This window comes from Papaver somniferum, unplaced genomic scaffold, assembly GCF_003573695.1.
Source record: "Papaver somniferum cultivar HN1 unplaced genomic scaffold, ASM357369v1 unplaced-scaffold_21, whole genome shotgun sequence".
NCBI classification, from domain to species: Eukaryota; Viridiplantae; Streptophyta; class Magnoliopsida; order Ranunculales; family Papaveraceae; genus Papaver; species Papaver somniferum.
The window spans coordinates 12,436,654-12,508,742 of record NW_020631041.1 but is presented as its reverse complement, the minus strand read 5'-3'; the positions used below and the strand labels follow the sequence as shown (position 1 = coordinate 12,508,742).

The 72,089-nt window shown below is 35.9% G+C and overlaps 5 protein-coding genes across 5 annotated transcripts in view; 1 reads left to right on the top strand and 4 right to left on the bottom strand.

Annotated features, from left to right (window-relative positions):
- The window catches only part of LOC113339724 (histone-lysine N-methyltransferase, H3 lysine-9 specific SUVH4-like), a 5,543-nt gene extending 485 nt beyond the window's left edge, over positions 1 to 5,058 (top strand). The window contains exons 1-16 of the mRNA XM_026584955.1: positions 1 to 175; positions 398 to 448; positions 545 to 595; positions 1,607 to 1,684; positions 1,816 to 1,870; positions 1,968 to 2,080; positions 2,187 to 2,366; positions 2,477 to 2,575; positions 2,918 to 3,016; positions 3,125 to 3,174; positions 3,259 to 3,347; positions 3,452 to 3,614; positions 3,725 to 3,830; positions 3,950 to 4,129; positions 4,241 to 4,462; positions 4,579 to 5,058. The exon at positions 1 to 175 is cut by the window's left edge and continues 485 nt beyond it. Coding sequence (XP_026440740.1) covers positions 1 to 175; positions 398 to 448; positions 545 to 595; positions 1,607 to 1,684; positions 1,816 to 1,870; positions 1,968 to 2,080; positions 2,187 to 2,366; positions 2,477 to 2,575; positions 2,918 to 3,016; positions 3,125 to 3,174; positions 3,259 to 3,347; positions 3,452 to 3,614; positions 3,725 to 3,830; positions 3,950 to 4,129; positions 4,241 to 4,462; positions 4,579 to 4,692 — 1,825 coding nt within the window. The 3' untranslated portion in view covers positions 4,693 to 5,058. The remainder of the gene's footprint in view (positions 176 to 397; positions 449 to 544; positions 596 to 1,606; positions 1,685 to 1,815; positions 1,871 to 1,967; positions 2,081 to 2,186; positions 2,367 to 2,476; positions 2,576 to 2,917; positions 3,017 to 3,124; positions 3,175 to 3,258; positions 3,348 to 3,451; positions 3,615 to 3,724; positions 3,831 to 3,949; positions 4,130 to 4,240; positions 4,463 to 4,578) is intronic.
- A 16,542-nt stretch (positions 5,059 to 21,600) lies between these two features.
- Positions 21,601 to 22,620, bottom strand: LOC113339727 (protein LURP-one-related 11-like). The gene is made up of 2 exons (XM_026584958.1): positions 22,125 to 22,620; positions 21,601 to 22,023 (listed from the first exon to the last, which is right to left on the bottom strand). The coding sequence occupies exons 1-2, from the start codon at positions 22,368 to 22,370 to the stop codon at positions 21,679 to 21,681; spliced, it is 591 nt and encodes a 196-aa protein (XP_026440743.1). The 5' UTR covers positions 22,371 to 22,620; the 3' UTR covers positions 21,601 to 21,678.
- A 5,897-nt stretch (positions 22,621 to 28,517) lies between these two features.
- Positions 28,518 to 29,039, bottom strand: LOC113339613 (proline-rich proteoglycan 2-like). The gene has a single exon (XM_026584854.1). It carries the CDS (start codon positions 29,037 to 29,039, stop codon positions 28,518 to 28,520), a length of 522 nt encoding a protein of 173 aa, XP_026440639.1.
- A 24,924-nt stretch (positions 29,040 to 53,963) lies between these two features.
- On the bottom strand, positions 53,964 to 54,911 carry LOC113339726 (protein LURP-one-related 11-like). Its single transcript, XM_026584957.1, has 2 exons — positions 54,627 to 54,911; positions 53,964 to 54,511 (listed from the first exon to the last, which is right to left on the bottom strand). Exons 1-2 carry the CDS (start codon positions 54,879 to 54,881, stop codon positions 54,146 to 54,148), a joined length of 621 nt encoding a protein of 206 aa, XP_026440742.1. The 5' UTR covers positions 54,882 to 54,911; the 3' UTR covers positions 53,964 to 54,145.
- A 5,242-nt stretch (positions 54,912 to 60,153) lies between these two features.
- On the bottom strand, positions 60,154 to 61,234 carry LOC113340380 (protein LURP-one-related 11-like). The gene is made up of 3 exons (XM_026585582.1): positions 60,931 to 61,234; positions 60,601 to 60,828; positions 60,154 to 60,473 (listed from the first exon to the last, which is right to left on the bottom strand). Exons 1-3 carry the CDS (start codon positions 61,165 to 61,167, stop codon positions 60,339 to 60,341), a joined length of 600 nt encoding a protein of 199 aa, XP_026441367.1. The 5' UTR covers positions 61,168 to 61,234; the 3' UTR covers positions 60,154 to 60,338.
- Between the last annotated feature and the right edge of the window lie 10,855 nt (positions 61,235 to 72,089).

The following is a 72,089-nucleotide window of genomic DNA, read 5'->3' as shown; positions in this document are numbered from 1 at the left end:
TGAAAAGGGTACAAAATCGGTTGGAAAGGGTACAAAATCGGCTAACAAGGGTATAAAATCGGTTGGAATGAGTACAGAATCTGCTGAAAAGGGTTCAGGGGAGGAGAAAAGTGATTATGCCAGAGTTAGAGCAACAATTAGGGCTTTCAACTCACACTATCTGCAATTTGTTCAGGTAAACATCTTATCTAATCCTTTTTTTTTTTAAAATTGTCTTTTTGATTTGTTATGTTTTGAGTATAGGAAATCAGTCTCAGAGGTTTAAGGGATTATTATTAGAGTTACTATTGATTAATTAGAATGATGATTTACTGATTATTAGTTTTGATTGTGAATTTGGATGTTTGATTCTTGGGATTATTGGAAACATTTTGCTGATTTTTATTTGTTGGTACAGGAAGAGGAGCTCAGAGTTAAAAACATTGAAGAAGTTTCGAAGAAAAAAAAGGTATGTTTCCTTAATAGAATTGGATGACTATGAATTTGGATGTCTGATTCTTGGGATTATTGGAAACATTTAGCTGATTTTTATTTGTTGGTACAGGAAGAGGAGCTCAGGGTCAAAAACATTGTAAAGGTTTCAAAGAAAAAAAGGGTATGTTACCTTAATTCAATTGGATGGATGCTTGAATCTAACATGAATTTTGACTATTAGTCTTACGTAATTTAATTTGCTTATCAATTTCTTTTTGGAACTTGTCCTATTATCTGCAATACATGGTATGTAAGTCGAATGCATATAAGAATGCCTTGTATCCTGATTGGGCCTCATGAGTGCACATTTTTATCTTACTTACCCTCCTAGATTGTAATTCATTTAGGCTTGTTTGGAGCAGGTTGGACAAGTTTGGATTGAAATTTTTCCACAAGTTTAAGGGAAATTGATGAAATTTTTATTTGATGTGATGCTATGACTATGCTTGAATCTAACATGAACTTGTCCTCTCACCTGCGATGTTGTACATATGTAAGTGAATGCTTAGAGCCTTAGAAGCATGCCACCAGTTTTCGGCATTTTCTTGAATTGGCATACAAATATGTCCTACCTGCGATGTTGAATGTATCTAAGCTGATTGTGTCTCATTAGTGTGCATTTTCATGAATTGTCATACAAACATGTCCTACCTGCGATGTTGCATGTATCTTAGCTGATTGTGTCTCATGAGTTAATGTCAGATGCTATTATGTCTAGATGATCCTGTAGCAACGAGGAATCAATATTGGTTAATTTCCTAGTGCTGCTGTAGTTGTACGGAATTAGGGAAACTGATGAAAATATGCTTGAATTCAACATGAATTGCTTATCAATTTGATTACAGGCCTTATTGTCATACAAACTTGTCCTACTGCCTGCGATGTTTTATCTTATCTAAGTTAATGCATAGAAGCATGGCTTGCACCTTGATTGCCTCTCATGAGTGTGCATTTTCATGTTACTTTTCATCTTATCACTGAATTGGATAAACTGGATTGTAATATATATATGGGAGGAACACCTCCGCACGATGTCTAGATGATCCTGTAGCAGTAAGGAATTAGTATTGGATGATCTACTAGTTGCTTTTATTTCTAGTATTAAACTACTTTACTGTAATGGCAAATGCAGGTGCAGAAAGGTGATGGGAAATGTGAAATAGTTGAGAAAAGACCTTCCAAACGCCCAGATTTAAAGGCAATAACTGAGGCAAGTGAATCTTTCATTTCTTAGAAATTTATATACGCAACTTGAGATATACACTTTGCTGGAAATCAGCGCTAGAAGAAGTTTAGTCATTTCAGATGTCTTCTAACTTCTTATTTTCTGCTCTTTGTCAGATGCTGGACAAAAATACTGTTCTAAACCGTCAGAAACAACCCGGTCACCTTGCAGGTTGGCTTCCACTCACACATGCACCACTCGTTCTCCTACTTTTTTTTGGTCAATGGAATTTGAATAGAATAGGATGATTTTACTTTTCATGTCGCAGGTATTGATGTGGGGCACCAGTTCTATTCAAGGGCTGAAATGGTTGTTGTAGGACTTCACAGCCATTGGTTGAATGGAATAGATTATATGGGTGTCGGAAAATTCAAAAAAATGGTAATGCAGTTTCAAATTTGGTTACTTCGCATATCTGTGGTTTAGTGACAATGACTTTGTTCAAGTTCTAGCAATTTATCATGTTTTGCTGTTTCAATTGCTACAGGCAGAATATAAGAACTGGACCTTCCCCATCGCAGTTTCAATTGTGCTGTCAGGACAGTATGAAGATGATCTAGATAATTCAGATGATGTTATTTACACTGGGCAAGGTGGAAATGATTTACTTGGCAACAAATCTCAAATAGCTGACCAAGTAATGAAACGTGGCAATTTGGCTCTCAAGGTTAGTCATATTCTTATTTTAACCAAATTTGAATTTTATCGTAGATATTCAACTATAATGGGAAGTAAACTTATTGCTGTTGTAATTCTCCTTGCTATTTTACCTTGCAGAACAATATAGACCATAAAGTTCCAGTCAGAGTTATTCGTGGACTGAAATGTCCTAGTAGTTACTGCGGAAAAGTCTACACATATGATGGTCTTTACAATGTGAGTAACTTCAGTCTTAACATTGAATCACTTATCTACTCATGAATGTGGTAAGTCAATCTTTATTTCTTATTTAGTGTTTGTTAAAAACTTAAGTTAAAATACTCCCATGATCATATATAAGGTTCTTTTCTTTAAACTGACATACTTTAACTGCTTTAGTTCTCAATTACGTTTTTATTTTTTCTTATCAGTAAAAATGTCTAAACTACAGTAAGTGGCAGGGCTTTCACATGGTGCATATTCAGTTGGCTGGGGTTATAAGTTATAATAACTGTTGCAAAGTTCATTGTGCAGCGGATAAATGTATGACTAATGATTTTAGTGGTCGTAATTTTGCAGGTTGTTGGGTATTGGGCTGAAAAAGGTGTTTCCGGGTACACAATCTTTAAGTACCGTCTCAAACGCCTTGAGGGGCAGCCGATACTGACTACCAACCAGGTAGCTTTCTCTTAACATATCAACATCCAAATTCACTTGTGTAATTTTTGTTTCTGGATACCTTGACTAGGAATTTACGTTCGTTTACTGATATTATTCTCTATATAGGTTATGTTTACTAGAGCACAAGCTCCTAAAAGCGCAGATGATATACGCGGGTATGTATTAATAAAAGTTAGACTTCAATTTACTCTACTTCTAATAGTCATAGCTTTGTAACATGAAGTTTGCTGTTTTTGTAGGTTGGTCGATAAAGATATTAGTGAGGGCAAAGAGAATATTCCTATCCCAGCAACCAATCTGGTCGATGATCCACCTGTTGCTCCTACAAGTAATATCAAATGCCTAACAACAACATAGTTAGATACCATCTTTCCGTTTCAGTTTCGTAATGGTTATTTGTGTATGATACTGAATTGATTGCTGATTATATAGGTGTGACGTATATCACCACTGCCCAAGTTTCTGCAAGTGTGAAATTTCCAGCCAATGCCCTGCTTGGTTGCAAGTGCAAAGGAGCTTGTATTGATCCAAGGGTATGTGCCTGTGCGAAGCTCAATGGTTCGGAATTTCCGTATGTGTCTAAAGATGGTGGCAGGTAAAATAATTTCACTTTTTTAAAGTAGCTCAGAATTTACATATGTGTGCCTTATACTGTTTTCTTATGTTTTGCACATTGTACTGATCAGTCTTACCTTTCATTTTCAGGTTAATCGAAGCCAAGGATATTGTATATGAATGTGGACCATCTTGTGGATGTGGACCTGGTTGTGTGAACAAAACGTCTCAGCGTGGACTGAAATACCGCCTTGAGGTTGATTCATAACTATGTTGTTTTGGATGCAATTTTCTTCGCAATTCTGAATTATCCTGTTTTTATGAAATTATACGGTTCCGCCTTACAATGGTTGCATATTTGGTGTTTTTCTGAAGGTCTATCGTACTCCCAAGAAAGGATGGGGAGTAAGGTCTTGGGACTTCATCCCATCTGGTGCTTTTGTGTGTGAATACATTGGAGTGATCAAAAGAACTGATGAGGTGCACGATCCGGAGAACTTTTATATTTTCGATATTGATTGCCTGCAGACAATGAAAGGGCTGGATGGAAGAAAGGTACTGTTTTACTTCGTCTAATTAAAGTGTTTATCATTTGTATTTTGTTATATGTAGTAGTAATTTGTATGGATGCTGTTATCGATTTAGTTTCTTTGGTGTGTCTTACAGAGAAGACAAGGAGATGTGTCAATTAGCCCAAGTGCTTTTATAGATAAAGCTGATGACGAAGTGTCTTATTGCATAGATGCTGGATCTATTGGAAATATAATGAGGTACATCAACCACAGTTGCGCACCCAATTTGTTTGTGCAATGCGTGTTAAGTGAGCACCATGATGTCAAGCTTGCCAGGATTGTACTATTTGCTGCTGATAACATACCCCCACTCCAGGTAATCAACTTTGTCTTAATTCAGAATTTTTACTAATGTTAAAGAGTTTTTTCTTACGTGTAATATGTTTATTGTTGTTATGTCATGTTACCGATTTCCATTTATGTTTCCTGTAGGAACTGTCATATGATTATGGGTACGCAAAGGATAGTGTTGTAGATAAAGATGGGAAGATTAAGCACATGGAGTGCTATTGTGGTGCACCAGACTGCAAGAAATTGATGTTCTAGGTAATTGGTTTGGATGTGAGCATTCTTTTTTGCAAGCATGGATGACAACTTCACATTTTTTGGCGATCCACAAAGGATATATATATACATGATATATTTGTAATTATTGATTCATAGCTTAATGTAGTTTGAACTAGCAAACTTGCAAACTGCAAACTGTTAAGTTCTCGTGCCTGGTGAATTGCAGACAGCAGAATGCTAGTTTCCTGTCAGCATGTGAATGTCGGTTCTATTTTATGATCTTAAAAGGGTTATTCAGTAGTGTTCTGAAGGGTTCTGGTTATGAGTTCAGGTCATTTTGTAAAAACTCGTATTGATTATTACAATTTCGAATTTTGCGCAAAAGTTTGCCATAAGTTGAGACCATATCTGCCATTGAGTTTCTGAATAGACTTTTGCCTGATTAATGTCAATTATATAAGGTTGAAATTGATTATTTGAAACTTTGAATGTAACTTCTCTGCACCTGAATATGTAGTTTATTTCTCCAAATGGATTTGTAGTTGTAAAACAGTCTTGTGCCATCTCCTCTCTACTACCCATGGCACTTTGATAGGTGCAAAAGCTTGAATACAAAAACCATGCTATACTTGGCCAATATTTCTGCCTAAGTAACCACCCCAGACTGAACAAAAAACATTTACAAACGACAGTTTTCCACGAAAAGAACTCGAACTAAAAACAGAAAACTAAAATTACACGAAACAAAAGTATAAAAACCATCAGGCCATTCTAAATCATGCAAGAAAGGAGGTCTAGTTCAGTACTCTTTACAGCGTCCTCAAGCTATCTGCTGAGAGTCCCGCAAAAACTATGAGTACACTTCAGCTGAGCTATTGTCCTTTGTATGACAGTCCATCTCGACTGAATACTCCATGGCAATTTACAGACCCAAAAACAGATATCACGGAACTCGAATCAGACTGAATCAAAAAGTTACATAAACCCCTCTGGCACACCCATTCCAAAGCGTAAATGATTGCAAGAATTTCTGCTATGTAATTGGTTGCACAACCATGATTCCTGACAATGAACCCAAATCCAGCAGGACCTGGATTCCCTTTGGCATCTTCTCAACTGCAGCTGCCACAGAGAAGTTACCTTGATGATAAAAAGTCCATTTTCTCCTATCTTCATCACCAGTAATGGCAGGAAGGTTATCACAAGGAATTAGAGTTCGCAAATCATGAATACACCAGTTTGGTCCTTAAAGACATTGCTCGCCCAGAAACTTAATTTAACACCAGCAAAATTTGAGAACAGTACAGTCTCCAAATCAGTTAAACATAACACTCCTTATTTTTAATCAAAAGCACAAAAGTATAAGCATTGTAAATGTGCTACAAAGAACAGAATGGAGTAACGAACAAATCAATGCAGCCCCAATAAAAAAGTTCAGCATTAGTAAATAAAGACGATGTAAATTCTAAGGTGCCCACTTCTTTAATACATACCGAATTTAAATAACAGACATTGTGTATGGAACACATCTATCGCACGAGGTATACAAATCAAACACAAACGAGCGTCTGAATGTATGGATGACCAACATATTTTTTCCTTAAATATTTTGCATAACCAACAAACTCTCGAGGACCTGGTGCAAGTTGTTGAATTTCCTTAAAGCTCATGTCTTGTAGATCGTAAGAAATAGCTTTATCCCGTATGCGTAATAGAAAGTTCGGTGACTCTCCTTCTGATTCCTTGACAAGTAACACATTATATTCAAACCCTGGATATGCTAATTCTTGGAGATTAACAAGATATCTTGTGTCCCACCCTGTGTAGTCAGTCTTCATTTCCAAGATTTCTAAACTGGTAGGTGAAGATTTAAAGCTAACTATAAGATACAGGTGACTGTTGTGATCCCAACACCTTCACACATATTTTCTTTTTAGGTTTTTCCTTATTTAGTTGGCTTCCTTAAGTAGTTATTGAGTGCAACTAGGATTTCTTGTTTACTAAGCAATGATAATATAAATACTTGAATCTTGTAACTCAAAGCATCAATAATACAATTATAATTATCTCGGAACTCTTTTCCTAGTCTCACAATTCTCTTTTCAACCTCATCTTCTCTTACAAAATTCTCTTTTCCTTGCTGGTGTGAGTTACTACTAATTGTTTAAGTCGCGTACCATAACATCTGTCATCAGAGCTGGTTAGGTCTTTATCTCAAAAACACCCATTTTTTTTTGCTCTCGCTCACGCTTCCGCATCATGACACTCACGGATGAAGTTAACCATCTTATATCTACCATACAAACCCTGGATACTTCCGTTCACGATTTTATGGAGACTGTTGTTGAGAGTTCTCAGAAGGTAGATCAATCTCGCCAATTTGTTATCGATGAACTTCTTCAGAAAACACAAACTTTGCATAATACCAGTTTGGAATCTATCTTAACCACACATCGACGGGAGATGAGTACCTCGCTGCAACAACACAAACAAGATACCACCAATCTTGCTGATGCTGTCACTCGTAAAATGGCATCAATCTTGCTTACACGTTTTCCTCTGAATACCCCTTCTCCTGGTCTGCATAGTGCTCATGGCAGCAGTGGTCCTTCTGGTAACACTCACGGTACCCCTGGTAGCAGTGGTATTCTTGGTTCTCCAATACCTAATAACTTGAAGTTTCCTATCTTTGATGGAACGGATCCTGCTGGATGGATCTTTCAGGCAGATCAGTACTTTCGGCTTCATCATACAATTGAGGTCGTAAAAATTGATATTGCTACTTCTTCGTTCAAAGGCGACGCTAATGCTTGGTATCGCTGGATTCAACCAAAGCTCACTAATCCTACATGGACACAATTTTGTTCACTGGTTCGTGAACGTTTTGCTGATAAGAAGTTTTCCAATCCACGTCTAGCATTGTCCACAATTTCTCAACAAGGTTCGGTGCGTGATCACATTCGAGAATTTGAACAACTTCTCAATTTCGTTACAGATTTACCAGATGATTATGTCATTGACCTCTTTGTTCGATCTCTCAAGAAAGAAATCCAATCTGTTGTGGAAATTTTTGAGCCACCCACATTGGCTATCGCTTTTCAAAAGGCTATTAAACAAGAAGATGTGTTACTGTTTAACCCATCTTTTTACAAATCTATTGCGAGACAAAATCCTTACAGGAAGGCGCCTTCTTCGACCCCTTCCTTTGATCCAGCTAATGCAACTTTTAAGAATCCTACCATTCCATCTGGCGTTAAACCTTTATCTTTCGAGGAACAACGGATACGACGAGAGCAAGGCCTATGTTTCAATTGTGACGAACAATATAAAGCTGGACATATATGTGCAAAGACATTGAACTCTAGATTATTGATTCTAGATATGACTCCAGAAGTCCATGTTGAAGATGATGAGTATCCACCTGCATCTTCTACAGACGAGATGCTTACTCCTGCGGCTGCAAATCAGATACATTCTGACCCCACCATTTCATTCCATGCTTTCACCGACACTTCTTTTCCAAACACTATGCGTGTTACTGGTAGGATTGCTGGTCACACAATCACTATTCTACTTGATTCATGATCAACCCATAATTTCCTACATCCTTCTGTTGCTAAGCGATGTGGTGTTTTCCAGAAGACAGTTGCTGATCATATGAATGTTTTGGTGGGTAATGGAGGAATTTTAAGAACGCAAGGACTTTGTTCTGCTGTTTCCTTAGAATTACAGTCTTACATGTGCACTACTGATTTTTTCTTACTGGAATTAAGTGGTAGTGAGGCAGTGCTTGGGGTAGACTGGCTGAGAACCTTAGGTAATATTTCTTGGGATTTTGATAAATTACACATGAAGTTTACTGCCAATAGTCGAGAACATATGTTAGTAGGCAGCAATTCTTCTTCCATTTTATTATTGGATGGCTCTTTCATGCACAAGGTCTTTCAAGATACTCAACATGGTTTTTTCCTGCAATTGATGACATCTCCGATTGCTCCAGAAATTCACTCTCAGGTAACCACTGCAGTTTCAGAATTGCTTTTACGATTTTCTGATTTGTTTGCTTCACCTACTGCTTTTCCACCTCCGAGAAAGTATGATCATTGTATTCCTTTACTACCTAATACAACACCAGTTAATGTTAGACCCTATAGATACCCCTATTTTCAGAAGGCAGAAATTGAGAAGATTGTTCAAGAACTCTTGGATACAGGTTTGATCGAACTAGTTCTAGTCCATTTTCTTCTCCAGTGCTCTTGGTTCGAAAAAAGGATGGCTCTTGGCGTATGTGTGTGGATTACAGAGCTCTTAATAAGGTTACTGTCAAGGATAGATTTCCCATCCCAATTGTGGATGAACTTCTGGATGAATTGTGTGGTGCAGTTATATTCTCCAAAATAGATATGCGATCTGGTTACCATCAAATTCGTGTACATCCTGATGATATACATAAGACAGCTTTTCGCACACATGACGGACATTATGAATTCTTAGTGATGCCGTTTGGATTTTCTATTGCTCCTGCGACTTTCCAGAGCTTGATGAATGAAATTCTCAGACCTTTTCTTCGCAAATTTGTGTTGGTATTTTTCGATGACATACTTATCTACAGCAAGTCTGAATCTGAACATATCCACCATATTACTTTGGTCTTTGAGGTTTTACGAGCACATCAAATCTTTCTCAAACAGCAAAAAGTGTGAATTTGCTCAACAGTCAATCAGTTATTTGGGTCATCGAGTTTCTTCAGATGGTGTTTCTGTAGACTCGGATAAGATATCCTGCATCACTAATTGGCCCATTCCTATTACTGTGAAATCTTTGAGAGGTTTTTTAGGATTAGCTGGTTACTACCGCAAGTTTGTCAGAAACTATGGCAAGATCAGTGCTCCACTTACACAACTTCTTAAGTTGGATGCCTTTGACTGGACTCCTGAGGCAACTACAACATTTATACATCCTAAGCAAGATTTAACTAGTACACCTGTTTTGGCATTACCAGATTTCACCAAAGTTTTCTGTTTGGAGTGTGATGCATCTGGAAATGGCTTGAGAGCGGTTTTACTTCAAGACAAGAGGCATGTTGCTTACTACAGTAAAGCTCTTTCAGGTAAAAATCTCAATCTCTCCGTTTATGATAAAGAGATGTTGGTCATTGTTAATGCAGTTAATAAATGGAGACCTTACTTACTTGGTCGACATTTTAAGATTTACACCGATCATAAGAGCCTCAAATTCTTCTTAGAACAATGTATTTCTTCCATCGAACAACAGAAATGGTTGTCCAAGTTGCTTGGTTATGATTATGAAATAATTTACAAGTCTGGAGCTTTAAATACGGCGGCTGATGCTTTATCTCGTATTAATGATTGTAAATTATTGGCAATTACTTCTCCAATTTTTTCGGCCATTGTTGACATTGTCCAGGACCAGGAATGTCATAACGACGCTGCATTAAGTCTGATAATTGGAAAATTGCGTGGGCAACCAGATTGTTTGCCACACTACTCTTATACTGAGGGAATTCTTCGTTACAAAAACCGAATCGTTGTTGTTTCTACTTACTTATGATGCTCTAAAATACTGAGTGAGTTTCATTCCACTCCAACTGGTGGACATGCAGGATATTTACGTACTTATAAGCGTCTTCAACAAAATTTTTATTGGTATGGCATGAAGAAGACAGTTAAAGACTATATTTCTTCTTGTGATGTTTGCCAACGCAATAAGGCAGAATCAATATCTCCTCCAGGCCTACTACATCCTTTATCCATTCCTACGGATATTTGGTTGGATATATCTATGGATTTCATTAATGGATTACCATCATCAAATAAAAGGACATCTATTTTAGTTGTGGTGGATCGTTTATCCAGATATGCACATTTTGTGCCACTCATACATCCTTATTCAGCTGACATTGTGGCTGAGGTTTTTGTGCGAGAAATAGTTCGTTTGCATGGAATTCCTAAGAGCATCACCAGTGACAGAGATTCACTTGTTATGAGTCAATTTTGGGAAGCTTTTTTTTCACTACAACACACTCAACTTTGTCAAAGTTCTGCCTATCATCCTCAATCTGATGGTTTAACAGAGGTTACAAATCGAACTTTGGAGTGCTATTTACGTTGTTTTACTAGTATTAGACCTAGTGAATGGCTCAAAAGGTTACCGTGGGCTGAATGGTGCTATAATACTAGCTTTCATACTTCCATGAACATGAGTCCTTATCAGGAAGTTTATAGCAGGCTTCCTCCTACGATTTCGACATATATCTCTAACTCTACCATTGTACATGCTGTTGATGTAGTATTGCAAGCTAGAGATCAAGTTTTGATGATTTTGAAGTCCAACTTACAAGATGCTCAATCCAGAATGAAAGTTTATGCTGAGGCTCATAGAACAAAACGAAGTTTTTCAGTTGGGGATTTGGTTTTTCTCAGACTGCAATCATATCGTCAGACAACTGCTGCGACTTCATCTTTTTCCAAGCTTTCACCTAAATTTTATGGACCATTTACGATTCTAGAGAAGATTGGCACCGTAGCCTATCGACTGGAATTACCTCCTACTAGTAGAATTCATCATGTGTTTCATGTTTCGCTTTTGAAACTCAAACTTGGAACATTTGACATTATCCAGATTGAGCTACCTATTACAGTGGATTATGAAAAATGGGAACCTGAATCAATTTTGGATCGTAGGATGTATAAGAAGGGTGCTGTTGCTGGCACCAAATGGCTCATTCAGTGGAAAGGTCGTGCTGTTACAGACGCCACATGGGAGGATGCTGATGAACTTTCTCTTCGTTTTCCCGAGTTTTCAGAGTTACAGACTTGAGGACAAGTCTTAATTCAAGCAGGGTGGGATGTTGTGATCCCAACACCTTCACACATATTTCCTTTTTAGGTTTTTCCTTATTTAGTTGGCTTCCTTAAGTAGTTATTGAGTGCAACTAGGATTTCTTGTTTACCAAGCAATGATAATATAAATACTTGAATCTTGTAACTCAAAGCATCAATAATACAATTATAATTATCTCAGAACTCTTTTCCTAGTCTCACAATTCTCTTTTCAACCTCATCTTCTCTTACAATATTCTCTTTTCCTTGCTGGTTTGAGTTACTACTAATTGTTTAAGTCGCGTACCATAACAGTGACCCTTACACTCCCCAAAGTAATCTGTCTTCTTTCCAAGCCCTTTGTCATAGAATTGCGTTTCCGTTTCCATTTCCATTTCTAATTCGCTGTCAACATTGAAATAAAAAACAAGGCTTAATTGGGGGCCCTGGAAAATAATTGGGGGCCTCACCAATTTTGTTTGCATCCAAAAACTTACAGGGGCGTATTAATAGTAAAGTAAAAATACCATTTTACCCCTTATTTTTTTTATTTTTTTAATCATAGTTTTTAAATCAAAACCAAAACTTTAAAATCAAAATTAAACTTTTTTTTCTTCGAATTTTATGTTTGCAAAAAAAGAAATGCGGCACAAATTTGAAAGTCGTCATGAAATTTCTTAAAAAATAACGACCCTCAAGAGTCGTCATTGTTTGACGACTCTAAACAGTCGTTATTGTTCCAAAAACGACCATCAGGAGTCGTCATTGTTTCATTGACGACTCTAAACAGTCGTTATTGCTTATAAAAGAGTCGTTATCTTCTTTAAAGATTCATTAATGGCAGAATACATTAAAGGGTCGTCATATGCGTAGTTGAACATAAACGACTGTGTAGAGTCGTTACTAAAACAATGACGATTCTTGAGGGTCGTTTTTGGAACAATAACGACCGTTTAGAGTCGTCACTGGAACAATGACGATTCTTGATGGTCGTTAATTTTTTAAAAGTGCAAACATAAAATTTGGAAAAAAAAATTTGATTTTGATTTTAAAATTTTGCACTAATTAAGTGAGATTATCACTAATTAGATAAAGGGTAGATTACGCATTAGCAAAATATTTGGATAAGGGGTGACCCAAATTAGGATTGGATGACCTTTTTTGTCCTCTAGTGGGAGGCCCCAATTACTTTCCGAGGCCCCCAATTCAGCGTTCATAAAAAAGCCTCCCCACGTTAACAATCCAATGCAATAAACCATTCCAAAACACACCGCTATCACGGTAATAACAACGTTTGGAGAAAACCTCTCCGGATAGCTTCCAAGAAGTTGTTTCAGATGAGTATATCTCAATTTGATATCTTAAAAGGCTTCTCACCAGGTTTCGTCAACAACCAAATGCTAACAACTTTATAATAAGGTGATTTGAGCAGGTCGTAAGTGATACCGACACTAAAAAGTTTTTCAAAACCTTTGTCAGTATTTTGAGATTGACAAATTTGGCGATATTGTCTGGTAGATGGATTGCAGACGTAATATGCGTAGAGGTCGTAGAAAATGGTACCGAGACATCTCCTGCAACACATGAGAACGTTGCAAGATTGGATGATAGATAAACGTGACGGATTCTTGATAAAACTTAGGGTTTCAAAAGGGGCAGAGGATGGTGATGATCCATCAAGGGGAATGTATTCGAGTTTTTGACGACACCACGCGCCCACGTTTGTGCAAATAGTCTTTGAATTGAAAGTGAGATTTGGAGAATATTGTATTTGTTAGTGAAAAATGGATCAGAAATAAGGGAAAACCATTGTTTCTATACGGATTTAAATAGTAGCAGAGATTTTACTGGTAAACGCAATAGAATCTGGGTTAACATATCAACATTATTAACGATAACAGATGCTGATGATGATGATGGATACTTGTAATTCTTGCAATCAGAAATGGAAGTCATCTTGAAAACTATTAGTACAATTAGTTCAGTTTGGGAAACGGGTTACCTGACATTAAAGCTACTGGCGGCTTCACCTTTAGCTTCTGATCTGGCTCATGCGGAAGAAGAACATAAGAAGAACATGTCATCAAAAAATTAGCTTCAAATTCCTTACCGTTTGGGTTCAGTAAAAAAATTATAACCATGTCAACGGATTATGTTAATATAACCATGTCAATGGATTCTACCCCTTCTATAAATCCCCAATTTTATAAGTTACCGACCGACTGGAGAAGCCTAAAATGGAAGATACTTCAAGTCAAGTCATGCTCACGTATTTTAATGGGTGTTTAGATAAATGTCAAAAATTTTAATGGGTGTTCAGATAGACGTTGAAAAGTTAGAAGTTAGTTGGACGATGAAATTTCAAAATGACTTCTTGGAGGGAAAGGAGGGACCAAATGTAGAAGTGGTTCTTCGAGAAGTCAGATGCAAAAACAAGTATTTTTTTTTTTTTTTTTCTAACTTTGTTTTTGGCATGATTCCGAAAAGAGGCCGTACACGTTGTCATAACCTTTAAGCAAACCTTTTGCTTCTAAAAGATATTCTGAAACTATTTTCCCAAATTAATTTATGAGTTTTTAATTTTATAAGTCCAAAAGCAAGTTCTGAAATGGATGCACTTTCTTAAGAGAGTGTTTGAATTCAGTCTTAGAAGTTTCTTTGCAACATACATAAGGAAAAAAGTTAGAAGTTAAGTCGAAACATCCTTTGAAATCGACTTTTAAACTAATTTTTGTGCAGCAAATTTATTTTACTTATGACATGTGGGATTGACTTCTATTTCCAGAAAAGCAGAAGCATTTCTAATGCTTCAAAGCTGTACATGACTCTTTCTTGAATTTAAAATAAAGAGTCGTGTAAGAATTAAGATACAAACTTCTTGCTTGTCACTACACCAAAACCAAGATTTTATAACAGCGCAACTTGTCACAGTTTATTTTTCCGTCATAAATACACCTGTGATAAGTCCTGCAACAATGATAATTGTTATGAAATTTTGTATTCGTGATAATAATTAGGAATATTAAATTCTTTTATTACACACAATCACAATTATAATTCAAAGTGATGATTCCAACCAAATATTCCATCACATCTAAAACAACCCCAAAATTATAACACTTTGAATTTTACTTGTGAAAATGATATTTCACAATGAAATATAATGAAATATAACACTTTGAATCCTTATAAGAAATAACTAATGAAATATAATTTGTACATACTAACAATTATATTTTATTTCTATAAATCAAAATACATTTTTTTTTCTTTTTATTTTTCTTAATATTAGAAAACAGGATCAAGACCAAGTCAACAAGTCATGACTTTATAGAAATTAGACTTTGACATATCTGGTTCTTCCGAAGACGCTGAAAATTACCAGACTACCCTTATCGGAATAAGTGCAATAAAAATTCCGAAGATTGTGAAAATGACCAGACTACCCTTATCGGAAATAAGTAAAGTAAATATTATAGACAGTTAAAATGACCATATTACCCTTAATGGAAAAAGGTGCAACAAAATATTATGCAGACTGTGAAAATGACCAGACTACGCTTATCAGAAATAAGTGAAGTAAATATTATAGACTGTGTAAATAACCATATTACCCTTAATGGAAATTAGTGCAATAAATATTATGGAAACTGTGAAAATGACCAGACTACCCTTATCGGATATAAGTAAAGTAAATATTACAGTCTGTGAAAATAACCATACAACCCTTATAAGAAATAACTACAAACTCTGAAAATGACCCTTTTACCCTTATTGGAAATAAGTATCATAAATATTATGGAGACTGTGAAAATGACCAGACTACCCTTATCGGAAATAAGTAAAGGAAATATTACACATTTTGAAAACGACCATATTACCCTTACTTTGAAAGTGACCATATTACCCTTACTAGAAATAAGTGCAATAAATATTATGAAGACTATGAGAATGACTATATTACCCTTACTAGAAATAAGTGCAATAAATATCATGGAGACTATGAAAATGAGCAAACTACCCTTATCAGAAATAAGTAAAGTAAATATTACATACTATGAAAATGACTATTTTACCCTTATCGGAAACATATGCAATAAATATTATGGAGACTGTGAATATGGCCAGACTACCTTATTGAAAATAAGTAAAGTAAATATTACAAACTGTGAAAATGACCATATTACCCTTACTGAAAATTAGTGCAATAAACATTATGGAGACTATAAAATGACGAAACTGCCCTTATCAAAAATAAGTCAAGTAAATATTATAGTCTGTGAAAATGACCATTTATCCTTACTGGAAATAAGGTTAAAAAATGTTATGGAGGCTGTGAAAATGACCAAACTACCCTTATCGGAAATAAGTAAAGTAAATATTACAAACTATGAAAATGATCATATTACCCTGAATGGAAATTAGTGCAATAAATATTATGGAGACTGTGAAAATGACCAGACTATCCTTATCGGAAATAAGTAAAGTAGATATTAAAAACTGTGAAAATGACCGTATTACCCTTAATGGAAATTAGTGCAATACTGTGAAAATGACCAGACTACCCTTATTAAAAATAAGTAAAGTTAATATTTTAGATTGTGAAAATGACCATATTACCCTTACTAGAAATTAATGCAATAAACATCATGGAGACTATAACATGACCTAACTGCCCTTATCAAAAATAAGTCAAGTAAATATTATAGTCTGTGAAAATGACCATTTTACCGTTACTGGAAATAAGGTTAATAAATGTTACGGAGTCTGTGAAAATGACCAAACTACCCTTATCGGAAATAAGTAAAATAAATATTACAAACTATGAAAATGACCATATTACCCTTAATGGAAATTAGTGAAATACTGTGAAAATGACCAGACTACCCTTATTAAAAATAAGTAAAGTTAATATTTCATACTGTGAAAATGACCATATTACCCTTACTAGAAATTATTGCAACAAATATCATGGAGACTATAAAAATGACTGAACTGCCCTTATCAAAAATAAGTAAAGTAAATATTATAGTCTGTGAAAATGACCATTTTACATTAGTGGAAATAAGTGCAATAAATGTTACGGAGACTGTGAAAATGATCAGACTACCCTTATCGGAAATAAGTAAAGTAAATATTACAAACTGTGAAAATGATCATATTACCATTAATGGAAATTAGTGCAATAAATATTATGGAGATTGCGAAAATGACTAGACTATCCTTATTGTAAATAAGTAAAGTAAATATTATAGATTATGAAAATGACCATATTACCCTTATTGGAAATAAGTGCAGTAAATATTATGGAGACTGTGAAAATGACCATTTTACCTTACGACCGTAAAGTAAAATGGTCATTTTCCGGTAAGGGTAAAATGGTTATTTTCATAGTCTATAATATTTACTTAACCTATTTTCGATAAGGGTAGTCTGGTCATTTTCTTTGTCACCATGATATTTATTGCACTAATTTCTAGTAAGGGTAATTTGGTCATTTTCATTGTTAGTGATATTTACTTTACTTATTTCCGATAAGTGTAGTCTGGTCATTTTCACAGTCTCCATAACATTTATTGCACTTATTTCCCATAAGGGTAAAATGGTCATTTTCACAGACTGTAATAATTACTTTACTCATATCCGAAAAGGGTGGTCTGGTCATTTTCACAGTCTCGATAATATTTATTGCATTTTTTTTAGTAAGGGTAGTATGGTCATTTTCACTTTCTATAATATTCACTTTACTTATTTCTGATAAGGATAGTCTGGTCATTTTGACAGTCTCCGTAATATTTATTGCACTTATTTCCAGTAAGGGTAAAATAGTCATTTTCACACTCTGTAATATTTACTTTACTTATTTTTGATAAGGATAGTCTGGTCATTTTCATAGTCTCCATATCGAATATTCTAGGAGTTATCTTGTATCCTTATAAAATCCTTGATGAACACGCTAAGTTTCGACTATGTGAAATCGTCGAACTAAAGTTGATATGTTGTCTTTTAGTCATGAAGTATGTCTATGAGAATTTCATTATGATCCCGCTAGTTTTCGTACCTTTGCCAATTTATATTGACAAAACGGGGGAGAATTATTATGTAGTTCACACTAAAAATACATATGGTTTACGGATCATTATGTAAGGGGGAGCGGTTTTCATTGTGAGATAAAGTATTGAATAAGGGGGAGTGATACATATCGCCATAGTATTATTGCCAAAGTTGTGATACAATTGGATACAATTGAACTTTGATGCTGTGTAATAATACTATGACACTGTATATCAATACGAAAACATCTTGTTTTTATATATTGTTATATCTACGGATCTTCAACAACTATGATGATGAGTTGAACACATTCAGAATCACTGGAGTACTTGGAAATGACGAAGATTTCGAGTAATGTTGAAGAACCAAGCATTTGGATGAGAAGTTACAAAGTTTATTTATTTTGTAATCTATATGTATTGATAGTTTTGTCACTAAAATTGACAAAGGGGGGGGATTGTGAGAGCACTGCTTGGTCGAACTCGCAAGCATTTCTATCTCAAGCTTGTTTTTCAAGTTTAGTTGCCAAAACTATAAGTCTTGATTTCTAGTCTACTTATAGCTAAGTCTCGGATTAGGATAGAATGCGTAGTTGGGCTTTATACTTCACGACGTTTATCAATTAAAGACGAAGAACTACTAAAGGAGCTTGTGGAACTTCATCAACAAAAGGTATGTGGAGACTTGAACTCATCTATCACTCAAAAGTCTATTTATAGTCTATCTCCTATTTGAGAAAAAAGTCGTATAGTTATATAGACTTCATATTGTACACATTTGATATTTTGAGATGAGTTTAACTCGCTTACATATATCTCGAAATATGTGTTGGTAAGCTTTCGCTTTAACCAAGTTCATCTTATATTCTTGACGAAAGTCAAAAGATGATCATGTGAAAATCGCTTGGTAACATCTTACATGATTTGTGTGAGACAGTCATTTGATGTAGACTCAGAATGTTTCGTATTGATCATTTGATTACTTGAAAATTGATTTGAAGCTAATAGTTTGTGTGAGACAGTTATTGTCGTCTTCTAAGAATGTTTCAATAATTGAAATGGGAGTTTAGAACGATTAACCATTAATTGGATATAGCACAATATGCGTACTTGTATACTAACTGTTGCAAGTTATTCAAAGACCGGGAACCATATTATGCATACCCATATGCGTACTGGTTCAACTGTTGAAGTACGAGAACTATAGTATGCATAACTGTATGCATACTGGCGTAACAGTTCAAGTCCGGGAATTCAACCGAGTTTGGTTGTGTACGAAAATATGCGTACCCATTTGCATACTGGAGAACACAGGCCAAGTCCGGCTATTTAGGTATGCGTACCCATTTGCATACTTGAGTGGATTAAGTTCTAAAATCGTTTGTTCTTGAACAAATACATTTATATAATAAGGAATGCAAAATCAGAGTAAATTGGTATCACTATGTACTTTTGAATCGGGAATCTAAAATTTTCGAACACCGGAGTGGAGTAGATAATTGAATGGTTATTGACTCAATTGACCACTGGTATTTCAAATATTATTCTTAGTGCTCATTTTGATGATTCCACATCTCAGAAAAATCAATATATCAATCTAATTAATAATGATCTGAGTCAACATTCAATCAAGTATTTTCACAAACAATGTCCGATGAATAAATTTAATACCAAAACCTATTAATAAATATGCCACACATCTATTGATCAGATCAATGGTACCTAGAAAAAAAAAACGTACCCAACCGTTAGGTTTCATTTTTGTTGGGCCAGTTTGAGTGAGTTTCAAAAGTGCTAGGTAATTAGTCAGGTTCTTAAAGCTTTTTTTCTTTTTTGGCCGAAAGATATTTTTGTTGAGGCTCTCGTGTTATAGAAACACATTTGATTAACGTCTTATTTTTGGTTAAATGAAGTTTTATTCAAACTCCTCAGTTTGTTGAAGAGATTTGTCAAGGATAGCTACAACCAACCACTTAGGCTTTGAAGTTTGAACCCTAGCTATTACAAGGATATCAGTCATTCAGAAATTAAAACCTTCCTTACAGAACCTTCCTTGCGTACACCATTAGACACTCTTCCAACCTTAGGGCAATTCCTGTGGTAATGCTCAAATGAAATTATTTGTTGAGCCACGTGGATGGTCAAATATAATTTTGCACTATGGAGAAGGAGTGAGAGATTGGTAATTAAGCGCGAGGTCGAACGTCTGGCGCTGGCGATCGAACCACCAGCGCTGGCGTTTTTGTTAACAACGCGAGCGTTTGCATTAACGACGCCAGCGTTTGTATCATAAACGCCAACCGCAACTTTTTTTTAACACTTTAAAAAATCGCTAGTTTCTACCTCTATAAATACGTCTCGAATTTGATCTCACAAATTCACAATAATCTTTCATCCGATCAATCTTTTCTTAATTTCATCTACTCTCAATTTTCAATCATGAATTCTGATTTTGATTCTTCTGAGGAAGATAAGGAGATGGATGAAATGTTTTCCGAGGAAGATGAAGAATTGTGTATGGAGTTTTTGCGTCAAATAGACGAAGATGCAAATCAAGATAGAAGAAGGCGAAATTTTATGTTGCAATTACAATTCGGGATCATACCAAAGACTTTAGGGCCATATGAAGTTGCGACTAGAAGATGGACGTGGCGGAATCGACATTTTTACCATGAAAATATAATGCATGATTATTTTAATCATGACTGTGTCTATTCCGAAGAGAATTTTCAGGGACGATTCTGCATGAGCCGCAACTTGACGCAAAGGATTATTGCCGAGCTTTATCAGGTACAACCTTTATTTAATTATCAGTATGATGCACGACATATACGAGGCTTTAGTCCCGAACAAAAGGTCACTGCGGCCTTCCGTCTCTGTTACGGGGTACCAGTGGATTCCACGGATGATTACATCCGTATTGGGAAAACAACCGCCTTTAGGTATCTCAAATTGTTTTGTGAAACAATAGTTGAGCATTTTGGTCCAACCTTTTTAAGAAAGCCTACTCAGGAAGATGTTCAAAGAATAACTGCAGAAAACACCGAGAGGGGTTTTCCAGGAATACTAGGTAGTATTGACTGCATGCACTAGACGTGGCATGCGTGTCCGGTTGAATGGGCAGGTTAATATAAGGATCATTATCCAAAACCAACTGTAATTTTGGAAGCTTCATCTACTTATGATTGTTGGTTTTGGCATGCCTTTTTTGGACTCCCGGGTTCAAATAATGATCTCAACGTTTTATATAAGTCACCATTGTTTGAAGATCTTAAGAATGGGATCGCGCCGCACGGCAATTTCACCATCAACGGTCATCAGTACACTCAGGGTTATTATCTAGCAAACGAAATCTATCCAGAATGGTCAACTATGGTTCAAGCTTATGACTAGTTTTACACCAACCAAAATTTTCTCCCATATAATCTTATTAAGGACATTGTTTCAAATCGTCAGTGCCAGGGGAGGACTAATAGAGGTGGACCAATTTGGTACACCTTCCCTCCACCACAGGATCTAGTAGGAGTGGGGTTTCTAAAACCCAAATTAGACCCCAAAACAGCATCCAATGGTTAGAAATTGGTACACCACACGATTTTTGGTACACGTTTAGCTTTTCTGGTTTCAAATCGACTGTAAAAACTATGTGCTAGTGAGGCTCGACTGTTGGAAAAAGTTTCAGCATGTCTCTTTTATTAATAAAATTAGTCACGTCCGTTGATACTGGCTCTGCATATTGTGCATTGGAGAGTGTCCAGCAACTAGACACTAGACCAAGTGGGCAAAAATCGCGTGAAACTACTATTTTCCAAAGAAAAGCATTGACTAATGGGTCTGTGATTGACTCCATGCTCTCTTTAACTTGTTCATTTGTCATCTCTTTATTTCAATTATGGGCTAGTTTTTTTTTTTTTTTTCATAATCTATTAGAAGTAAAGGATTAAGGATTCTTCATTGATGTGTATTTTTTAATCTGTAAAGCCGTAAAAAGCATAAAAACTGCTGAGAGTTACCATCAAAGAGAGTGAAGAAAAAATCGAAAAAATCCACAATAAAGGAGATGAGTCATTAAATTTTTGTTTAGTGGTTAATACAATGAATCCGGTTAGTGAAAATTAATCTTGTTTTGTTTACATTTTGTGACTAATTAGTCCATGCACAACTATAAGCCCCATGATGAAAGAATGATCAACATTTGGTTCCACCACCAAACCCATAACATCATCTCCCAACAAAACTCCTCCACTTGATTGTTTTGGTTTCAACTCTGCAATAACTCTTCCTGTTCGGACATCCATTATCTTGCAGGCTAATTTGCTGCTGCTTCCTTTTAACATCTCCATCCGATAACGATTAGCTTCGGTGTCGTTCACTTCCATATTCGAATTCAATTTTTTCCTAACCTGGAAAGAAGGTTTCCCTTTTGAACCGTTGCCGGATTTGTATCCCTCCCATCGTCCGAATAACCGTAATTTCTGCATAATTAAACACAAGATTAGCAACTTAAACTTCAACTTATAGACACTTTTTTTTTTGGTTCATTATAATGTGTAACTTAAACACAAGATTTGCTTACCTTTCTAAGTATTGTGAGTAGAACTTTGCCTTTTAAATCCATGAGATAAACTTCATTACAATTCTTATTATCGTAATTATCGATCCGATAAACGACTTGACCGTTGGAATTATATACGGTACAACCATTGCCCTGCATCACTAATGATTTCATCCATATTGTAAATATTTCTCTCTTTGATGAAGAACAAGTTGATGGTAATGAAGAAGAAAGAACAATGTCTCCTTGTGGATGAACCTTAGACATTTTTGACAACTATACTATAGCTAGAGGAGAAGTAGACGGTGATTGAAGAGAAGAAGTGTATGGGTTTATAAATGATTGAGTAATAACTCTAGCTAGCTATGACATGGGGGAATTAATGGACAATAATGATATAAAAAATTGGAGTTTTTATATTGAGTTGTTGAGTCAAATTACATTGTTCTTTTGTAGTTTTTATACTGTTCACATTTAAAACATGAATTTTGAGCAAAAACTCAAGAGTTGAGTTGAATCAGAGTGAACTTGGAATAATGATCATACATAATCCATCTTTTGTTTATTTGAGTGTGACTCAGTTTTGTCGAGTGAGAAAAGGATATCTTGTTTGAACTTTCAAGGGATATTATTAAACTCATCTTTACAACCAATCAAAGGTGATCTTTTTGGAGATGTCATGGAAGTGGTATCCCACATCAAGCTGTATGGAAATTATACATATATCATCACATGATTCACATCTGCAGTTCAAAAATTGGGTGAAGATTTGATGCTCTCAACCAAGATCCTTGAAAGCTTTGCTAAAATAGTGCATACTGTATATATCTTTTAGGGGAACTCCGTGGTCATATCCCCGAGAATATGACCTTTTGTTTAATCTCTATTAATTAATTTTAAATCTAATTAAGGAGTGGTGGCGAAACCAGGATTAAAAATACAAGTGGTAAAATAGTTGTATGGGGATAAAAGTAAATTTCTGGGAGGTTATTTATTTATTTTTGAAAACATTTATTCATTGAAGATTGACAACTAAATTTGGGCTAGGTTTAACAACTAAACCAAATATTTTTGGGCTAGGTTTCATGTGGCTTCAGCGTTCCCAGCCACCTCTCAGGTTCTGAGATGGGCTTCCAGTTCTCGTTTTTCTTTTGGTACGCCGATTTATATGTGTTTTAAGCAACGGAAGGGTGGATGCGGATTTGATATCGTAGAAATTGTCTTTTCAGATGTTTTTGTTTCCGTTGGTGCTCCTAACATGATGCTTGCTCTAAGATCTTAAAAGAAGGGTTTTATATTTTCATAAGGGTGGCTCTAAAGGGGGAACCGGGAACCCCATTAAAGAAATTTAGAAAGATGTGATGCATTTGTTTATTATTTAAAATAATGAAGGATATATTGTATATACGTACTTAGCTTTGTCGTTGTTAGGCAAACTTATAGTTGGTGCTAATTTTCTGATTCCGGTCACTTTGTACTGGAACTTATGTACTAACTACTAAGGCTATCTACCACAGATAGTGTGTGTGAGTCACCATTCACCATGAAGCGTGAGCAACTTGTTATTTGTTTATAAAATAGGCAATAAGGATAGTACATCATTACTGTTATAACAGGTTCTCCTATAGGCAGATAGATGAGCAAATACAGTATGAACAACCGTTTTTTCTTTAATTGTTATTAAAACTAATTTTATGGAGTTTGATCATGTGCACACGTGTAATAAATGTATATTTTGACACATTTACTTGACTGATCGATTAGCTAACTGATGGTCACATTATACCTCATATTTAGAATCTCGATCATCGTAATATAACTCCCTAAACAAAATCCATAATGGAAATTCTAATGTTACATAACACTCGTTAAGGAGTGTACGCAAAATCAAACTCATTTTTCTTGGAAAATATCGTTTCAGTTCATGGGAAGAAAGGAGAATAGCTCAATACTGTTATGTTAAGGTTATAATTACAACTACTTTACCTATTAAATGGGCCGAAAGAGCTAGGTCCCCTATTCTCCATATTCTTCTAACATAATCCAATTGTAAGACAAAGCAAATGAGATGTTTCAACCTACCCAACCTCTCCAAATGGGAAACACCATTTGGCATTAACCACCACGCTACTTAATAACCTTTTAGTCTTTAGCTTCTCTTGACAGAGGAGAGGGAGAGAATGTACGCATAAAATGAATAAGTGAGGTGATAGCAGTGTAGTCAATATCGGCCGATATGGCCGATATATCGCCGATATTTCGGATATCGGTCTACCACGATACGATATGAAGGATATCGGGGGTACGATATTTACCCGATAAAATCGGCCGATACGGACGAAACGAGATTTTCCAAAATTAGCCGGTAGGCCCGGTACCGGTCATTTTGTGTAAAGTGTAAGGGTAATCTTGGTTTTTCAGTTCCGGTATACGTTAAATCCCTAAAATTTCATTCGATTGTTTTCAGTCGAACTGTGGAAGAGAAAAGAAGAGGAGATGAAGTGAAAAACAGATCGTGTTCTTCAAATACCTGATTCAGCAAGTCGTGTTCTTCAAATATCATCATTGAGAATCCAATCTAAGGAAGGAACTTTTGATTAGATGATGTTCTTCATCTAAAAATCTCAGACACTATTGATTAATTGAAGGTTAGGGTTTTGAACCTTTTGATAATTAGTCTTTTTTTTTTTGCTTTGATTAATTAAATTCGTCAACATCTTCAAAACCCACTTATTTTTGAGAGCTCATTCTTATTAATAACTTGTACCCACAAATTTCATCTTCAAAACCTATATCAGAAAGAAAAAAAATCCAGTTTTTTCTTCATCAATTAAAGAATTTGAGGTAATAGACCTTCCTAATAGACAATGGAAATTGACAGTTAATGGTCAAATATGGTAATAGACCTTTTTTATTATTTTTTTTGTTTTTTGTTTTTTTCCATCGACAATGTAAGTTGAGTCAGTCCCGTTTTACTGTAAATTAGGCCCATGAATTTGTACATGTTTTTTCAAGCAAGGACCGAGGATAATAGTAGAGATGATATTGCTAGTTGGATTCAGTTCGATGTACAATGCAGTTAATGTGTACATGATGTATGACTATATGAGCATCACTTCGTGTATTTTTTGTCCATTGCTCGAAAACTTTGTGGAGAAGTGAAGTGTTGCTTACATTGCTCACTGGGTCATAAGGGAAGCTTTAAGAGTTGTTGCTAGCATTTCTAGTTTGGTTGTTGCTCATAGTTGTAGTTTTATAGTATTACTAACTTACGTTTTATCGATACTTATCCGTTTCTCTACTTATATGATGCAGTTTTTTCAAGTTGCAACCATTGGAAGTACATGTCAGTGAAGTGTGACGAAACTACCAGAGTCGGTGTTCTGATTGGAGGTAATCGTTCTTGTTCCAGTTTTATCCGTAAATGTGTGAAGAAGATGTTTAATATAAAAGTATAGTCTCTAAATTTAGAACCGATATTATACCGATATTTCAACGATAATATCCCCGATATAAAATCGTAACAATGTATCGGTCGCGGCCGAGATGAACCGATATCCGATATTAACTACATTGGGTGATAATAGTGCAATGGCGAGCCAGCGCAACATGCATGGTTTTATCTATCGATAAAAGCGGAGGAGATAATATTCCTGCATTGTTAATAACTTCACTGCATAATGAAAATGTAGGTATACCCGGATTAACCGGGGTATACCAAATAAAACAAAATAAGATCACAAGTAAGTAAAATCAAAAGCCCCTTCGTCATTTTTTATTTTAAAACGGCTAAACTATCTCAAAGTGATTAGTACAAATTCAGACTTATGAATCTTGTTAGAGCGAATTTAAATCAAACAAAAAATAAATTATTTGTTTGATTTAACTTAAGAATTATGTTTGAAAAAATTTGGAAAATTTTTGGTTTTTGAGAATTTTGTAACGAAAATGATTCACTTTAGTCAAACACTTCTCAACATGGTTTTGTTTCAGATTTTCAGAATTCAGTCTATGAAAAATCGGCATGCTCTAACTGAAAAGGAAAAAAAAAACGTCGACTAAGCACTTTCAGAATTCAATCCATGAAAAGTCGGGATGCTCTGCTGAAACAAAGCACGCCGACCAAACTTAACCGGCATGTTCGGATGAAACAAAACATGCCGACCAAACAATAGTTTTTCGCATTTACAATCGTCATGATCGAAAATGCATCACACTAGCTAGCGATTGTCTATTAGTCATCATCTTATTTTTATAAAACCATGACGACCAATAACAAAATTGTTCACTAGAAAACTTGTTTTATGGGAGTTATTAATCATCAAGGTTTAGCTTTTCAAAACATGACGACTATTCATACTACATCACTGGTTGTGAAGGTTTAGGGATGAAGACCATGACGACCCTGTGAATGTTACTTTCAGAAATAAAATTCTTTGAAAAATCGTCACGCTATTCATCCTACAATCTTGACGACTGGAAATAAATATGAAAAGTCGTCATGCTCGATCAATAACGAACGTATTGTTGCAATTCATGAATTTCAAATTTTCTCACCTAATAATGCCATTCAAATAACAAAACAAAATATTAGATAGAGTTTGAAAAAATTAATCGACAATAAAATATGTTTGATCAATGATTTTTTCCCTTTGAAAACCATGAAATATAGAGTTGGAAAAAGGAATTGCTCATTGGATTGATGATGAAGGAGAAGGAAAAGAATAAGGTTTATATCTAAAACTAAAAAGGAAATAGTTTTAGTTATTATTGGGTGAAGGATAATTGAATAACTTTACATACATTAGACACCCCTTAGCCACTTAAGGTTGTGAGCAAAATTAGTATACCCTAAATAATTTAGGTATACCCCACTCTCGGGAGTATATGATAAGCTTCTATTTCCACTTGGTATTGTCAATTTTTTCCATAGACCTTAACAACTAAACCAAATATTTGCCGATGTAGTCGGCTATACATAAATATTGATTTGATACGATATGCTACTTGCATCATACCGGTTTTATACCTTTTAGGTACATGTTTTCTTGTATCGGCCGACCCATCCAACAAGGGAAAAACCCTTAACAACCACACATAATGATAGAACCCTCATTCATGCAAACGTAATTTTACAATTCAAAACTACAACTTTCCGACCTTATGAATGACTAGTTTTCTGAAGTAACTAGCTAGGTGAGGTGACACAAATACCTAGGCAACCAATAAATATTAATTTCACTCTTCAATCTTCAATCTATCATCTCATTAGCTATAAGAACGTCATCTTGAATTTGTCTCTGTTTGACGAAGGATGATTGTTGCTAAGAAATAACTTTAGGTAAAAAAATTTTGAATCTTTCGGCTAAAACTTTAGACATAATTTTATACATCCCATTGATAAGACTTACTGATCTTAAATATTTAATTTATTCCGCTCTATATTTCTAAGGAATAAGAGCTTTAAAGGTATTTTCGAGTCTCCAATCTAGAAAATCTCTCTCTTGAAGTTCAAGGATTTAAGGATATTACTTTCAATGCGATTGTAAAGCAGTGGTTCAAAGTGTATTTTGAGTCTCCTTAAGTTTTTTCTTTCTCTTTTGTTAATCTTTGGTAGCCTATTACCAAGATCTCTTTTTCCTTTTCTCTTTCTTTTCTCTTTCCTCCTTTTGGGTGGGTATAATTCTTTTGCATTCTCCTTTGTTGATCTATAAAATCTTTGTTATCTTTTAAAAGAATTTTTTTTTATTGATTTCACCTTATTGTTTTCCTGGCATTTTTAGGGGCGACCCCAAAATAATTAGGGGCGACACAAAAAGACAAAAAAGGTCACCCAAGCGTAAATCTAAGCTACCCTTTATCTTCGAATTTTCAAAATAGCCGATATGCCCTTATATAAGAGGTAGCAAACACAACAATCGGTAGTTAACCTATAGTCGGTAGTAGATATATACTAATTAGTCTCTGATTATTGTGTGCATATTTCGGCTAATATGCCATTCTGTAATCGGTAGCTAAAGTAACTTATACACTTACCGATTATTGTAATCGGTAGCTAAAGTAACTTTATGTTTTGGATGTAGCCATAATCGGAGGTCAAATAGGTTACAAAACCTCTCGATTATAGGTTGCCCCAAAATGAGTTTTTGCTTAAATCCTTTTTTTTCTCAAAACTTTGAAATCTGTCATAATCGGTAGATTATCAAACTTATAACCCTACCGATTATAAGTGGCCCCAGATTCAACCTTTTGCAAAATTGCATAGGTTATGAGGGTACAAAGCCAACCATAACCATATGGTTTATGTTTTGGATTTAGCCATAATCGGAGGTCAAATAGGTTACAAAACCTCTAGATTAACGCTGCAAGATCTATATGGTTAAAAGTAACCTTCTTTTTACCAACTGTGTCGCTTCATATAACCGGGGCAGCAACCGAATCGTCAGCATGATCCGGTGAAGGTCTCTTCGGGGGACTTATATATGAGGCTTTCCTCTTAGTGGGTAGATTCTTTGATAGATCGTCCTTCGACGCGGCACCTTTAGCTGATTTTCCTCTCATATGAACTGCAGGAGGTGGAACTATAGGCTTCTGTAGGGGCATCGTAGGTGGAGAAATAGAACGAAGAGGTTGTACATTCAGCGACTCATCACGATGGGGAGAAGGAGTCTGCGTATTTGTTGGCACAGCACGTTGAGAAGCAGCAGGACGGTTAACAACATACCTAGAACCCTGAGGACCCTTCGTTTGATCCCCTCTCTTGACAGATGGGGCTCTTGGACCAGAAGCAGATGAAGTCCTCTGATCACGAGGATATAGATGCGAAGGCCTAGAAGGACCACCCTTCGGCGGAGATATGTCAGGACTTCTGGGCGGGGGAGACCTATAAGGTATCGGTGCCGGAGTCTGATAGGGAGCCCGATGACGATCACCCATATCTACGAAGGATCATAGAAACAAGATAAAGATTAAAACATAGAAGCTGATAAAGATCAATGAGAATTTGTCAAACTTTTATGAGTTCATCAGAAATATGATCCAAAAACTCTAGAATCCGCAAAAACGAAGAACCCTAATTTGTTTGTGGACATCGAAGACAAGCTTAAACCATCGATGGGAATCCATAGGTTTTGTGATAAAGAACAGGGGCAAGTATATATACTTTCGTATGTTTGTTCTTCATCACAAAACCAAGAACACAACATCAGAAGCTTGACAATCAATCAAGATCAAAATAAAGATAATCTCATACCTGTATCAAAAGCTTTGTGAGGATAACGAAGACAATCAATGAGAAGCTGATGAACAGCGACATCAGTCAACCTCTGAAGATCCTAAGAAATTTTATCTTAAGCAACACTAGTAGAAGTTATGAGCAAGAAAACAAGAATGAAGAATTTTCGGACTGACAAGAGAATGAAGATATAATGAAATTTATTTCAATGACTTCATCTCTCTTATTTATAGCCTAAACGATATAACAGCCCTGTGTTTCAAGGAGAAGTTCTTTCAAATGGTGGGAAACGTGCCCTAAAATCTAGGGGAAGTTATTGCAAGAAAAAGGAGAGACTGTGAAGACAGTTTTCTTCTTACTTTGACCCATTTCAAATTAAGAAGAAAAGGGGCAAATTGTATACACATAATTCATCACTCGCCACGTGTCTAGTGATAGACACATTTTTGTGTCTAATTTATCTCGATTCTATATATTGATAGTGCTTATTTTTGTACTTATTATGGTGTTTTATGTGTGTGTAGGTATTTTTGGCCAATAAACATTTTTGGAAAAATCTGCTCGAAAAGTTGCGCGGGGAACCCCCGGAGGACACTTGCTATTCGGACCCCTCAAATGGATAAGGGGTAACCAATTACTAAGGGGCATCCATTTCCAGGCAACTGCTAAAGGGAGACCAGCACAGGATAGGGGGAGGTCATCCTCATCATTTGAATTCTGGTTTTGGCGGGAAACAAAACCAGCGAGCCTGCAGTTTAAGAAATCAAAATTTTGAGAAGTTTTAGGGAGATTCAACCTCGGATTTTTGTTGGGCTGGACGTGATATAACTAAACATGCCTGGTATGGGTGATTTAATCGATCAAATTGGGCTGAATAATCTGGAAGAAGAAAACAGAGGTTGACTTGTAAAAGGAAACTGTATGGAATTATTTTAGGAATTTCAGGGAGACTAAAGGCGTGATATTGTTTCCTAAGGTGAGATTCTATCTAAGGAAGAGTTTCGGATGATTTTGAAGTCTTAGAAACGCGTAAGGAAGTTGGCAGAGAAGATTATTGTCGTGGCTTGCACGAAAAGAAAAAGAGATAATTAATCGCTATTTTAAGGTTTCTGAGCAGTATAAAAGGTGTGTTCGAGTTCCAGGGAAGGTTACGAAGTTATTGGAGCAGTCGCAGAGGAGTTTGTAGCACTACAGAGCTGAATTGATCAAGTTGCAGGAAAACCCGTGTTTCTGCTGTCTCAAATTTGTAACGCTGCTACAGTGACTTCTTTGTAACAGTCAGTCCTTTGTTTTGCAACGCCACTACATCGTTGCAAACAATCAGTGTTATAGTTTTTCATCTTTTAATCAACTTTTGAACCATAAACAAATATTTTGAGCAAGTGATTAATATGAGGAGCTAAACCCCATTGCTGAGGCAATAGAGGAAGCTATTTTTCCAACAAGAAGTGGTACATTCTATTTTATTTATTTATTTGCAATTTTTTTATGATTATTTTCCTTGGTTGAAAATTGTTTGAATGATCCTTGTTAAGCAATTGTTATTTCTTTTGATAGAGCATACTTGGACCTAGGTTTTTGATGTTCTATGCTTCGGATTTACACTTGTTATTTTGAGAATCTACTTGTTGCAATAGTTAGAATCAAATTGAACGAGAAAATTGCATAAATATAAATATTGGAATTAAATCACTTTGAACTTGGAAAATAGTGGAATCTTAGCCTCAGTGTTCTTTTAATATTGATATCATCTTTGGTTGAGTTTGTGACAATTTTTAGTTTGTTTTGTATTTTATTTTTAGAATTTAAGTCTATATTTTATCCTTCGCAAGTCTGAGAATCGAACCACTTTTACCACTATCTACAAATCACATCATCTAGGGAGCTACACGTGGAGAATACACATCTTGGAACATCAAGACACGATGCCGCGTATCAACACTCAAGAAGCATCTGTCATCAGTGTATGTTCATCATCGAACTGATCTGATGGCTAGGAATCACGGAGCACTGAAAGAACGAGCAACCGCGAAGTACTGAAGAACACCCAAGGATCTACTTTATCCCATCTCGATAAGGGTCTAAAATCAATGGAGAGGATTAGTCTAACTGATACGTATGTGATGGGATCCACAGACAGCTGTCTGGCGCATGCAGGCAGCCCAACCACCCGCATTAAACACTCTAGACTTAGAGTACGTGTCAACCAACCTATGGAGGAGAAAGAGGTGACTGATAGACACATTTTTGTGTCTAATTTGTCTCGATTCTATATATTGATAGTTCTCATTCTTGTACTTATTTTGGTATTTTATCTCTTTGTAGGTGTTTTTGGATAAATAAGCTGTTGCGGCGAAATTGGCTCAAAACGTGGCATTTGAACCTCCGTAGCAGACGTACCAGTGACATCCCAGAAATACCCCGGAGGAACCCCGAGAAAAGTGTGGAAAACATCCCAGAAAAATTACTAAACGCACCCAAGGGACAAGTGTTATACGGACTCCAGAAGCGGATAAGAGGCGACCACTGGATAAGGGGTAACCTTTCCCATTCACGTTCAAAAACTGAAATTGGCGGGAAATTTTGTGCATGCAACTGGCAGAGTGGGGATTGATTTCGAAGGTGTTTTAGTGAGAATCAATCGCCAGAATTGACTGGGCTGGACGTGATTCAACTAAACAAGCCTGGTATAGTGGTTTGTTTGGATCGAATTGGGCTAGAAACAGAGTTGGAGCTAAACAGGGAAAGTGTTTTTACACGGACCCTATTGAGATTATTTTTAGAAGTTCTAGAGAGACTAAAGACCTAAAAATCTTTCCAAAGATACGTATCTATCTAAGGAAGAGTTTGAGACAATCGGGAAAGCTCAGAAACGCGTGGAACAATTTAGAGAAAAGATTATTGTCGTAACTGCCAAGAAAAGAAAAGAAGAGATTTCGAGAAGATTTTGGAGAGATTTAATCGGCCTTTTTGATATAAATAAATTGGTTGGGTCATATAGAAGGGGTGTCGAGATTTTGGGAACCGGAGGAGGGCCAGAGAAGAAGAAATCAGAGTTCGATCAGACTCTGTTTCTGCTGCTGCTGCTGCTGAAGAACACGAAGAACGGACGTCCGAAGACAGTCGTTCTTCAACATTGTTTATGACAAAGTTGTGGGGGTCGCAGCTGCAGTCTCAACAACACTTCATATATATCGTTCTTCTTTTAACAGTGAACAACGCCTTTGAAACAGTTATTTCTGTTGCGATTTTTCTGCTCAATTGTTTTACTCCCTTTTAATCAACTTTTGAGCTTTATACATGTATTTTGAGACCATGATTAATATGAGGAGCTAAACCCCAACACTAGGATGACGGAGGAAACCCTATTTCACGCATGTGGTAATTTTAATAATTTTTTATGACTTTTTGCACTTATTTTAATTGATTCATGATTTTCACTAATTAGTTGTGATTTCGTTTGATGGTGTATGCTTAGACGTAAGAGATTTTGATACACCATGCTTGTGATTTACATCTAAAATTTTAAAAATCTATTTTTGGCAAAGAATAAGAGTCCATATTTTTAATATTTGAGCTATAATTGATTGGAGTTATTAATTGAGTCACATGAATGGAATTTGGTGGAATCCTGAATCTCAGTACCTCTCGATACTGTGACAGCTTTCCTTGTACATATTATATTAAGTATAAAATCGAATCTCAACAAGTCCGAGAATCGAACACTTTACTTACCACTACAAAACTACATCAATTTTTGGCGCCGCCGACGCAGATTTTTATTAGGTTTTAGATTTATTTTATTTCTTTTAGAGTTTTTGTTCTCTTTTACGCCTTTGGTATTTTTCGATTCTTTTCAGATTGGAGCGAAGCTACAAGGAAAGAAAAAAGTGCTATAAAAAGGAAGTATCGCCAAAGAAGGAAAGAAAAGAGGAATCCAAAAGGAGTGAAGAAGAATATTTTGTATATAGTTATTTTGTTTTATTTTTAGAAAATGTAAATAGGGTTTTAGTTTTTGTAATTTTTCTTTTCCTTTTTGGACATTTTTATTTTTAGGACGTTCTTGGACATTATTTTTTTAAACCCTAAGGAAGGGTCAAAATTAAATATCAACTGTTTGCAGGGAAAGACGACAGTTACGATACTGTCTCAGCCCCCCGGGTTCGTACACTGATATCGGAGTCGGTGGCCTGAGTCGACTTTAACGGTTCATCGCCCCTCTGGTACGGGAGGTAAGATTCTATCCACCCACGAATCCCCTGTCAGTGGGTTTTATTTTGTGTGACAACTCACACCCCTGCAATAGAATGTCGAACTGGTATTACAATAGCCAATACAACGAATATCAGACTGAGTTTCAAAATGGACGTTACTACTTTGACCATAGTGTGAATAATGGTTGGGAACATCAGCCTTTTGAAGGTTATGGTCCATACCATGGTGAGACCAATTACTATCCACACGCCAACCGGTCATACGAGCAAAATTCCTCTCTACTAGAGTCAACACGTAAGTTAGCTGAGTCGACACGTAAGTTAGCAAAAATGAATAACTTAGTTATGGACGAAAGCAATGCAACGAGTGAACTTTCTTTCCTAGATTCAATCAGGAAGTCATGTAAGTCGACTCAAAATATTTTGTTAGAGGCCCAGAACATAAGTGCTCTTAATTTCCAATATAGTGTTTCCAATAGTACCTTTGAAAATGAAGATAGTTATTCACATAATCAAGATGACGAGGATAAAATTGGTAACACTACTTGTTTAGATGAGGTTCAACCATTTTCATGTTATTATGATGATTATGATGAGGATAATATTGATGAAGAATTTGAAATAAGTAGGCATAGTGATCAGGAATTTGTTACTCCAATTGAGCTTTATGATGATAGTGTTATTTCTGGTTCAGATCCTGATAATTTTAATGATTATTCACCTATTCAAAAGGACGAGGATTTGATTAGAGATACCACTTCTTTAGATGATGTAGTATTTCCTTTTGATTACGAAGTCGATAATGGTTTACTAAGTTCAATTTATGGAGGATTGACTGCCAGATTTTGCGCCGGGTGAACAATCGCCATTGTACACCTCGCATTTAAATCCTCCGCCCATTGCGCACCAAATTCAGTTTTCCGCTTTAACTTCAGGCATAACAATGAAAGGCCTTTGGGGTGAAGTTAAAGAGGCACGGGAGAGCCAACGAAGGTCTTTTCTCGGAGAAAGAAAGTTGCAGAGTCGTTTCTGCACTTTCAGGGAAGAGGAGGAAGAAGAAGAAGAACTGACGCCCTAAGTCATTCGCAGAGAGGTGTAGTTTAGTAACTGCAGCAAATAAGTATCGTTTAGAAGGCAGTCTTATATTCTCTGTAGTCTTTTATAACAGTCAGTCTGTAACGCTTATAAACGTTGCAGTTGATCTGTTTTATCTTTTTCTTGTATTTTCACTCTATTCAAACACGTTGGAGCCATGAATAAATATTTTGAGCATGTTTTCACCATGAAGAGGTAAAACCCAATATTGGGATGACGGAGGAAGCCTAATATCATACATGGATAATTATATTTAATTCTTATATGACTTTTGCACTATTTTAAATTGATTCATGATTTTGATTAATTAGTTGTCATCTCGTTGATGGGTCATGCTTGCCTAGATGTTTTGATGTCCCATGCTTAGGATTTACAACTAATGTTTTGAGAATCTGCCTTGGCAAAAATAAGAGTCCATGTCTTTATTTATTTAGCTATAATTGTTTGAAGAATTAACATATGAACCTTATGTTATGAGTTTGGTGGAATCCTGAGTCCCAGTTTCTCTCGATATTGTGACAACTTTTGCATATATATTTTCTTTGTTTTTATTTTTAAGTCTTAAATCCAGTTTTATCAAGTCCGAGTTGAACGAACTTTATTACCACTTTCAAAACTACATCAATTTTTGGCGCCACCGATGCAGACTTGTATTTAGATTTGTTTTAGGTTTCTTTTTATTTTTATTATTTTTTGTTCTTCTTTACGCGTTTTGGTATTTTTCGATTCTTTTCAGATTTGGAGCGAAGCTACAAGGGAAGAAAAAGTGTTATAAAAGGAAAGCATCGCCAAAGAAGGAAAGAAAAGAGGAATCTGAAAGGAGTGAAGAAGAAGATTTTGTATAAAGTTATTTTGTTTTATTTTTAGAAACTGTAAATAGGGTGTTATTTTTGTAATTTTTCTTTTCCTTTTTGGACATTTTTATTTTTGGACTTTTTGGACATTCTTAGACATTATTTTTTAAACCCTAAGGAAGGGTCAAAATTAAATATCAACTGTTTGCAGGGAAGGACGACAGTTACGATACTGTCTCGGCCCCTCGGGTTCGTACACTGACATCGGAGTTGGTGGCCTGAGTCGACTTCAACGGTTCATCGCCCGTCTGGTACGGGAGGTAAGATTCTATCCACCCACGAATCCCCTGTCAGTGGGTTTTATTTTGTGTGACAACTCACACCCCTGCAATAGAATGTCGAACTGGTATTACAATAGCCAATACAACGAATATCAGACTGAGTTTCAAAATGGACGTTACTACTTTGACCATAGTGTGAATAATGGTTGGGAACATCAGCCTTTTGAAGGTTATGGTCCATACCATGGTGAGCCCAATTACTATCCACACGCCAACCGGTCATACGAGCAAAATTCCTCTCTACTAGAGTCAACACGTAAGTTAGCTGAGTCGACACGTAAGTTAGCAAAAATGAATAACTTAGTTATGGACGAAAGCAATGCAACGAGTGAACTTTCTTTCCTGGATTCAATCAGGAAGTCATGTAAGTCGACTCAAAATATTTTGTTAGAGGCCCAGAACATAAGTGCTCTTAATTTCCAATATAGTGTTTCCAATAGTACCTTTGAAAATGAAGATAGTTATTCACATAATCAAGATGACGAGGATAAAATTGGTAACACTACTTGTTTAGATGAGGTTCAACCATTTTCATGTTATTATGATGATTATGATGAGGATAATATTGATGAATAGTTTGAAATAAGTAGGCATAGTGATCAGGAATTTGTTACTCCAATTGAGCTTTATGATGATAGTGTTATTTCTGGTTCAGATCCCGATAATTTTAATGATTATTCACCTATTCAAAAGGACGAGGATTTGATTAGAGATACCACTTCTTTAGATGATGTAGTATTTCCTTTTGATTACGAAGTCGATAATGGTTTAGAGGAACGAGTTTATTCTGAGAATACCGTTTTAGAGTCTAGCGATTTAGAAACAATGGTCTTAGACGAAGAAAATGAACTTGTACAGCTATTAAATATGAGTGAGGATGCGTCACTTGAGTATAACCTAGAAGAAGCAATTGACTATTTTCAGCATTCCAACGATCTAGAAATTAAGGAAATTGTAGCTAGTCTATCTAGAGATACCCAAAACTCTATGTTTGGGGGTGATTATCATTCTCCATGTGCCTTAACTCTTAGAAAGGTCCCTCACTTCGGACTTGACATATGTGCCTCAACCATTTTGCAAGATTATCTTCATACACGTTTTCCTGAACCTAGTGATGTCCATAAGGAAGTTCAGTTGTTAGAAACCCATCCTCTGGTTGATGAGGTTAGACCAGGCTATGATACCAAGATCGACTTTGTTTTCCCACCAAATATTTTTCAACCAATTGTGGGAACGTATAAGTTTCATATGTGTCAATTATTAAGCTTTGAGACTAAACCTAATTACTTTAGGGGATTAGGGTCGACACATTTGTTTAAGGAAGACCACGACTCTCATTGTGGTCAGCTGTGTGAGTCAAAACTGATTGACTTTAAGGATCCACAATTATTCAGGTTATTATTCTGTGCTTCTAAGTTTTTGCTTGAGTTATTCCAGACTCTAATACCTGAACCGGACCTTAGCTTTGAGGAATTCCAGCGCATGAAAATATTTTATCTAGACCCTTTCATAGAGCCTGAACTTGAACCACAGCTAGATGTAGTTGTCTTAAACAGGAAACTAGACAAGGGTGCACTTTATTTGTTAATTTTCTTGGCATGTTGCAGATTCCTTTTACTTGTGATAGCTCTATTTGGTTTTGATGACCCACGGATATTTCGGCTATTACTTTATGATACGAGGTGATTAATCCTTTCTTATGTCTGGCTGAAGACGTTAAACTTAGCACTTCTTGGGAGGTAACCCAACATTCATGCGACACGGTAATATCTTTCCTTATCTCTTTTGCTTCAAATGGTAACAGTTTCTCCTTGTTCATGCTTTTAATTTCATCTTTATAACATTGAGGACAATGTTAGATTTAAGTTTGGGGGTATGGGAGAAACTTTTTAGTTGCAGTATGAATAAATAAACTCCAGAGCTTAGAAATTTATGCCTATTTAGGATTGCACTAACTAATCTAAGTGGATGGAAGCATTTTGATCGTAGGAGTTGAGGAACCAATCTGATTAGATGGAAACATCTAAAGAGTTTATTCATAAAAGCACATAGCTCAGGTGTTAGAAATAACATGATAGTTTCACCATATCTCGTTGAGACCTTTTCACTTCTATTTTTATTTTGTTTTGTTTTTAAACTATGTTTCTCTAAGTGATTAGGTGGGGCTCACGATTCAAGTTGTTACCAATGCTAGGGTGAATTAGAGTGATTGAGATGCAAAAAAAAAAAAAAAAAAAAATGGAGACCAGACCACCAGACCAACCGGAATAAATTCAATAAAGTCGACCACTGGTACCCTTGTATATGCCAGCTGAGTTGACATAGAGTTAGGATTATAGACCATTGGTTCCCTTGTATATGCCAGTGTGTTGATATTAGTCAGACTAGTATCTCAGTCCATTAGGATAGGTTCATTTTGGCGGAGGCCTTCAGACAGATATGAGAAACACCGTTCACTTAGTAAACATCAAAACCATCTATGTTTTTCTATATCCATCTCTTAATCTATCCATGTGATAGGTTTGACTCCGAATATTGATGTCCATAGTGCAACTATCTGAGTAGAGCTCTGTCACTTTATAAGAATTTTAGTATGCTTGAGTGCAAACTCGTGTACAGCAATTGGAATTTCGCATCAGGGTACTTCCTCCTGTAGTCAATAAGTATGCCAACCAAGGAGATTCTTTAATGCCTTCCAAGGTTCTGTGTAGATAGCTAAGGTCTGGAGTAAAGTGGGTATATCTCTTGTAAGCCCTCCCGAGACTATAACTCGGCCACTAGGGACACCTAGGGGTTTAAAGGCTTATTGCATACGCTAAATGCAATCGACGATGCCTGCGACAGTGAGTTAGGATTTTGTTTTCTATTTTAGTTTTGCTCGAGGACTAGCAAATAATAAGTTTGGGGGTATTTGATAGACACATTTTTGTGTCTAATTTGTCTCGATTCTATATATTGATAGTTCTCATTCTTGTATTTATTTTTGTATTTTATCTCTTTGTAGGTGTTTTTGGAGAAATAAGCTTTTGCGGCGAAATTGGCTCAAAACGTGGCATTTGAACCTCCGTAGCAGACGTACCAGTGACATCCCAGAAATACCCCGGAGGAACCCCGAGAAAAGTGTGGAAAACATCCCAGAAAAATTACTAAACGCACCCAAGGGACAAGTGTTATACGGACTCCAGAAGCGGATAAGGGGCGACCACTGGATAAGGGGTAACCTTTCCCATTCACGTTCAAAAACTGAAATTGGCGGGAAATCTTGTGCATGCAACTGGCAGAGTTGGGGATTGATTTCGAAGGTGTTTTAGTGAGAATCAATCGCCAGAATTGACTGGGCTGGACGTGATTCAACTAAACAAGCCTGGTATAGTGGTTTGTTTGGATCGAATTGGGCTAGAAACAGAGTTGGAGCTAAACAGGGAAAGTGTTTTTACACGGACCCTATTGAGATTATTTTTAGAAGTTCTAGAGAGACTAAAGACCTAAAAATCTTTCCAAAGATACGTATCTATCTAAGGAAGAGTTTGAGACAATCGGGAAAGCTCAGAAACGCGTGGAACAATTTAGAGAAAAGATTATTGTCGTAACTGCCAAGAAAAGAAAAGAAGAGATTTCGAGAAGATTTTGGAGAGATTTAATCGTCCTTTTTGATATAAATAGATTGGTTGGGTCATATAGAAGGGTGTCGAGAGTTTGGGAACCGGAGGAGGGCCAGAGAAGAAGAAATCAGAGTTCGATCAGACTCTGTTTTTGCTGCTGAAGAACACGAAGAACGGACCTCCGAAGACAGTCGTTCTTCAACAGTATTTACGTCAAAGTTGTGGGGGTCGCAGCTGCAGTCTCAACAACACTTCATATATATCGTTCTTCTTGTAACAGTGAACAACGCCTTTGCAACAGTTATTTCTGTTGCGATTTTTCTGTTCAATTGTTTTACTCCCTTTTAATCAACTTTTGAGCTTTATACATGTATTTTGAGATCATGATTAATATGAGGAGCTAAACCCCAACACTGGGATGACGGAGGAAACCTTATTTCACGCATGTGGTAATTTTAATAATTCTATATTACTTTTTGCACTTATTTTAATTGATTCATGATTTTCACTAATTAGTTGTGATTTCGTTTGATGGTGTATGCTTAGACGTAAGAGCTTTTGATACACCATGCTTGTGATTTACATCTAAAGTTTTAAAAATCTATTTTTGGCAAAGAATAAGAGTCCATATTTTTAATATTTGAGCTATAATTGATTGGAGTTATTAATTGAGTCACATGAATGGAATTTGGTGGAATCCTGAATCTTAGTACCTCTCGATACTGTGACAGCTTCCTTGTACATATTATATTAAGTCTAACATCGAATCTCAACAAGTCCGAGAATCGAACACTTTACTTACCACTACAAAACTACATCAGTGACCCATCGTCACCAAGAATGACCGCTGGGGGCATCTGTTGAAGACGAAGACACCAGCGGGATCTCCACAAAGAACAAGAAGATAAGGTGCAGTCGTCCTTAGCAGTGGACCCCATGTATTATCCTTATAAATACCCTTATCCACTAAGAGAGTATGGGTCGACTAGTTTTAGTAACTAGAGAAGAGATAGGAAAGAGAAATAGGAAGAATAGGTATGAATTCCATTTCCCCTAGCATTGTTATTCACTTAAAGTCATTCGACTATCTTTGTAATCCCTCAATATATAGTGAAACACCAACCGTGGACGTAGGCCTTAGTGCTGAACCACGTAAATCATTGTCTCATTTATATTTCAACACTTTACTTTATGATTTTGTTATTATGCATCATACCTACGGGAATGAGTGAAACAATTCCTCCCGACTAGACAATGACGAGTCCGAAGACTCTGAGTCGATGAGTCATCGTGTTTGCACTATTGTACATCTATTTTTATTCCCTATAACGTTTTTTATAGGTGATGCGAATATTGTTTGTGAACACGTGGATGTCATCGTAATTTATTTGTTCACAAGTACCATAGTTATAATCTCCCGAGCCAACCAATGAAGCGGTAATATGGAGCGTTTATGAAGTTTCAATTACTACATTATATATCCTAGATGACGATAATTGGTATACGAAAATTGGATCAAGTCTTGTGAAATCGTGGAACCTACACCTATCTTTATCATATCTGTTCAAAAAGAAATTCCCTATAATTCGTTGTTAATATATATCCTTATTTAAGGATAATATATTGTTTCCTAGTATATAGGGTCTTTGCTTTATCATAATATTGGGCTCTATATATTCATGAGATGTGTAACCATAATTAAGAAGATTATCATAATAAGAATTATCTTATTCTTGATCCTATATTTGTGAAGATGGTATCAGAGCTAGGGTTCTTGAATCATGGGTAGTGATTCAGAATTATACCAAAATAAATCAAAACAAAAAGGGAAGATGAAAAACAAATTTGCTCCTATTATCGTTCAATCTGAAGGTGCAGTATTCAAGCCTGGGATTGTTCTTGATGAAAAAAACTATGATTTGTGGTCACAAATCATGGAGATGCATATTGCTGAAAAAGAAAAAACCTCCTTTATTATGGAAAGGAAAAGAAAACCTACCGAGGAAGATCCAAGATATGAGAAGTGGCACACAGATAATCAAAAAGTCAAGCGATGGTTGTTGATGTCTATGTCACCCGAAATCATGAAGAGATATGTTCGGTTACCTACTGCTAGAGAGATTTGGGATGCATTATCTAAAGCCTTTTATGATGGAGATGATGAGATGCAGGTATTTACTCTAAATCGACGAGCGTTTTCGGCAAAACAAAATGGCAGAGTACTCTCAATTTATTATGGAGAACTAACTGAAATATTTGGAGAGCTGGATCATCGTGACAAGGTGGTTATGGAGAATTCTAATGATATTGAAGCCTATCAAAAATCAATTCAGCGCCTAAGGGTGCATATATTCCTTGCTGGATTAGATGAAAGTTTTGAACAGATTTGTGGTGAAATCTTGAGAAAGGATCCTATTCCTGAATTGGAATCATGTTATTCACTCATTCGTCGTGAATCTGTTCGACGTACAACGATGGCAAAATAATCGGGAGAATTTGAACCTGCTGCTATGGCAACTCGAAACCGGTACAATCAAAAAGGGTCTTTTCAGAGATACTAAAAAACTGAGGTGGACAAGTCATCATTTAAGTGTACACACTATAATCAATCTGGACATACAATTGACATGTGTTTCGAGTTGGTTGGATATCCAGATTGGTGGGATCAACATCTGGAGAGGAAGAAGGAGACAAAAAAAATTATGGTGCTCCAATGGCTTCAACAAAGAATGGAAATGATTCCATGGTAATATCTGCATCAGTAGCAAGGACAGGTAACGATGGTAAGTTTTTAAATGTTTCTTCACTTGTTTCGAATAATTCATGGATAGTTGATTTCGGTGCCACAGACCATATGACATGTGATTCTAAACAAATCTCTCCCCTTAAACCATCCTTACAAAAAACAGTCTCTACTGCAAATGGCTCACAAGCTCCAATTACTGGTGAAGGGTCAATGTCTCTCACTGAAACTTTAAACTTAGATTTTGTCTTAGTAGTTCCTACATTAGACTGTTATCTCCTATCAGTTTCCCAAATAACTAATACTTTACATTGTGTAGTGATATTTTGGCCAGACTGTTGTGTTTTTAAGGACATCACAACGAAGCAAACGATTGGTTATGGTGTTAAGCGTGGGAAGTTGAATTATCTGGATTTGGTGTCAAGTAGTTCGGATAAGCTGCGTCAAACTCTTCTTGCTGATGGTTCTGAGGGGGAGAGACAAAAATCTCAAATTTTGTTATAGCATCGACAATTGGGACATGCGTCGTTTGGTTATTTAAAAAAATTATTTCCTAGTTTGTTTGCAAAACTTGATATTTCTAGTTTTCATTATGAAGTATGTGAATTTGCAAAAAGCCATCGTGCTTCTTTTCCATTATCATTCAATAAGAGTCCAGTTCCTTTTATGATCATACACTCTGATGTTTGGGGGCCATCTAAAACTACTACCCTGGGTGGTTCAAGATGGTTTGTTACTTTTATTGATGATTGCACTAGAATGACGTGGGTGTGTCTCATGAAAAACAAAAGTGAAGTTACCGCCTTGTTTCAAAAGTTCCATAAGATGATTAACACTCAGTACAACAAACAGATTCAAGTACTTCGTAGTGATAATGGTGGTGAATATATGGATTCTGACCTTCAACATTATTTTGAGGGACACGGGATTATTCATCAAACTAGTTGCTCTAATACGCCTCAGCAGAATGGAGTAGCAGAGAGAAAGAATCGTCACTTACTGGAAGTGGTATGTGCTTCATTGATAGAAACACATATGCCACTGATGTATTGGGGAGAGGCACTTACTTCTGCATCATATTTTATCAATCGAGTGTCATCCAGTACCATTGTGTTTCAAACACCCCATCAAGCTCTTGCTGAAGCAGTTGTGGCTCCAACTGTTCCTAATCTTCCGCCTCATGTGTTTGGTTGTGTAGCTTATGTTCATCTGCACAAGAACCAACGGGATAAGTTGGCTCCTAGAGCTCTGAAGTGTGTATTTGTGAGATATGCAACAATTAAAAAGGGATACCATTGCTATCATCCTCCAACCAAAAGAATGTTTGTTACTTTGGATGTTGTATTTCATGAAGATACTATGTATTTTTCATGTGAGTCTGAACTTCAGGGGGAGTACCATAAGGAAATTTAGACTCTTAACTATGATGAAGATATATCGGAAATTGATATATCTGTTATTGTCAACTCTGATGATATGGTAAGAGAATCTGTTGATGAAAGTTTTTCACGAGAAGAAATAGAAAGTGCAGTATTAGATCGTGATATAGAGATTCAAGATGAGGTTATGATAGAAGAGATTCCAGAGTCTACGCTACCTCAAGAAGATGAAACACCAAACCAATCGTCTTCTACGGATGTTCTTGAAGAATCTAGGAGACAACTTCCACAACGTGTAAACAGAGGTATTCCTAAACCCAGATATGAACCTGAAATCTCTAGTAAGGTTAAGTACCCTATGAGTCATTATGTCTCTCACCATCGTTTGTGTAAAGCTAATAAGGCATTCGTGAATCAACTATCTACTGTTTTTATTCCTAACAATGTGCAGGAAGCATTAGTTGATCTAAAATGGAGAGCATCTATAGAAGAAGAAATGAGGTCCCTTTTTCAGAATGATACTTGGGATTATGTTGATTGTCCAGAAGGAAGAAATATTGTGGGGTGTCGTTGTATTTTCACCATTAAATACAAGGCAAATGGTGAGATTGAACGTTATAAAGCAAGATTAGTTGCTAAAGGGTACAGCCAAACTTATGGTATCGACTATACAGAAACCTTTTCTCCAGTAGCGAAAATCAACACAGTACGAGTATTGTTATCGCTTGCTGCAAACTTGGATTGGCCTTTGCAACAGTTTGATGTAAAGAATGCCTTCTTACATGGTGAATTAACTGAAGAAGTTTACATGGAGATCACACCTGGTATTTCAATTCCAGGATCTCATGGTAAGAAGGTATGTAAGCTAAACAAGTCATTGTATGGACTAAAACAATCTCCAAGGGCCTGGTTTGGCAGATTCACCAAATCTATGAGGAACTTTGGATATCGTCAGAGTAATTCTGATCATACTTTGTTCATAAAGAAAAGGAAGGATAAAATTACTGCTCTTATCATATATGTAGATGATATGGTGGTGACAGGAAATGATCCAGAGGAGAGGAAATCTTTGCAAAGATACGTATCAAAGGAATTTCAAATGAAAGATCTTGGTTCATTGAAATACTTCATTGGGATTGAAGTTTCTCGATCCAGTGAAGGAATTTTCTTATCACAAAGGAAATATGTTCTTGATCTGCTAAAAGAAGTGGGCATGTCAGCATGTCATCCAATCCATACACCTTTAGAAGAAAAGGTAAATATGTGTATTGAACCTGATCAAGTTCCTGCTGATAAAAGGAGATATCAAAGACTTGTAGGGAGATTTATGTATCTATCTCACACAAGGCCAGATCTTTCTTATGCACTCAGTGTTGTTAGTCAATTCATGCACAATCCAGGTGAACAACACATGGATGCAGTATTACGTATTTTGAGGTATTTGAAGTCTTCTCCTGGAAAAGGAATTGTATTCTCTAAAAATGAAGATTATAGAAAGGTTGTGGCATATATTGATTCTGACTATGTAGGAGAAATAGATGCAGACGTTCTACTGCAGACTAATTTACCTTTGTGGGAGGTAACTTAGTTACTTGGAGAAGTAAGAAACAAAATATTGTTACACGATCAAGCGCAGAGGCTGAATTCAGAGGTATGACAGATGGCATTTGTGAAACTTTGTGGTTGAGGCTTCTCCTTAAGGATTTGGGGGTTTCTCTCAAGGATCCTATTACTCTGTATTGTGATAACAAAGCTGCGCGTGATATTGCTCATAATCCTGTTCAGCATGATCGTACTAAACATGTGGAGGTTGACAGGTTCTTCATCAAAGAGAAACTGGACAACAACATTATTGAGCTGCCACCGGTTCGGTCTGAAGAACAACTTGCAGATATTCTCACACATGGAGTGTCATGCAAAAAATACTTGAGTTTTCTGGACAAGTTGGGCATGTGTGATATCTATGCACCAACTTGAGGGGGAGTGTTAATATATATCCTTATTTAAGGATAATATATTGTTTCCTAGTATATAGGATCTTTGCTTTATCATAATATTGGGCTCTATATATTCATGAGCTGTGTAACCAGAATTAAGAAGATTATCATAATAAGAATTATCTTCTTCTTGATCCTATATTTGTGAAGATTCTTTTCTCTAGAATCTTGGCTTGAGTCTTGTAATTGAAACCAATATATACTGACGCTCCATCTAAGATACTGATTCAAAGTTTGTTATAATCAGTTGAAATGTTGGGATCTTTGGAATCTAATTTTGATTTGATAGTTCCTATCTGGTTTTGCTTCTGAGTTAATCATTGGATGCTAATTTCGATTTGTGAATACAACTTAGAAGAGATTAAACAAGAGATTTCAATGTGGGATTGACTCGTATTTTGATTTGTTAGTTCTTATAGAGGGCTCTAATGGATTGAAAAACTGTGAATCAATTGATTGATTTTCTACATTTGTTTTTAATTTATAAGGAACAATTGGGGGATACCAAAATTCAAGATATTTGGAAATTTGATAACTTTTAAACTAAACAGTATATTTGGAAAGCTCTTTGAATTATCTATATATCAAGTACAAATAAGAATATCAAATTTTTTATTTTAAGATTTTTTTTATATTATTATCAAATTTAGTGTTAAAAAATTCAAATTCAAGCATGTGCATCATACATATGGTCTTACTTTTTTTTTTTTGAAGCATGCACTTTATTGACAAGAGATTAGGTTACAATTTGTCTTGAGTATGTGATACCCACTGAATCAAGAAATAAAATTTGACTAATAAAATACGGGATTGCCTGGAACCATATTTTGGTTGATAAATTTCCTATTTGGCTTCCATCTGCTGCTTGATTAGCCAGACCGTCTGCGGCTTGGTTTCCTTCCTTGTAGTTATGTTGAATGGCCACCTGTGGGATCTGTCTGAATCTCTTCTTTATTTCCTAAATCATCCCTGAGATGTGCCAAGGAGGGGGGGCGGGGTAGAGGATGTGATGAAGCGCAAAAGATTTTTTGAGTCAGTTTCAAAAAGAACTTTTGGAAATTGTCTTTCTGTTGCCGTTCTTGAAGCCAAAAGAAGAGCCCAAGTTTCTGCAGTTAACGCAGTCGTAATTCCTAAAGGTTGAGCTAGAGCCATTATAGTTTGTGCGTCAGAATCTCTGCAGATGAATCCTTCTCCCGCAAGACCTGGGTGGCCTCTGGATGCTCCATCTGTGTTAATATTAATCCAGTTGATGTTTGGAATAGATCATCCTATCAATATTGTAGATATTTTTTTGTCTCCTCTTGGATGGTGGTTATATATTGGTGCATCTCCTGGTAGGACCGATGGTAGGGAAACTTGTGCCGCAGTGAATTCTTGTTGTAGCTTTTGAGCCCAGATTAAGATTTCGGCTGAAGTTGTTTGTTTTTGGCGGTATATTAGGTCATTCCTAGCTAACCATAGGGTCCAAAAAAGGAAGAAAAAGGATGAGATTACGGCTGTTGGTACAGATTGTTGTAGGATTTGGGAGATGGTCTTCTGAGGGGTTAAGGTGAGAGTGAGGGGATAGTTGGAGTTTGGTGTATTTGTAAGTTGATTTATCAGGGGGTTCCAGGAAGTAATCGTCGTTGGACAATGAATTAGAAGATGACTTTCCAATTCTGGATCAACATTGCATCTGGGGAATATGTCAGAGTTGGTCAAGTGGATATGATGTAGGAGACAGAAGGTTGGTAATCCTTCATTGATTGCTTTCCACAAGAAAAACCGAATTTTTGGTAGACATGGTAAAGTCCACAGGAATTTGGTGGGTGGAAGAGGGGTATGAGTTGGTTGAACATGGGTTAGACATTTGTATCCTGAAGATGTAGTGTAATTTCCAAATTTTGAGTGTGGCCAGATAATTTTATCTTGTGCGTTGTTTTGGGGAAGGTGGATGTTTATAATTTTTTGGGCTATAGGATTCGGAAGGGTGTTTAATTTTTATTGATTCCAGGTATGGGAGATTGGGTCGATGAAATCTTCTACCATTCGGATTGGGTAGAGTTGAGTTGGGTCTAGAGGTGGTGAGTGTGGGATCCAACTGGCTTCTACTGGAGTTGATAATCCATTTCCAATTTGATGGAAAATCAGTTTTTGCATGGCAGGGACAATTGATGCTAGTTGTCTCCATTGGGGACTGGAAGAGGAAGGTATGGTATGAATGCCTTGTAGAATAGGTTGTTGATCAAGATATTTTTGCACTGAAGAGACTTCCGCAAATGGAGTTAGGTTGTTCATGTAAATTCCAAATTCTTTTCATGAGGAGAGCCTTATTATGATCACTGCTTTTCCTTATGCCTAACCCTCCTTCGGATAATGGTTTTGTTATTTTATCCCAGCCTATAGGTTGAAGCTTTTTGATTGTTGAGTCATGTCCCCGGAAAAAGTTCCCAGTGATACGATCTATTTGTTTGTAAACAGTATTGGGTGCGTTTTGTGTTTGCATAATGTGGTTTGAGGTGGGGGTAAGTGAAGTTTTGATGAGAGTGAGTCTTCCAGCTGGAGTTAGGCATTTTGTCATCCATCCTTTAGCTTTTCGGGCTAATCTTTGTAGAAGGGGTGTGAAGGTTTGATTGGATGCTCTTCCTTGTTTGAATTGTATGCCTAGATAGGTCGGAGGTTTTGATGTTGTTGACATATCGAAAAATTGTTGTAGTTCAGTTACCTTGATCGGGTCTAGTCTTGGGTGGTGAATTATTACTGATTTGGAGGTATTAATTATCCGTCCTGCAGAATTGCCATAGGCTTGGAGAAGGGTTTTAAGGTGATGGTTGCTCTGATTCGAGGCTTTATAGGTAATTACTAAATCATCCGCATACATTAGATAAGAAATGGATGGTGCTTTTTTTTTAAAATGTTTAGTCCTTGAACTAACTTTTGGTTTTCAAGGTTTCCTAGATTTGTAGATAGGATTTCAGCACATATGATGAAAATATAGGAAGATAATGGGTCGCCTTGTCTGATACCTCTAGTTGGGTTAATGTAGCCATGGGGAGTACCATTTATGTTGATCGAATATGTAACTGATGTGACACATAGCATAATGTAATCTATAAAGGATGAAGGAAATCCAAGGTTTGTAAAGGAGGTTTTGATGAAACCCCAATCTAAACTATCATAGGCTTTTTGGATATCTAGTTTGAGAGCTATTTTTGGATCCTTTGTGAGGTTTGAGGTTCTTATATGGTGGAAGAGTTCTCCGGTAATTGCTATGTTATCGTGGATTGATCTTTGTGGCACAAAAGCACTTTGGTATGGGCTTATTAAGAAAGGATGAAGGGGTCTAATTCGGTTGACTAGGATTTTTGAAATGATTTTTATATGTGACGTTACAGAGTGCTATGGGTCTAAACTGTGAAGGTTTTGAAGGATGATTTATTTTAGGTATTAGTGTTATATTTGTGTGATTCATGAGAGGATGCATGTTTAGATTATTAAAGAAACTTTGAACCATTTCTATTGGTTGAGAATGAGTTTTTTTCCCAGAAAACTTTGAAAAACTTACTTGTGTAGCCATCTGGACCAGGAGCACTTTCAGAGTTTATGGAGAAAAGAGCTTGTTTGATTTCTGTTGTAGTAACTTCCTTCGTAAGTAGGTCCGATTGTCTGGGAGTTAATCTTGGTCTGATATTTGTGAAAAGATCTTCATTTATCACCGTAGGTGGGGCTGTATATTGTTGAGAATAATGATCCTGAATGAGTTGAACAATGTCTTCTTTTTTGTCAACCCAGTTGTTTTGTGGGTCTTGTAGTTGTTGTATATTGTTGCAGGCTCTGTGAATGGTGTCTTTAATATGGAAAAAGTTTGCATTGAGATATCCTGATTGCAACCATTTATTATGGATCTTTGCTTCTAGTATTTCGCATGACATTGTAGTAGCTCATCATGATCAGTTCTTAGTTGTTTTTCGTGGATCAACCAAAATTCCAGATCGCCGCCCGATTGTGTAGCACATTGATGTTGAGCGTGTTTTATCTTGGTTGTTGATTTCTTGATCATGGTTGGTAGGTGGCCAAAAGTTTCTTTGTTATATTCCAATAGAGTTTTTCCGGTTGATATGAGTTTTAGTTGAAGATCAAGGGTAGGTTCAGTGTCTTGTTGTTGTTCCCAAGATGTTTCCACCACTTGTTTGAGTTGTGGGTGAGAGAGCCATAGGTGTTCAAATTTGTGGTTTTTTGTTCCCTGCCAGTCCATTTGCTTTCTCTTGTAGAAGTATTGGGCCGTGATCAGATGCTATTCTTGGAAGATGAGTAACTGCTGCATGTGGATTTGCATTCCGCCAATGTTGGGTCGCCATTGCTCTATCTAGTCTTTCTAGAATGTTATCTTGACCCACTTGATTGTTTGTCCAGGTGTAGGGGTCTCCTCGGAACCCCAAATCAATAAATCCCATCTGGTCCATTAGAGAGAGGAGAGGTTGAGATTGAGCGTAGGTTACTTGCCTTCCTCCTTTTTTTTTTTCTGATTGATCTAAGACGTTGTTAAAGTCTCCTAATAAAATCCATGGTGTGGTCGGGTTGATGTTGTTGAAGATTGTTGGAAATTCTTGCCATAGATTTTTCCTGATATCTGTGTGAGGCGGGTCATAAATACCCGTGCAGAGCCAAGGTTGTCCAGGAATTGTGGTGTAACTATTGTATGAATGTAATTTTGTGAGTGAAACAAAATCTGGATATCTAGGTATGGTCTTACTAGTATGGATAAAGAATATTAGGATTTATCTTAAAATGAACTTATTTTGTTTAATTACGTAGCCCCTTATAATTTTGAGTAGTGAGCAGTTATTTTTTTGGGAGTTTTGAGTTTACCCCCTAAACAAATTAGTGATTGAGCTTTCCCCCTAAATTACTAATAGTAGTAACTTTGCCCCCTAAACCAATAATTTGGACCAAAAAACCCTTATTATCTCACGGTTAATTTCATATCAGTTTCATAATGTATTCGTTTTCGGTGTAATTGCCAGAGAAAACATGAATTTCTTTGGTTAAGATAAGCCCACACCTAAATCAGGTGATGCTGTGGCCGACCCAATTCCTGAAAACATCATAGATTGTACAGCTTGGGAAATCAGCACCAAACTGCAAACTTTTGTCCATGAGAATGAGAAAATCTTATATTGCATTTGGCGAGATAATACTTACAGAAAAGGAAACAGGTGCCTGAATTTTATTATCTTCTTTGCGTCCACTCCATTTATATTTTTGATAAAACAAAACTAATGTCGCATATCTGTTCAAATCACAAGTCATAACAAAGATTCTCGACATATGTATTGCTCATATTAAGGCTACCTTCGTTGTATCTAACCAAGACTAGCTAGAAGCATTCGTGTAACTTAAAAAAGTAATGCTAGCAATTAACTAATGCCTTTGTCTGATGCTGCTTGACCTCCATTTATGTCTTCTGATCATCTAAACTTACGCCATCTCCACTCCTAATAAAATGATTATGCATTTGATATCTGTTTGTTTGGGGTGGTCAAAGAAGAAAGGAAGAACAACCGATATATTGGTAAGTGAAACCTAAGTTTTTCTTTTTGCGCAGTGTGAAACTAAGTTGATCGAAGGAATTGATTTCCATATGAAATTAACAGCTACAAGAGAAGGGCTTTTTTATCTTAAACATTAGTTTAGGGGGCAAAGTTACTGCTATTAATAAGTTAGGGGAAAGCTCAATCGCTAATTTATTTAGGGGTAAACTCAAAAACCCCTTATTTTTTTCGCGGAAGGATATCAACAAAAAATTGTAGTCAAAAGTTTTGAACATTTGACCCCAACTATGAGAATCACGCCTTTCCCTCCTAAACTAGTGTCAAGAAAATCGTCACTTTCGCGCCTCATTTAAAATTTTCCCTATAGTGGAAATTAAGAGAAAAACAATCCTTACAGTGGCCGCTAAAATGGCTCAGATAGGGAGGGTTTCCCTATTTATTTTGGTAACTTGATATGGATTTCATTTCTAACTTACCTCCAATTTGTTTGAGACTAAAAGCTTGGTTTTTATTCAAAGAATGAATTAGGAAATCCCCCCAATTGGATATCGAGTGTCCACCGAATATAACAAATTATTGTAAATCTATTTGTAAATTGAATAATGAAGATCCGGCTGAGAAAAGAAAAAAACCATCATAGAAATTGCCTTTTCGTATGTTTTTTTGCCTCAGTGCTCCCAACACAGTGCTTCCTCTAGGGTCCTAAAAGAACGATTATACTAGAGTGGCTCTAAAGGGGTACTAAGGAAAAAAAACTAGTGATGCATTTCTGATTTGTTTATTATAGTTAAACTAATGAAGGACATATTCTACGTACGTACTTAGTTTTGTTGTTGTTAGGCAAACTGATTTTATAATTAGTACTAATTAACCTTTTTGTTTCTTAATTAATAGTGTGGAAAGTACTACTTCACTTGGTCGTGTCACTTTGTATTGGATCTTACGTACAAGGCTGCTAGCGGCAGAATTAGTGTGAGTCACCCTTCACCATGGGCATATCATATGCAACTTGTTAGTTGTTTCTTTATGTATAATGTTTCTCATCGTAGAAATCTACTAATGTTTCTTTCTATAAAGAAATGTTAGTATAACGTAGGCGATTTAACCAATATAGCGATAGTAATAGTAGAACTAAACTGTTATAACATATGAACGCAAAAATATGTTAAATGAAGTAAAGGAATAGTTTGAGACTATTTTCGAGTTTATACCAACTACTTTACTTATAATATGGATCGTTTAGAGCTAGGTCCCTTCTTCTCTATATCCAAGTAACATAATCCAATTGTAGGACAAAGCATATGATATGATATAATCCAAGTAACATAATCCAGAGCATAATCCACCATTAACCGCCACACTACTCATTCATATTTAGCCTTAGCTTCTCTTGATAGAGAAGAGACGTATAGAGAGAGTCAATGCACTCATAAAATGAATAAGTGAGTGGTTATACACTGCTCACCACCATGCATGATTAATGCAGAGGATAATAGTCTCGCATTGTTAATAACTGCGCTGCATAATGAAAATTGAATGTAATAGGTTAGGCTTCGAGCTTCACTTGATGTTGTCTATTCGTTTAACTGCACTGCATAGACTTTAACAACTAAATCAAATATCCGCCGATATCGTTGGCTATACGTAACGTAACTATTGATCCAATCTGGTACACTACTTGAATCGCACCAGTTTTATACCTTTTAGGTACGTGTTACTCTGTATCGGACCCATCCGACATTTCCAGCATGGGAAACACCCTTAACAACCACACATAATGATAGAACCCTCTTTTAGCATCAACTTTCCTTGACAGGGAGATAAGAGAAGAGTCAATGCACAGGATGGAACGTATAAAGTGAATGAGTGAGTCAGTGACCTGACTCATAGATAATGGAATTCAAACAAGCCCACCACCATGTAGATGTGTAGAGTGTGTAGACCAACCAGCCATACAATCAAACATGGTGGGTTTTTTTAGAATTGGATTTTTGTGCATGATCATTTGCCTTACTGCCTATCTAGTCTAGCTTTTGCTTGTATTACTAGAACCAAACTTTCTTTATGCTTCCGGATCTTTCTTTCTTTATTTGGTTGTCTTTTCACAAGGATATGATCAAGAAGAGGGGATATTTCAAGCTATTTTTGAATTTGGATGATGGTTAATATCAAATCAACTATTTCTATATTCCTACTCATATGGTTCCCCATATAATTGAGTTATAACAGAAAACGACATGCACCTAATTCTTCTTATAGATAGAGCCCATGTTGTCTTAATTTGCCATCTTCTGGGTGGCGGTATAAGATTGTTACTTGTTCTAAATGCCATGTAGTGTTCTAGACGATGATGTCAGCGATCAGAGTTCCAACAACAATATTATTTTGAATGAGTAAAAAAAAAGTATTAGTTGTGTATTTTAGATGGAATTTTTTGTGCAAATGAGTTACAAATTCTTTTTCTTTTTTCATAGAAACCTCAAAACTTACTTCCGAATAAATCTTTTGTGTTCATGGCTTGTGCATTCGAATTTTGAATGAATATCTAGATAGCTCCTAATGGCTAAAAAGCCTAAAAGACTTTCACCTTTCCAATTATTTTGGATAAAGTGTCGTGGTTTTTACCTGATTTATTAGTTATGATCCTTATGGAATTGCAAAGACTGTATTGTATTAAAATAATTTTCAACAGTTTACAAAAAAATAATAAATACTAGGAGATTGGTGTGATAATTATAAAGTTGGCAATAATCATCATCATGAGTTGTTATTTTTGTTAAAAACTAGTGTATATGGTTGTAAATGCCAGCCACACCTTACAAATTTCGAATATAGGTAAGTTTCATCGGATTATGGGAGATTGATTTTCTTTTTCTTAGAGAACGCACATACTATATTTCATTCGATTAATTTTAAACAACAAAAATAAATAAATTAGGAGTTCTATTTCTTGTTTAATTAGTAATAAAATCTAGGTTACAAAATTGGTAATGATCATCATTTTCATTAGTGATGATCAAAAACTTTACAAGAACTCTGGATATCTATTTAACTAAGGATCTTAATCTATTCAACTACTACACATGACCACTTAATGAATTGAAATGGATTTTCATAATTTGTGATTAATTAACCCATGTACAACAATAAGTCCTAAAATTAGTGAATGATCCACATTTGATTCCACCATTAATGTCAATACATCATCCCCTAACCCAACACCAAATCTTGATTGCTTTTGTTTCATCTCTGCAACCAAATTTCCTGCTTGGTCTAGTATCTTGCAACCCATTTTACTATCCAACCTTTCGATTGTATATAACGAATCAACCGAAGGCCCCATTGAAACACTAACAGTGCAATGACCTCTTTTTAGAAGTCTAAAAGGTTTCCTAACTTGAAACCATGGCTTCTCTTGATCTTGCTTGGAACAATAACTTCCATTATAACCTTCCCACCTTCCAAACATTCTCAATCTCTACAAAACAAAAATCATGAAAGCAAACCGTTAGTAATTCGCAACGGATATTCGTAACTGGGGTGGTACATGAAAAATCAAGAAATGGAAAACTGATCATAAGCGTTCAATTTACCTTTTTAAGAATAGTTGATAAAACATTTCCTTTAAGATCCATGAGATAAACTTTGTTGCTACATTTCTTGTGGTAGTTGTCGATTCGGTATATGATTTCACCATTCGAATCGAAGACGGTACAACCGTTGCTATTCATTACCAAAGATTTCATCCATATTGTGAATACTTCCGTTTTTGAAGTTATACATGAAGAAGAAGATGATGAAGACGAAGAGGGTGATAGAGAGGCTTGAGGATGTACTCTGGGAGCCATTAAAAAAAGACTACAAAAAATCTGGAGTTCTTTTTTTTCCTTTTGGAAATGAGAGAAGAAAGAGAGGCTCAAGGGGTTTATAAATGCTAGGAATTTTGAAGTATTAATTAATTATATTTACTGTTTTGATTAATTTAATTATTAAGTAATCAGAATAAAATCATAAATGAGAATCGAATATTGGATTACTTTTTTTTACAAAATAATGATAATTAAAAACAGGGATTCTGATGTGTACACGGTGGTGCCCGTGGTCATGGCATGATCCAGATCGATGTTGGACTCTTGGTTAGTACTGTACGAGTACTAATTTATTTTTAAAATAATTAATTAATTTACAAATCAGAAAATTTGTAATAAAAAAGTTTTTTAACCTGTTGTCTGACTCGATTGTGCGTGGAGGACTTCAATTGTACGTGGGGGTTTATTCAAGGAACCTTCTTGGCTCTAACTTTTCAATTTTATTTATAAAAAAACGTTGCTAAATCTATTCTTTTCTCCTTAATAGTATTAATTAAGACATTAAAATCAAATTACTGCTTCTCTGATTTCAAAGTTTGATTCTCATGGTGGCGTTTCATAGTTTTATTCTTCCCATCGAACATTGAAACGTTACTTGCTCAGTCTCTGCGGCCCTAAATGTTTCTTGAAGTTATTTTGTTCGATTACCAATGAAATGGTTGGAAATGTAATAAATATATTAATTATTTTCTTAAGCAGCCAGCTAACTTCTAGAGGTTGGGAAACTGGACAGTCTAGCTGCTGGACATATATATTATTGTTGGGACCAAATCGCTTTCTATGATCTCATACAGGTAGGTGTAATCAAGGGTCCAGTTTGGACGAGCCACATGATAAATGTGTTTCAAGCCGAGAAAAAGCCTATCAATAACACTTGAGCAGTAGAGCTAGAATAGATGCTATAAAAGTAGTTCTCGGAAAGTTGCATGAACTGGCTTATCTAAAAATGGGTGTTTTTTGATGGGTCCGATAAGTTGTGGTCCATTTCATTTAAATTGGGGAAGTTTCATTCCTGGAGCACCAACATGGATCATTTTGGACTTCTTTTAGATGTTCAGACTTGTCAAGAACATACCGTGTAATTATTCATATTGCTCGATTGGGAGTTTATCTTTTGTGATCCTCTGTAATTTGGTCTGAAATTGGCTTTTATCAACAAAATTTTCCTGCTTTCAATAAGATATACTCCTTCTGTCCTAAAATTTCTGTCCTCTATTCTATTTTTGTCTGTCCTAAAATATTGTCCAACTTCTGTTTATAGTCATATTTTTTAGTCAAACTCTCAAATATATCCTTCAAATTTTTATAATTATAAAATTATTTTAAATATCACCAATCTAAATATTAAATGATATCTTCCTCAATAGGAAACAAATTTACTAAATCAATCCATAAAGATTTTTATTTTTATCTTTTATTTAAACATTTCTATAAATATTATAATTACCAATGTATTTTTCTTACATACTCCAAATACTCCTTTTAATTTTAGTAATGATATATCATTCAGTAGGGATAGTTTTGTAAAGTCCTCCGGTCTCCTTAATATCTTGACTTAGTCAAAGCGGACTAATAATTTAGGACGGAGGGAGTAATGTTTAAAAGAATTTTGAGCTTCGATTTGTTTAGAACAGCTTTGGAAAACATTTTCCGGAAAAATTCTTTATGTGCTACTATACAAAGATTAACTGTTTAGAAATGCACCCCGTGACACAAAACCTACGACATAATCAGGGGCGGAGCCAAGATTTGCTGGCTAGGGTGCAAGAAATCAGTTTTGGGATTAAAAAAAACTTAGGAGGTGCAAAAGAGCAAAATCAATCCTCCAATAAAACTAATAACTCTTATTGGGCTTGAAAATAAGCTTTGGAACCAGCTGGGCAGGAAGTTCAAGTGCACACCTTTATACTGGGCACACTTTGCCCCCAGACATAATCCAAAATCTGTATTGAGACTGAAAATCTACCACTTTAACTCGATGCCTTTTGCGCGATCATAAATGGGCCATGTTCGACGAAATCTTCCTCTTAGCTTAAATTTTCCATAAACTACTACACTAAGCTAAATTTATGTCCTAACTTGACCTGAAATAGGACATTGTTGTGACTCTAAATCTAGGAACCCACAATCTTTATCAATTGTCATGTTCTAAAAATTATCTCATGGCTTAAGAGCATCTATTGGACATAATTTTGTCTCATGATCCCAAAGTTGTTTTAACAAGACCCTAACTTTTTTTACTTTTATTCATAATCCGCACCAACACACGACCAATTCCTTAGCATGACCTGATTTTTACCTCATCACCCATAAATTATCTGCCGCGGAACCCAAAAACTACATGATAAACCAAAAACCTACCATAATAATCTAAATTAAACGGTATGTAACCTAAAATGGGCCTAGTAGACAAAAATCTACCTCATGACTCAAAATTTATCAAATGACCCAACAAATTACCCTAGACTGATCATCCAAATATATCTCCACTTTTCAGAAGTAGCTTTTTGACTTAAATGTTGTTTTGGAGAAGACCAATATCTCCATGAGGAGGATTAGTTCCGTGGCAATCTTACTTTCTTGGAAAAGGCCAGGAATGTAAACCACTGACTTTAAATATGAGAATCAGTACTCCAACTATCTAACTGGTTATTTTTATTTAGACCCCGTCAAATCGTGGACTCCAGCTTTTAACTTTCATGATTTCTCAGGGTGAATCTAGAATTACTGATATACACAGAGACGGAGGTGGATATGATTCGACTAACCAAAAAATATACGTACAAACCTCTTGGATGGGTTGTAAGGGTGGTGTAAGTAGGACCGAAGAAGATGAAAGATCCCTATCCTCACACGTTGAGAAGACAAACAATTTGTAGTTGTACATGACAAACCATGTAGCTAGCTAGGCAGTCCCCTTACTACACACCTTCCTTGTTCGATATCAATACTACTCTCCTTTTTCCCTACAGAGAGTAAAATCAAATCTTGTCTATATTCTATATTAGAAGTTTGAATATCAGAGACAGAAAATGACTTCACAGCAAACACCTCCCCTTACTTAAATTACTTCTTCATTTCAATATCAAGAAGTGGTCCTATACACTAGTATCTAATCCTAAAGCTAATTTTATTGGATTCGTATCCAATAACTTGGAACTGTAGAGATCTTGTTTCATATTCTCGAGTCGAAAAAGTATGAGTGCACAGTTAACTTAAACGTCGTAGCGCGTTAGGATTCAAATTTGCTTCTGACTTTCTGGTTCTCTAGAATATATGCAAGGAAACAGGTCGTGCATGAAGGCATACCATCATTGTAAACCCTTCAATCATACGGGGATTTGAGGTAATCCCTGTGTAATCTGGTAACACTGCGTTGTAACAGCCTTGTATATGTCTTCTGAGACTCGATATAGAAATGAATGATCTTCAGGGCATGTCCCACGATAGGGTATGTCATAAATATCTTCACAGGAACTTTTCGTATTGAAATCTATCCAGTGATACAAAACCTGCATTTCAACCCAAAATGTGTTTCATGACTTACCGAAAGGCTATTAGGTGACCCAAAATGGACCCATTGGGTCAAATTGCTTGTGGTCTAAAAGTTCTGTTTATATAACATAAAAAAAAATCTACATTTAATTAATTAAATATCCACCTAATTTGCATCATGACTTATACTTAACCTAGGCTAAATTTGAAAATTCTCACCACGGCATATATTCTGCATGTTGAACCAAAGTGTGCCTGGACACCTAAAATTTGCATCATGATCCACTGTTTCTAAAAATTCATCACACTTATACAAAGTCTGTAGTGCAACTTAAATTAGCCAAAAATATGCCTCTTGCGTCAAAGTTTGTGATTCAAAATCGAACCCTTTGATGTTGTGAATTAGCGACCTAAAATCTGCCTCGCGGTCCAAAATATGACACCCATACAAAATATTTCTTTGATAAGAAATTAAAATTGTACCACATACTCTGCGACAATGAGAAGAAGTCTTCGTTGTCACCATTTATTGAAAGACTCAAAATCTACCTCACTGGTGATGTCGAATTTATCTACTGAACCAGATGCCCGATAAACTAAAATTGGCGTCATGATATGAAATCTGTAATGTAACCCAAAATTATTTCATATGATCCATAACTTTTCCAGTAGTCCATAAATTATGTCATTACCCAAGTTTAACATGTGACTCATTATTTGCCTCGTGACCCAAAATGAATCATGCGGGCCAAAATGGCTGTCATGTTTCAAATATTTCAGAGAGACTCAGAATTATGGATGAGCATGGGACGATATGGACCGGTTTAAACCTCATCCACATCCAATCCAACTCATTACAAATTCAAATTTGACATCCGCGTCCAATCCAACATCCAACGGATGCACGGGCGGACGGATTGGATGCGAATAATCCGATGGATTTGCTTTATAATTAAAGTTTACAATAGATAAATAAACGCAACAAGTACAGGGGTGGTTTTAGAAATAAGACTACATTATTGAAGGGTTTAAAACTGGATTTTAGTGCAATGCTTTGAAGTTATTCAAAATTTGAAGAGAAAGAAATATCCGACCACTTTAAAATAAGATGTTTTCGGAGTAATTGGTATCAAGTATGTCCACATGTGCATATATTGGTCTTGTATCTCATCAAAGAATGAAAGGAGTAGCTAATTTGACAAAAAACAAAAGAGTACCTAATTTGACAAAAAACAAATGTACCAACTTCATATTTGTACCGAAAAATTTTGATAAAAAAATGTACTAACGGATATGGATGTTCAACGGATTTTCAAGATTTTATCCGAACCCAATCCGTAATATGTTGGATTTCAAAAATCTCATCCGCATCCAACTCATTAACGAACGGTCCAAACACCCGCGCGCAAAAATACGGATGGTCCCGACTAAATCGGCGGATTTCGGGTCAAATACTCACCCCTACTCAGAATCTATATTGTGATCCAAAATTGATATTTCGGCGAAATTCAAAATCAACATTATGATCCGAAATTGATATTTTACGGCCGTACGTTTATCTCGTGAGTCGGCCCAATTCAAATCAAAATTCTTGATATTTTATTTATTTCTGATACCGGAATCAAGTAGAGGTAGTTTGATTTCTAGCTTAACATAATGGTTTCCCACAATGTCTAAACCGATAATTTCAATTAGTAAAATATGAGGTTGACAATACAAGAAATCTTCGAAAGATAACAAATTTTGGTAAAATTTTCTTTTTTTTCTTTTTTGATAAAACAAAAAAAATTAAAAAAAAAATTAAGCAATTGATAAAGGATATCTCGATAGAGATTTACATTTCAAGAACAGTGGAATGCTTATTTTTTTGTCATCCCTGTGATGAAGAAATTTATCAACATCTTATTAGTTCTCACAACATATACTGAATATGTTTTTGTTTCACATTTTATGATGGATTAAACAGTATATAACCACAAGGCTCATTACAAATGAAAGATCAACATTTGCTTCTACCATTAATGTCATCACATCTTCTCCTAACGTGATTCCCGACACCGATTGCTTTTGCTTTACCTGGAAAAAAATGGTTATAATTTGTTTAGGATTGTGCACATATGAATATTCTTTATCAAAAAAAATTACGCACATATAAATATCAGGAATATATTGCAAAGAAAATCTAAAATGCTCGTTGACTAACCTCTGCAACAAGTTCTTCGGCTTCGTTCATAATCTTAAAAGCGGTTGCCGTTCCGGCAATCTTGTAAGTGTTCTCTAACTCAATGTTGTTTCCATCCTTAATCAATAACACTTCACAATGATCTCCCTTGAAAAGTCTAGGGTTTTTCACTTGAAACCATGGCTTATTGATCCGTCCTTCGAGTTCTGTTGATTTGTAACCTTCCCAAAACTTTACAACACTAAGTTTCTGCGACGAAAAATATAACAAAAAGTAAAACACGAAGTAACATTATTTATCATCTGCAATAATTCATTAGGCAAAAGATTTTTTATAAATATACCAACTAACCTTCTTGAGAATGGTAACCAAAACATTGCCATGAACATCCATGAGATAAAATTCATTTTTCAACTTTTCATCGTAGTTATCAATACGATAAACGATATTTCCGTTCGAGTCGTACACGGTACACCCATTACCATTAAACACTAATGATTTCATCCATACGGTTAGAGTTTCCCGTGTTGATGTAATGAAACAAGAAGATGATGAAGAAGAAGGTGTTGGGTTCTTCTCCACAAACATCTCTTCCAATACTTTAGAAATTAATCAATGAGCTTCAAGAATTTGACATAAAGAAGATTAGTTATAGCTACGGGTTCAATAATCGGTCTAAGAAGATTAGTTATAGATATTTTTTGTGAGATTTTTCTTTTTAAAAATTAAATATATTGGGGAATAAATTTTATTATGAATATTTCACGTTTAAAGCGCTGAATCTTTCTTCCGAATAAATTTTCTTAAAACATATCTTATTATACTAGTTCAAGTTGTGCTTACCCTATTCCGAAATATTTTAGAATTGCAACTTATTTATTAATCATATGAAAAACGACATCATTTGAGTGCAATTCATGTCGTTAGTCTTATTCTGTTCACATTTAAATACAACTACTTTTATTTTCAATAAGAGGTAAACTGTGTTTAGGATTAAAATACAACTACTTTTAATTTCAACTCTCTTAATCACCGTTTAAAAAAAGTTTCAAAAACAAGTTACCAGTTCAACTATTAGGGAACAGAACAAGATCTACCAATTAGCATGTAGTAAAAAGGTTTGTGTTTACACACATATCTTAAGTCAAAGTGATGGAACCTCCTCAATATTTCAGCACCGGTAGGCGGATCTTTAAAGACGGAATATAATCCCGTTGTCAGTTCTTGAGAATCTAACTATGCAAATGGAAGATCAATATTTTTAGTTTTCTCCAACAACATTTGTCAAAATAAACTTTTTTAGATGAAAATGTTTCACAGTTTTTACTTTTATAGACAGGTTTAGTCGGTCCAACAAATTTAGTCACGTAATAATACATTAACAGTACAAAAATTGACATGGCAAAAAAAATTGTCAACACTGTTTACATTTTCAACTCTTGGTTGCATGAAATTGACATGGCAAAAAAAAAAACAACAACAAACAATCTGGTCTAACTGGTATGATTCCATGGTGGCACAGCGGAACATGAAAGGAAAAATGGGCTTGGAACTTGGAAGCCCATTTTACAAACAATCAAAGGCTAAAATGAGCCTTAATAGATAAATTCCTAATGGACCTCGTCACCAAAGTAGAGAGGTTGGTTGTTCTTCTTAAGATGGTGCTTTTTTTCCTGGTAAGATAAAAATAATTATTGCAAGAAAGGAATTATAGATCTAGGAGAAAGTCCGGTTTTTCACCTGTCCATTCACCCATCCTCCTATAATGTTTGGCTTATTTATCGGCAAGGGAAATAAAAATTCTATTAACGTAATTTATTTTTGAGAAAGAAAAATTGCTCAAAAAAAACCGACAATCATCTAAAATAGTTTGAAAAAACCAACACAATCGTTGATTATTATTCTTCAGATAAGTGATTGCACTCTTTGCATCACTACAAATGCAGAATGTGCTAATGCCTTTGTTTTCCATCCATTTGGTTCCTTCTAGTATTGCAATGCATTCTTCTTCTTCCGTTGAGCTTGCCACTCCTTTGTTGAGATTCCATCCTTCAAAGGTCCCGATCGTATCAGTTAATATAAGACCAACGTCTGCATCATTAGTGCTTGTGTCATAGGATACGACAACACAGGATTCGACAAGTGTCGGGTAGAGGCAGCATTGTTATCTGGAGTCTTAATAGGTGCAAGAGTTCTGACTAGCATTCGGTGCAAGCATACAATGATTTATGTCTGCTATAAGTTTAAAAGGATAATTGACAGTATTCAATGGTGTCATAGTTTTATCTATAAAAATCCTAAAACACCTATCCCTCTGTATGCTCCATGCTATGACAAATATTGAGTACTTGGTACCTGGACTATTACTACTCTTCAACCTTTTATCAAACCAGCTTCTAATAGATGTGTCAGAGTCATATTCTGAGGTTGCATAGTGACTTAGAGCGTCCACAGTGGTACGATCAAAACCAAAGATCAAAGACCAAAACAAACGATCAAATTTGAGTTTAGTCTGTAGTGTCACGTTAAGGCAGTGGAGTATATTTAGTCGGGCGGATGTATAATCCACGCTTGAATGTGGAGCGTTGGTATAATCTTCGTTTGGGCCGGGCGGAGATATAATTAACGCTGCTTGTGGGGCGTTGATAAAAAATACGCTTGTTGTGGGGCGTACATATATTTCACGCTCGGAGAAGGGGCGTTTGTATAATCTACGCCTGGTGTGGCGAACGTATAATCAACGCCTGAATGAAGCGTTTGTATAATCAACGCCTGACGAGGGGCGGACGTATAATCAACGCCTGTATCAGGCGTACGTATAATCAACGCCTGACGTGGGGCGGACGTATAATCAACGCCTGTAGCAGGCGTACGTATAATCAACGCCTGACGTGGGGCGGACGTATAATCAACGCCTGTATCAGGCGTACGTATAATCAACGCCTGTAGCAGGCGAACGTATAATCAACGCCTGTTTTGAGGCGTAAGTATAATCAACGCCTGTTTGAGGCGAACGTATAATGAACGCCTGACGTGGGGCGTACTTATAATCAACGCCTCCTCTTCTCTCAGGCGTACGTATAATGAACGTTTGGTTTGCAGGCGTACGTATAGTATTGGACTTCCATTAACACACGTATCTAGCACGTGTGGCATTAAAGCCCTGCCAATCTCTAACCACCACGTATAGCCCACGTGTTCACTTTCCCTTTACCCTAATCTTCTCCGTCTTCTTCTTTTCTTTTCTACCTCTGTTTCTTTGTTTCTACCGCCCACAAACACAACACAGCTTCTTAACAAAAACATCACAGTGAAGAGCAGTAAAAGAAAAGAAAAAACCAAGATACTTGATGAACCCGGGTTAAAAAAGAGGTATGTTTTTTTTTCTTAATCTCTTTTGTTTTATCCATATTGTTTGTATAATTTATTTAGGGTTTTATTTGTTAAAATTAGTTTATCTAAAATTTGGTTTTAACGAACAAATAAGAATATGAAATTGGTTAAATTTAATTGGGTATGTGTGTTTTATGATTATGTATGTGAAAAAAACCATATTTGATGATTATGTAAATTTGGTTGAATTTTTTTTTAAAATAGTTAGAGCTTAAAAAAATTTGAGATTAATATTTGTGGGTATGTGTGTTTTATGTTTTTATAGAGATTAATATGTATGTGAAAAAATTGGGTATGTGTGTTTTATGTTTTTATAGAGATAAAACACACAGTGGTTAGAGCTTAAAAATTGGGTATGTGTGTTTTATGTTTTTATAGAGATAAAACACACAGTGGTTAGAGATAAAACACACAGTGAATTTTTTTTTAAAATAATTAGAGCTTAAAAATAGGGTATTTATTAGAGCTTCCACAGTGGTTGTAAAAATTTATTTGTGGGTATTGTAAAAATTTGATTTGTGGGTATTGTAAATTTTTATTTGATTTATAATCTATTCACTAAAATTTATTAGAGCTTCCACAGTGGTATTGTAAAAATTTGATTTATTATTTTTGGGTATTGTAAAAATCCGTGGTTATGTAGATTATGTGGGAAATAGTTCTCACCCTTCAACTGTTTCAATCAACCTATTTCAATTGAGAGCTTCCTTTTATTGTTTTTCTTCATGTTGTCTGTTGGTAATTAATTTTAGTGAATATGGTTATCAATAATTGTAGTTATGTAAATTATTGGATTAATTTTAAATTATTGTAAATTATTGGATTAATTATTGGTTTTCTGCATGTTGTATGTGAATATGGTTACCAATAATTGAATTTGTATTGTTTTTTATTGAATTTTGAGGTGATTAATTTTAGTTATGTAAATTGTAGTTATGTAAATTTTGGGAGTTACATATGTAGAAGAGCTAATTGCGTGAGTATGGAATTGATTTTTTAGTGATTTTTATGGAATCTTGAAGTGATTAAATTGGGTTGTGGAATCTTGTAATGATTTTGGAAATGCATCGGTGACGATTTAATTTGTGTTTCTGGAATTATAGAATTTGGAATTGATATGGTTTGTGTTAAGGATTTATAGTATTTGGAATATAAATGGTGATGGACTAATAAAAATATTCGTTAATGAGGGTTGGTCTTTTAATAATGTAACTGCATCTATATTGTGTGTGCACAGATGTTGAACAAATTCACAGCGCGTTTCAATGGTCGCGTGAAGACGAACAAGAAACAAAAATCTGTAGCCGAAGAGGATTATAACTTAATCGCTACTGGTACAATTAAGGAGGTTGATATTCCCCGGTTAGGGAGGTTTCCTATACTGCAAGATGATAAACCGCACGCTACTACGGACATGACATTTACAGGGGAGCACAAATTGAAGTATCAACATCGTGGATCTTTGGCATCGGTAATTCATCACTATCAAACTATTTCACAACACTGTCCTAGAGCTAAATATATTATTGAAAAAGCGGGATGGCAAAATTTACTGGACATACAATGTAGCGAAACCAACCATTCAATGGTTGATTATATTGCTGAGCGGTTTTGGGATACAACAAACACTTTTCACTTCCCATTTGGTGAGATGGGATTCACCCCCCTAGATTGGCTCATGTTGACTGGACTGAGTATCAGTGATGGGCCTGATGTTCCTTATGATTCGGGGAAGTACCAATTTGAACATGTTCGTGAGCATATCTTTCCGGATATCCAAGATGTCACGCTCTGTCCAAAAGCACCGTCGTGGGTTTCAAATTCAATTACAATTAAATATTTAAGGTCATATTTCATCGAAGACAAGTTGGTTGCGGCTGAAAATGATAGCACCCTGGCTCATAGAGTAGCAATTGCCTTTTTCATGTATGTTTTGGGACATTTTTTCTTTTCTAATGCAAAGACTTATATTGATGCTGGATGGTTAGCTGCTTTTGAAAATCTTGATGTAGTATCCACGTATGACTGGGGTGGTGCTGCGTTTTCGAAATTGTATGCGGCACTCCGTTTATCTGGGAGGAGACAGAAGGCACTATGTGGTCCATTCCAAGTATTAGAGGTATTCTTTCAATCTAGTTATTTTTCCTCTCATTGTTTATTTTTTTGATAATTTATTAAATTGGATAATTATTTTGATGGAGTAGTTTTGGGGGTATGAATACCTGGGCATATGTCGACCAGAAATCCCAGAGGCGAGTACAGAACAAAAATGGCCCGTATCTTCTAAATGGAATGTACCGAAGAATACAAATGATATTTTCCGTTGTAGGGATTTACTAAGTAAGCTTACTGCTGAACAAGTGACATGGCGCCCATGGGAATCATACAGAGAAGTTCTTGCATCTGATATGGGATGCACGACTACGCGGCTATCAGACTCGAGATATATATTTTCTTACATGGGCATTGTGAGTTAATTTGTAAATTTTATTATATAACATACTTTTTTCCTATATAACATACTTACTAAATTCTTATTCCATTTCTAACTGTACAGCACAACATGTATCTTGGTGAAAGGTGTTGGCGGCAAAACCATTGTACTTTCGCTGTTCCTATAAGACTACACACAGTTATAGGGGATATTGGCAATATTCAAGCCGAACGCCTAAAAAAAGAAGGTTTGGTCGATGCAACAGAGATAGTGCAAGTTGTTAAAGATTATGATATATATTTACAATACTGGACAATGGTAACCAACTCCAAAGATTACGTGACTCATCCTATTTGGGAAGCCCAAACATATGGGTATGTCGGTGACTTGTATACGGTCCCAATTGAACAACCTGTTGAACATGTACATATCCCTCCTCCACATCTATTATCCCACGTAAGTGTACTTTCGACTTTTTATTGTACGTTCGATTTTTGTTGGTATATTTGTACTTATATACTTTATTTTTTCTTCACAGCATGAAGCTTACACATTATTTCAAGAAAATGCTGATTTTAATCAACAATTTCGCGAATTTACATTAAAACAAACGAAGGAGAGGATGGACGTTATCATGTCGAAAGAAGCAGAAATACAAAGGCTAAATAATGCAAACGTTGATTTGCAGCAACAACTATCTCTTTTCCGTATGCCGCACACTGTCCAACCTCAGCTTGGATACGGTTCCTTTTCCCAAACCCTGCCATCACAAGTTTGGAGTGGTATGAATCAGGGATCAGCTTCAACAATGTCCTCAGTCAATACCAATCCGAGAATGCACATGCCTTTTGTGGCACCAAGATCGTCCACTTCGGATAATGATAATATGAAGGGTTAATTTGTTATGACTATTTAGATGAACTGTCTTTGGAGTTATCTTTTCTTATCTTATATAGTATAGTCATATCATATATAGTATAGTCTAATCATATATAGTATTGTCATATCAGGTCACTGACAAAAACTTTATCTTTTTTGGAAAACACATTTGCGTGATATTTTTTTGGTTTTTTTAATGCTCTTGAAAATGGGTTATAAATTAAAGACTGTTTTCACTCAATATATGAATAACAATACATCTCTTCTGCTTCATATAGCAATGGAACAATATGAGAAAACCGCTCATTATTGCTCTTCTGTTTCTTCTTCATCTTCTTCTTCTAATAGTAGTTTTTATTCCTCGGATGATGATGCAATAGCAATTATGCAAAATAACATGGCCGTTAGTTTGGGAGTCCTTGTTACAAATTCAAAATGGCCTCAAACTCGTATCAGAATACCAAGAGATCGTGAGTCAGGGGCTGAACTTCTATGGAACGACTATTTCTCTCCGTACCCAAACCAACCACCCAATGTTTTTCGCAGAAGATTTAGAATGCGTCGACAATTGTTTAACCGGATAGTGGAAGGTGTTACCAATGCAAACAGATATTTTGTTCAAAAGCCCGATGCTTGTGGAGTTTTAGGATTAAACCCTCATCAAAAAGTAACAGCAGCAGTACGAATGTTAGCTTACGGATGTGCGGCAGATGCAATAGACGAGTACTTACGCATAGGAGAAACAACTGTGTTAGAAGCTACTCGTAGGTTCTGTAAGACGATTGTGAATTTGTATGGGAAAGAATATTTGCGTGAACCAACGGCTGGTGATATTGAACTGTTGCTCAAGCAAAACAAAGACCGGGGATTTCCTGGGATGCTGGGTAGTCTAGATTGCATGCATTGGAAATGGGATAAATGTCCGTCGGCAGAATCTGGGGCTTACACCGCGTATAAAGGGAGCGAAAGTATCGTGTTGGAGGCAGTGGTGTCATATGACCTATGGTTTTGGCATGCTTTTTTTGGTATGCCCGGTTCTAACAACGATATTAATGTTATGAACCGTTCATATGTTTTTCGAAGTCTTGTAACAGGAAAAGCACCGCCGGTGAGCTATGAGGTGAACGGACATTCATATGATATGCCGTATTATCTAGGTGATGGAATATACCCAGAGATTCCTACTATTATTACGGCCATTAAACATCCGGTGGGTAGGAAAAAGGAAATATTTTCATCGATGCAAGAGGGTGCAAGAAAAGATGTTGAACGGGGATTTGGTGTACTTCAACAACAATTTGGAATCATCAAACAACCTGCAAGAATGTGGAATCCAGATGTGCTTGCCTATATCATGAAAACTTGTATTATCTTACATAATATGATAGTCGAGGATGAGCGTCTACCCGGTGACTGGCCACATGTTTATGAACAACGTAGCAACGCAGCACCGGTTAATATATTAAGAGGCAATAGTGACGAGTTTTCCCAAATTAGAGCTCAGCAACGCCGATGTGCAATGCGTAACAAAGATGCACATATTCGCTTGCGTGATGACTTGATCGAATATATATGGGTAGAATATGGGAATTAAAAATTGTCGTTTGTCATTTCCTTTCTATTATCTCTTTGTATGTAAACATCCTCAAGTTTTAATTAAGGTCGTATGTTTCAAAAAAGTAGAAATTTAATTCAAATCAACGGAAGTAAATTAAAAATCCAAAAATTACATAATAATAATGCTAATTGTTCAGATACTAAGAAATTTAAAACATAATAATACTAATAATACTACTAATCACTAAATAGGAGAAGTAATTAAGGTTTGAACTATTCCGCCTTTGTGTTAAGATTGGTTTCTTTTATTCCGAACTATGTCCGCCCTGCGAAGTCGGAAGTACTCTTGTTGTACAGGTTCCATTTTTTCAAGATCCATCATAATGATGCGAAATTCTTTGTCTTCAGCTTGCTTGGCTATTTTTGCAGCATGTTCAGCTTGTTTTGCTGCAAACTCTGCTGCTCTTTGTTCCATCTTGAATCTTGATTGTGCTTGGTAATGAGTATTGAAATTTTGTTGTTCTTTAATAATTATTCCCATCAATTCCTCTTGGTGACTGGATTTCTCTCTCCCTGTTTTCTTCAATCTTTTTGCTGCTTTTTTCCCCATCCTACGAAGATATGTGTTCTCTATGTCTCCCCCATCTGTATCGTTACCGGTCTCTCCTTGAGTTGTTGTTTGCGGTCCTTCATCATCTTCCTCGTTATTCTCATAAGTGTCCAAATCATGCGTCGTATCGAATACAAAAGTCGATCGTCGATTATATTTTATATTTTCTAACAAAACTTGGTAGCACTCTTCGTGCTTAAATTTTTTCCCATCGTTGCATTCCTTGAACCTCTTGTTAACTTCTTCAAGCTGTTAATGTTTTTAAAAACACTTAAGTACATGGGCGCTTATTAAATATTAGAAAACAATGGTTGGAAAAATCAAGAATGCTTACCTTCTTTTCAGGACCCCATCCAGTATGATATTCACCTTCAACTTCTGCCTCTTTTGCCGAAAATAACGCCACATCTTTACTTGTTCCCTGATATCGTTTTTTCCAAGAACTCCAAGACCGCTCTGGATTATTAGGTAAATGAAGTTCAATATCATCCTTGATACGAGTCCACAACGTCGCCTCTGATTGATCAGCTCCAACACTAGAATCTTGAGATATATATAAATGAATTTTACACATTGTTACATCTTCGATTGTCTTAAAATTTGGACCTCGTGCTACTCTTGGTGCCATTGTAAGCGAATCCGTGAAAATTTTCCAACTGATTTGAAAGCAGAAATAATATTTCTTCTTATTTGTGTGGATAGTTTGAAGTATTGGTCGTGGGAAAATGTCACAGGATCTCATGTGTATATATAGGTGTTTCTTCCGAAAATGTCTTCCAAACTTTCCAACGTTCCAAATTATCCAACGTTCCATTTTCTTCAACGGTCGAATTACCAACGGTATAAAAAAATTTCAAAATTAATTTTGTCTAAGTATTTTTTTTTTTTTTAAACTCAAGCTTGGGACGTTAACTATATAAACGCCTGCCGTGGGGCGTTAACTATATCAACGCCGGGATGGGGCGTTAATTATATCACCGCCTGGCATGGGGCGTTAATTATATCACCGCCTGTCTGGGGCGTTAACTATATAAACGCCTAGCGTGAGGCGTTAACTATATCAACGCCTGAATGGGGCGTACACTTTATCAACGCCTGGCGTGGGGCGTACACTTTATCAACGCCTGGCGTGGGGCGTTAAGAATATCAACGCCGGGCTGGGGCGTTTGTATAATCTTCGTCTGAATGGGGCGTTCATTTTATTAACGCCTGACGTGGGGCGTAAACTTTATCAACGTCCCAACGGGCGAACATTTTATCAACGCCTGAACCGGGCGTAACTTATATACACGCCTCTTTATGGGGCGGTGACTTTACTTACGTTTCACAACAGGCGTAGATTATATATACGCCCGATGCCAAACGGTGATTATACCTCCGCTCCACTATATATAGTTTTGGTCTTGGTCCCATACCAAATATGATCTGTAATTTGGTTTTGGTCCAGATTTTAGTCTTTACTCCGTCCCGTTGCGTCTCGTCCCTGGATCATAATTATAGGTTTACTCGTCCATTGCAGTTGCTCTAAAGAGAGTATTTTTCCCTAACATTTTTTGAATATAGGCAATGAAAAAAAGATGTTCAGCTCTTTAACGCGATTTGGTATCATACAAACAACAAGGATCATCTTGGTTTATGTATTGCGAGAGTGTGGCACCATTAGGTAGGACATTTTTTATACATCTCTATATGAAAAGTTATATTTTGGGTAGAGTGGGAAAGCTCCAAAGTCCTTTATAAGCAGGTTGACTAGGATGCGGATTCTACAAGAATCTTATCTCACCAGTGAGAGCTTTATAGGAGGTTTTCATTGAGAAATCTCCATTTTTGGTATGCAACCATACCAATCTGTCGTCTCTAGTGAGAGGTATTTTGATATTGATGATCTTTTGAGCATTTCCTATAGTCATAAAAACTATTAATTAGCTCTGCATTTTGTTTCCTAGTATGAGGGTTACTGAAGTCACATAATAACATATTAGGATTAGAATAACTGTGGCAAAGAGAAGAAGATGCTTCTGGTATCCAATTATCTGTAAATGCATTAAAGTCTAACCCATTCTTGACTTCCCAAATTGTATTTCCTCTATTGATTTCTAAACAAACAGATATTCCTTTCCATAATCTAGATGATTTTAATGGTTTCCTCGCATGTAATGGATGACAAGTTTTCAAATATTTACATTTCAATATTTTGACCCAAAACTCATTTGGGGAATGAATAAGAGCCCATGCTAATTTGTCTAACATAGACTTGTTAAATATTTTTAAATCTTAAAAGAAGGCTTCCTTATAGTTTGTGGGAGCAAATATTTCTCTAATTTTACATGTATATACTGTAAGGACCCTCAAGCTCGTCAACTCTATTTGAATGGTCTAGCGATGATCAAGTGACGAATTAGCTAACCCGATTAGTTTAACACGATCGTTAATTAATAGGAATTAATCTAACAACGATCTAGATACGAAACTAGCATCATTGGATGGAACTCGAAGGGCTATGCAAAATGGACTACTCGCACGCGTCATTCAGACACTGGGTGAAGAAGATTTATCAATTTGTTTACGGAGGGTAAAATAGTCATTTCGTTGATGGACTTTATGGCAGCCCTTATCCAAGTTGTGGGTGCCTCGGTA

Coding starts and splice junctions, on each gene's coding strand:
- LOC113339727 (XM_026584958.1), bottom strand. CDS start 22,370: ATGTCTAAGGTTCATCCACAAGGAGACATTGTTCTTTCTTCTTCATTA. Junction 22,024..22,124: donor TACTCACAATACTTAGAAAG/GTAAGCAAATCT, acceptor TTAATTATGCAG/AAATTACGGTTATTCGGACG.
- LOC113339613 (XM_026584854.1), bottom strand. CDS start 29,039: ATGGGTGATCGTCATCGGGCTCCCTATCAGACTCCGGCACCGATACCT.
- LOC113339726 (XM_026584957.1), bottom strand. CDS start 54,881: ATGGCTCCCAGAGTACATCCTCAAGCCTCTCTATCACCCTCTTCGTCT. Junction 54,512..54,626: donor TATCAACTATTCTTAAAAAG/GTAAATTGAACG, acceptor TTTGTTTTGTAG/AGATTGAGAATGTTTGGAAG.
- LOC113340380 (XM_026585582.1), bottom strand. CDS start 61,167: ATGTTTGTGGAGAAGAACCCAACACCTTCTTCTTCATCATCTTCTTGT. Junction 60,829..60,930: donor TGGTTACCATTCTCAAGAAG/GTTAGTTGGTAT, acceptor TTTTCGTCGCAG/AAACTTAGTGTTGTAAAGTT. Junction 60,474..60,600: donor CCGAAGAACTTGTTGCAGAG/GTTAGTCAACGA, acceptor ATTTTTTTCCAG/GTAAAGCAAAAGCAATCGGT.